Source organism: Dromiciops gliroides, chromosome 1 (assembly GCF_019393635.1).
Source record: "Dromiciops gliroides isolate mDroGli1 chromosome 1, mDroGli1.pri, whole genome shotgun sequence".
Classification (NCBI taxonomy): Eukaryota; Metazoa; Chordata; class Mammalia; order Microbiotheria; family Microbiotheriidae; genus Dromiciops; species Dromiciops gliroides.
The window spans coordinates 539,205,106-539,277,194 of NC_057861.1; the positions used below are offsets into that span (position 1 = coordinate 539,205,106).

General features: G+C 37.3%; 1 pseudogene; it reads left to right on the forward strand.

Moving 5' to 3' along the window:
* Nucleotides 1–1,695: 1,695 nt before the first annotated feature.
* On the forward strand, nucleotides 1,696–38,495 carry LOC122751379 (annotated as a pseudogene).
* The last annotated feature ends 33,594 nt before the right edge of the window (nucleotides 38,496–72,089 follow it).

The window sequence follows — 72,089 nt, forward strand, 5'->3', positions numbered from 1 at the left end:
AAAGGTGGGAATGGGAGATGAGTTGGAGGTCAGCATGAAGGATGGTGCAAAAGATAAAATGAACAAAATGTGTGTACTTCTGCCTTTTTAGTTCCCTAGTTTCCTTCCAGGCTCAGCTTAGACAACACTTTCTACAGGAGGGCTTTCGAAGTCTCCCCAGGAATGAGTGTGTTCAACTCAAATGATTTTGTACTTAATTGCCATGAACATTGCAATAGGACTTAATATCTATCAGCTTGTTTCCACATCATGGGTTGGTCCAGTGCCCTAGTCCTTCCTTCCTGGGACAGGCATTATTAGTTTTCCCCAAAATGGGACAAAACAGTCCCAGGGCCTGCCATGGCCCATTGGCTTGATGCAGCTTTCTGGTTTCCTAAAGAGTCTAGAAAGTCCCACCCCCATACAGGAAGAGCCACTCTGATTTGGTGGATTTCTGAAGAGTATGAGAGTCACCACATGTTTCCATGTGAGATAAGGGAGGCTCCTGAGAAACTAACTGTCACTGTATTCTCATGGCATACCCTCGCTGTAGCAAGGCCAAGTAAATGTCCTTTTGGTGGCTGCTCAGTGTTTTGTGACTGCCTCATTTCATCTGCACATTGAGCCTGAACTAAGAGAATGGTGAAGTTAGGGCTGCCTCCAACAGACGTGCTGTCTTCCCTACCTGAATTGTCAATTGCTTGAAGGTCGTTGGTTTTGTCTTGGCTGGCACTTAAAAAATGCTTGTAGGTTTATTGATCAATTGTTCGTATAAGAGATATCGAGCAACCTAGTCCTGTTAAGATTAAGAGTTTGTGTTGGGGGATTATGGGAAATAAATATTCAGCACTGAATTATACATTAGGGGATACAAGGGACCTCTGAGATCATCTAGTTCTACCCCCCCCCCATTCATATTGCAGCTGACTAGAGAGGCTATCGTCAAAGGAGTTAGATTTAATACAGCAGCCAACACAAAGCTATTGCAATTCTTGAGTGGGGAAGTAAGAGGATAAGTTGAGTTTTGAGAAGACTGGCTTGGAGGCAGCATATAGGGTAGATTAGAGAGCAGGAAATTAAACATAAGAAAATAAAATAGTAAACTCCAGACTCATTGCAGGTGGATGGAGTAAGGAAAGGAAGAGGTTAGAGGTATAATTCTCAGGACTTAGCCCCAATGGAACATTTCTAAAAAATTTCTAAAACCTAAGAAAGAAACAATTGGTTTGTTGTAGTAAATGAAGATGGGGGTGGGCCATGGAAATCAGCAAAACTGTAACTACCACTCAGCATAGGAAAAATAATAAGGAGAGTCAAGTAGCAGTCATGGTCAGGAACAAGTGTAAAATGCAGATAGGTTCTTACAAATATATCTTGGTCTGGAGAAAAACTAAGACAAGGAATAAGGAGAACATTAATAATGGTTCTCCAATGGCTTGTCACATGAAGGTAATTTTGTGCTTGTCTCTAGGAAGAAAAATGAAGGGTATAAATGTGTACAATTAGAAAATAATGAAGGCTTTGGGAAATACATATTGCCAAAGGGCAGGCAAGAAAGGGGGAAAGTGGGGGAAGTTTGGCAGTTTGGGAGGGAGAGGGAATGAAGTTTTCCTTGGTCCACTCTCAGATAAAAGAGAGCTCTCCCTCCTGAACTGTTGATAGTTCTTCCTCTGAATTTTAACAAAATTCAATTTAAGAATTTATTAAGAGCCCACCATGTTCAAGGCTCTGTACTGGGTTATGGGGCTACAAAGATGCAAGAGAAATGGTCCAGGCTCTCAAGAAACTTTCCTTCCACTAGACAAAGTACAGCATGGGCACAGGTAAGTAAACACAAGGCAAATACAAAGCATTTTGCTAGGTGTGGGGGAACCAGTAATATCTACTAATTTGTGTACTTGCCCTATCTCTCTATTGACTATAAACTCCTTCAAAACAGGAATGGTGCTGTTTGCTTTTCTTCTGTATTTTTTTTCTTTTCTGTATCCCCAGCCCCCCTTTCCCCACCCCTCACCACCCCCGTGAAGAGACTTATACATAGATTCATGTTGAATTGAACTTTTATTTCATAAATTAAAAAGAAAAAATGAAATGCTATCCATATCTAAAGAAAGAACTGATGCAGTCTGAATGCAAATTGAAACATACTATTTTCACTTCATTTTTTCATGGCTTTTTTTCTTTTGCAAACTGTAATTGTTTTGCAAACTATTTTTTCTTTCATAACGTGCTAATATATAAATAGTTTTTACAAGGTTGAACATATATAACCTATATCAAATTACTTACCATATTAAGGAGGTAGGGGACGGTGGAAATTTGGAACTCACAATTTTATATAAAAATGAATGCTAAAAATGATCTTTGCATTTAATTGGAAAAATGCTATAAAATAAAATAAGTAAAAAAACCCAAGCAAACATTATAAGTTTTAGAGATTTGCCTGGAGTAGTGACTTACCCACAGTCACAAAACCATTATTTGTCATGGAAAGAACTTGAACCCATGTCATCTTGGTTCCAGTACCAACTCTCTATTCAGTGTGCAATGCTGCCTCTAGCTCCTATCATGCATTCTTTGAAAACAAGTAAGAATCCAGAAGATCAGAAAACCATGGTGCCCACCTTCAAAAAAATGAATGAAGTGGGAGTCTGGGAAATAACATCTGAAGGAGTCTGATATTAATACTTAATGAAATAATGGGCCAAACATTAAAAGGGAACAGATCTGCCCAGCTGTGATGGGCAAACTTACTACCAAAAAGATATCACCAAATTAAGGGAGTTCAGAGAGCAAAATTCAAAAATGATTAAAGGAAATGGAATGATTTGACTCAGGAGAGATAAGAAGCTAAAGAGCTGCTTGGCTTTGTGGTGAGAGAGGAAAAAGGGCAAGCTAAGACTTAATAAATATTTGAAATGTATTGATGCCCAACTGAGGGAGGAATTAATTATCATGAGTGTAGGTCTATAGCTTTGAGATATCAGGTAGATTTTAGAAGGGGGATTTTGAGCAGAATAACTGGGTCAGTGAGAAATACTTTTAGTTCATTAAGTTGGTTTGTCAAGGAGAATGATAGCATCTCTGTGGCCTGGTCCATCTGGACCAGAAATAGCATCTGCTGGTTGACTAAAGGGCACGGTTATGAAGAAAGGTTATGGGGCACTCTGTCTGAAGTGCAATCAAAATGGACTAGGAGCTCAGAGACTCCCACAATGGGGATCATGTTCAGGCCTGGGAGCAGAACCAGAACATGACGTGAAGACAAGCAGTCAGGAGAAGGGAAAGTCAAAAAAACTCCAGGGCATTTTGCCTCTTTTGACTTTAGAACTTGCAAGGATGCACAGGAAAAAAAAAAATCAGAAGAGCCATTTTGCCTTGGCCAGGACACTGAATGTAATGGAAAAGGTGATCAGATAGTGCATTCTAATTATAATGCAGGCCATAAAACCTTGTGACCTGTTTGTGTGGCCCGAAAGAGCAATGCATACTTAGGGGATACATTTACCTTCTCCCTCCAGGACTCCAAATGCCAAGAGCTCAAGCAGACTTCTTAGCAGATCTAACAAGAGAAAATAATACAGGCATGGGTGTGTTGGAGCCTGCTGAATCAGGTTTGATTGTTACATTTTCTTTTTTGCGTGTGGGGGGCAATGAGGATTAAATGACTTGTCCAGGGTCACACAGCTAGTAAGTATCAAGTGTCTGAGGCCATATTTGAACTCAGGTACTCCTGAATCCAGGGCCAGTGCTTTATCTACTGTGCAACCTAGCTGCTCCGATTGTTACATTTTCAAAGTGAGCATTTAAATCTCATAAATAAGCAGGGCTTGGTTCATTATTTGTAAATTTTCTAGACTTAAGAAAATGATGGAGAAAGTATTAATAATTCAGATTACATTTTTTTTTCAGAAAGCCAATTGTTAAATATTTACCAGTTCAGTTCTGATTGTAGTGATATTACTTCTGTTCTTCTCATTTTATATGGAGTTCAGAGAGAAATGTTTCAGGGACAAGTTGGCATCCTACTATTGCTTGTTTATTTTTAATTTCCAGCAGACTATTACCCAATTGGATAAAATAATTGCTTTTGGTACTTAAATAAAAGTATTGGCATAAAAGCTCATCTCTAGGTGTACTGATAATATCATTAGAATAACTGCAAAAGCAGTACTTTATCCTGTTTTCCTATAGTTTCCTATAGTTTAGTTTTTTTCTGCTAAGTCTCTATATTTTGAGGGTTTTTTATTCTGTAAAATTTGGAGGTTATGAATATTCAGTATGGTGACAACCAGTAAAAAACATCACTCTTGAATCTTTAATTCTTTTTATTTATTTGCTGGACAATGAGGGTTAAGTGACTTGCCCAGGGTCACACAGCTAGTAAGTGTCAAGTATCTGAAGCCATATTTGAACTCAGGTCCTCCTGAATCCAGGGCTGTTGCTTTATCCACTGTACCATCTAGTTGCTTCATTTCTTAATGTTGTATTTCAGTGATTATGGGCAAGAATTTTGTGATGATGTTTTAGGTTCAGTGCCATTTATTTGTTGGATTTCCAGGCTATTCAGGAATTTAGATTTTTGTGTGTGGGGATTTGCCATCCATTATTTTCTGAAGGATAGTGAACTTCCAGTATGTTTTTCTTTCTTTCTTTCTTTCTTTCTTTCTTTCTTTCTTTCTTTCTTTCTTTCTTTCTTTCTTTCTTTCTTTCTTTCTTTCTTTCCTTCCTTCCTTCCTTCCTTCCTTCCTTCCTTCCTTCCTTCCTTCCTTCCTTCCTTCCTTCCTTCCTTCCTTCCTCCCTCCCTCCCTCCCTTCCTTTCTTCCTTCCTTATTTAAAATTATTTAAAATTTATTTAAAATATTTTTTGGTCCAAACTTGCAATTTCATTAGTACAGTAAATCTCCAGTGAGGGAAATTGGAAACTTGTTTATAACACATAATCTCTAGGGTTTTTTTTAATTTAAAATTTATTAATTTCATTAAATATTTTCCAATTATATTTAAAAAACAAAATTAATTGTTAAAATTTTTTAGTTTCATATTCTATCTCTCCCTTCTACCTTTCTTCTACCTCTTGAAAAGGTAAGAAATATAATATTGATTATACATGTGAAGTCATGCAAAACATATTTCCATATTAGCCATGTGTAACTTATATTCTAAGAAGTTACCTAGGGTTAAGGCTAAATTATTTGCCTTCCATCTACTCTGTATACAACTGGTATATATCTAATTGCTCACACATTTTCTTTCCCATTAGAATGCAGATTCCTGGAGAGAAGGATTTTTTCTGATTTTTTTTTTATCTTAAGTGTTGAACATAGCGCCTAGCATACAGTAAAGACATCATAAATGATCACTGACTGATCATGCATCTCCTAGTTAATATGTGTCCAAGGAAGGAACTGAATATGAGTCTAGGCTATGCTGCCTTTAAAAATAATAATTATAAAAACACAACAACAACTATAATAACTTCGTGAAATGTTAACCAATCAACCATATCATTTAGTGTGGGAAGGGAGAAAGACAGAGTAAAAGAATGATGTGCAGAAGAGACCCCCTATATATTCTGTGACATAACTCTGGTAATACCATTGATTAGGTTGGTACTTTGGTCCATGTGATGAAACTATCCTTATGAATTTAAAAAATAGATAAAAACACATAGAGTTGCAGGCTGCCCCAACTCAAAATAATGGTGATGATCAGCTTGACATAGAAGACAGAGGAACAAGTTGTGCTCCTTCAGATTCTAGTACCACAAGAAGGCAAGACAGATCAGAACACATTATACACATATACTGGAAATGCGTCAATGAAGATTAATAAGGCAGACAAACTATGAGAGTGTATGACATAGACCATGACATGAATATTCTTAATATGCACTGTGACAAAATTCACAAAACTGGAAATAGATCTCACCAGTTATAGGTAAAGGCTATACTGCTTCTATCCATACTGTTTTTTGTCAGTGGTACCCACAGCTTGAAGTCACGTGACGACGTGTTACTAACCAGTGCTGCTCAGTCATATAAGATAGTATCTATCACTCCAAGGCTAGATTAGGTGTAATAAGAGATGATACTGAGGAGTTAGTAAAATCTAAAGAGGAAAAAGGTAAAGACACTGAGGTCATTAAAAGAAAAAAAATACTTTACTTAATAGAAATTCAAGCAAGTATGCCTAATCATGAATTGGATGATAAAAATAGAATATTAGTATCCCCAAAACCCTTTTTGCATTTAATTCATGAAGCAGACCAAATTATACTAAAACAGAATAATTAAAAAATGATATCTGCAGTAATCAGGGGTGTTTGGGAACCTAGTCTTAACAGCTCAGGAGAGCCAAATGTTAAATTTTCAGGGTGAGCATTTAGACTTCAGAAACTGACATAAGGGCTTTCCTGCTTTGTTGATTGTCTAGACTTAAGAAAGCAATGGAGAAGATGTTACTAATGTAGGTTAAATTTTAAAAGTGAGTCATAAATTTTGGAGAACTAGTTGTAAAATGTTTCCCAGTATATATATGGTTATAGCCATCATGAACAAATGCCTTCTCCCATTGAAAGCAGGAAAACGTTTCAGGCCATGTACACAGAAGGATATGAGGTGGATATTGCAATGGTAAGATCCATATGAGAAAGGTTGCAGTTGTTGAGAAATACCCCTAAGGACAGAAACTAACATTACTATGGCCAGAACGATTGGAAGGGACACAGATATCTCAACAGAAGATAAGAAGAATGAGCAAAATATCCCTGAATCATACTCTCTAGATTTTGGTCTACTATTTTTTGATCTTTATTATTTCTTAATTTTTCCAATTACATGTAAAACCATTTGTAACATTTTTTTTTTAAATTTTGAGTTTCAAATTCTCTCCCTTCCTCTCTCTCTTCCCTGTCTTGAGAAGGGAAGCAATTTGACATAGATTATACATGTGCAGTCATGCAAAACGTTTTCATATTAGCCATCTTGAAAAAGAAAACAGACAAAAATACAAGAAAAATAAAGTTTAAAAAGTATACTTCAATCTGCATTCAGACTCCATGAACTCCTTCTTTGGAGGTGGATAGCATTTTTCATTTTAACTCCTTCAGACTTTGTATCATTGTAGTGTCGAGAATAGCTAAGTGATTCACAGCTGACCATTAAATGATATTGTTACTACTGTGTACAAGTTCTGTCTGTTCTGCTCAGTTCCCTTTGTGTCAGTTCTTACAAGTCTTTCTAGGTTTTTTGTAAAACCATCTTGCTTATCATTTCTTATAGCAAAATAGTATTCCATCACAATTCACATACAACAACTTGTTCAGCTATTCCCCTAATGCTGGCATTTCCTTAATTTCCAATTATTTGCCACCACAAATAGAGTTGCTATAAATATTTTTGTCCATATAGGTCCTTTTTTAAAAATCTCTTTAGGATACGCACCTAGTAGTGGAATTCCTGGGGGCAAAGTGTTAAAGTTTTATACCCTAATGGGCATAGCTCTGAATTGTTCTCCAGAATGGTTGGATCAATTTACAATTCCAGTAGATCTACTACTGAAGATCCTCAAAAAGGTACTAGAAGATTATGTCAATATTTAGCTAGTTCATACAATTTATATTTTTTTGCATACAAAAAAGAACATCAGATTTCTCAAAATAACAAAAATGAAACATTCAGAGAAGAATCTGGAAACCAAAAACATCAGTAATTCTAGACTCAAGTTTAAAATTAAAAAATTAAGGTGATTCAATGTTTCATAGAAACACACAGAATAGAATAAATTATTATTAGTATTATTTGAATCTACTAGCTCTAGGAAATGGCAGTTGGGCAGGCTAGTATACATAAGATCTTTTGTTTCTTCCTCCCCCACTCCAGGTTTTTACCTGATAACACCTATTTTACCTTTGTCAATTGATTTACTGTCTTTAGGACTCAATTTTGATAAAATGAGGACATTTGGACTAGCTCATCTCTGAGATCGTTCTAGCTCGAAATATGTGATTCCATAAATTTAGTATTCCAATGACAGTTTGATGAATCAGACTAGGAAGGAAAGTGGTAAAGAAGGAGGAGGAAGAGGAAGAAGAGGAGGAAAAGGAGGAGGAAGGAAGGAAAGGAGAGTCCTTAAGTCCTTAACCATCAGTGTCTCTTAGTTCTTCACACAGTCACTGGTACATAGCAAACACTTCATAAATGTGTCTTCACTTGCTACTGACTGGAACAAAGCACCCTAAATTTGACAGCGATTGCTAGTGTGGATTCAGATTTAGGATCTCTTTAAGTGGCAGACAAGACTGATTTCCTTTTGTCACTGAGACTACTTCCATTGGTGTTTTAACCTGTTTCACGGATAACAGCTTAAGTTTCACAGATCTGGGCTTCTTTTTGATTTAGTCTGATCAAAGGTGCTCATCTCCCATGGTGGTCAAGTTAGTTTTCTGGAGAATCACTGATTTTTTTTTAAAAGGAAACTCATCTTATTGGGGTTGAGTGGGAACACTGATGGGAGGGGGGTGTTTTAGGGAAAAACTCATCAATCATTTTTGCATCAAGCCCGTTTCCTCTCAGATGGAGACAATTCATAATTTTCTTTGGACTGGACTGTGAAAGGTTTCCAGCCTCTGCCAGACAGAGAATGATATGAAAGCTTTCAAAGCCCTTCTTGTGACGGCAGGTTATCTATAATTTATAGAGGATAGATTAGAGGAATAGCAGCATTTCCGTTCTTCCTGACTTTCACATTTGTTAGCACTTCCAGCTCCTTTGATTGTTAACTCCTCAACACCTGTAGTGGGTTCTACATCCCAGATCCACCTTCCCCCCCCCACACACACACACTCCCTCCTCAGGGGCAACTGGCTTCCTTGCTCCCAAGAGCCTTAGCCACCCTTTTCTCAGTAGGTTTTGTGACAAGGGAGGAAGAAGTTGCTGCCCTGAAATGGTTGTAGCTAATGCTATTTTGGAAGGATGCTCAAATAAAAAGGTTAAAAATAGAAATAATGAGCAGAACTATGAATTTCCTGACCTTGAGTCACAAAGCCAGGACAGGGATCCCAGATTCCCTGTCTCTACATTCTACATGATAAATGATCATTGAACTGCTTTTGTCCTTAGCTAATTTATCCTTGGTCTGGAGAAGGCGTTTCTTCTGTCTTCTCTCTCCCCACTCCCTCTCCCAACTTAAACTAAGCATTATAAATCTAATATCTTTCATGTTTTTTTTAATGGGCATATTGGAACTACCCTGCCTTCCCCACCTTATACCATTCCCTGCATGTTTTCTATGTTACAGCAAAACTATTATATATATATATGTATATGTATATAACATATATTTATATAGGCAAGGTACTAGGCTTGTAATTTCTTTTGTTATAGGGAATTTCCAGTCAAGAAACATTTCCTTTAGCAATAACAGTCAGAATTTTCTCTGCAACTTAATCTTAGAGAGTTGCCCAAAGTCATGTGGCCAATACTTGTCAAAAGATTTGATCTGAGGTCATTCCTGGCTTTGAAGCCAATTCACTAGCCATTCTATCACCCTTTCCTCTTTTCCCCTCCCCTCCCCTCCCCAGAAAGCCCAGAAAGATTAAATAATTTATTCAAAGTGGCATGAGGAATAAGTGGAAGAACTAGGATGAACTTTGATTCTGGGACCTTCAAGTTGAGGGATGTTTTCTGCTACCACATTGTTAAAGAAAAACTCCAAAGTTTCAAGCTAGCAGAAACAGTGAAGTAAAACAGAAGGATAGAATTTGGGGATGGGGAATTGCAGTTTGGGAGCTATTACATTTGAAAATGGAGGAACATCTAGTTGTACTTCAATTTTTAAAAAAGTAAATTTGGTTCTAGAACTCATTAAAGAGATAAGAGAAGAAATTGAAATTTCAGCATCATCAGAATAGAGATTTTAATTGAAATTGTGTAAATGAATGAAATTGCCAAGGAAGAGTGTGAAAAAAAAATAGGTCTGCCAAGAATTGAACCTTAGGGGTAAACCATCCTAAGGTATCAGAAAAGAACAAAGAGCCAGAAAATAAATCAAAAAAGGAGTTGGAAAAGTGGTAAAAAGATCAAGGAGGATAGCTATATAGCAGAGCTAGGTGGCACAGTGGATAGAGCACTGGCCCTAGAGTCAAAAGGACTTGAGTTTAAATCTCACCTCAGGCACGTACTAGCTGTGTGACCCTGGGCAAGTCACTTAACCCCAATTGCATCACAAATAAAGAATAAAGGACAAACAACAAGGAAGATGGTCATTATGGAAGCTAAGGGAGGAGAAAGGTTCAGAAAGAAGGGACAAGTAAACAGCAATAAGTGCTACAGAGAAGTCAAGTAGGATAAGGACAAGAAAAAAAAAGCCTTTAGATTTAGGGATAATGAGAGAGAGAGAGAGAGAGAGAGAGAGAGAGAGAGAGAGAGAGAGAGAGAGAGAGAGAAATAGAAGACTGAGAATGTAAAGGGAAATGGAGATCTCAGGTATGGACAACTTTTCAGCAAATCTGTTTAAGGAAAGGAGGAAAGATGAGATGGTAGGTAGCTGGATGTGGTAGCAGAGTCAAGGGAAGGCATTGAAAAAAAGATTTGGGAGATTTTGAATGTTTGTACAGAGAATGCAAGGTACCAATTGAGGGACAAATTGAAGGTTCATAACATAGATTATTGCTAGAACAAAGTTGTAGAGAAGATGTTTGTGTAGAAAAGTGGCTATAGAGAAAATCAAGAGTACAAATAGAAGGTTTACCCTTATCAAGAAGGAAAAGAGAATGTGTAATGCTAAAGAGAAGTGGACCAGGGAGATTGAGGGTACTTCTTTCAAATGACCTTAATCTTCTCAGTGAATGAAGGAAGAGAATAGGCCAAAAGATCATATATTTTGAGCTGAAAGGGACTTTAGAGGCCAACCCTCTCATTTTAGAGATAAAAAAACACCTAAAGCTTAGAGAGATTAAAGGATTTGATTAGAAGAACACAAGTAATAAATGGCAGAGAAAAGATTTGAATCCAGGTCCTCTGACTTCCAATCTTAGACCCTTTTCTACATTCCCTGATGCCTTTTTGTTTTGTTTTTTTTGTGGGGCAATGAGGGTTAAGTGATTTGCCCAGGGTCACACAGCTAGTAAGTGTCAAATGTCTGAGGCCAGATTTGAACTCAGGTTCTCCTGAATCCAGGGCTTGGGCTTTATCCACTGTGCCATCTAGCTGCCCCTCACCATGATGCCTTCTTAAAGGTGATTGCCATCAAAGCAATGGAGATGCAATGAGGTCTTACTGAGAGAGGAAATTGTTTGGATCACTCACTAGGGAAAATGAGATAGGCAGTCAATGAAGGTGGAATAACAGGATTACTGGGCAGCAGCAGAGCTCAGCTTTGATTATTTATAATCTGCTCATCAATTTATAGTGACTGAAATTCGCTTGATTCTTATCTTTCTTCAGGGATGCTCAGCAGTGTGAGAGAAGGACAAATTTGATATTGGGAATTTATTCAGCCTTGAGTTCAACAACAAAGTAAGTTCAAGGGAATAAGGGTTTAGGTGGTGGTGTCTAATCAACTCATCAGTGCTGGGAATGGAGGCAGGCTGAATCAAAGTGGGTAAGATGAGTTGGGAGAACAGGAAGAAAAATATATTATTTTGAAGGAAATGATTAACTCATTACCGAATGATCATATGCAGGCAGTGACATTCAGAATTCATTTGGGATCCAAGGTTTAAACCCCTACATATTTGACCCCGTGATCTCCTCCCACTTCCGCTTCTCCATTTCTGATCATTCCCACTAAAGAGAAAGAAGATGGAAGGTCAGCAAATTCCATGGAAACCCTGGAAGCATTTGTGACTTCTTATTTATTATGAGTGAAACAAAAGGGAATTTCTTCATTAGGATTTCTAGGTGGAATTTTGGAGAAGTAAATTTGGCCCTCTTCCATGTGGATACAGTATCTACCATCTGAGGGAAAAAGCACTTGAATTGTGGGAAAACTTCATATATTGTAAAGTCAGTCAGTTAAATATTAACTTGACTTGCCACTGGATTGTGATGGTTAGAAGAGAGTGAAGCTGATGACTTTGTGTAACTACACCTCATTTAAATTTAATGCACTCACAAGTGAACACCCTGTGATTTCATTGGTCCTCTTAGAAAATGAAGGATGAACAAGTGCATCCATCCCATGTGCCAGCTAGTGTACTAAGCTCTAGGTATACACAGAAAGGTAAAAACATAGTCCCTGTTCTCAAGGAACTCATGTTGTAATGGAGTAGACAAAATGTAAATAACTAGGGACTCAGAGGATATATACAGGGTCAATGGGAAGTAATCTCAGAAGGAAGGCATTAGCAGCTGGAAAAATCTGCATAAGGTGGAATTTCATTTGTATCATATACTTTTGTATCTGTTCCACAAATCACTTTTATACTCTATCAAAGAAACATTTCCAAAGGCATGTCTTTTCAATCCTCTTTACATACCGACTATATGCATTGTTTTTAAAGCACTTCAAATCAGTGGATTGGAGTACATGAGCAACTATAAAGCAGAAAGATAAGAATCAATGGCAATCAGAAGTTGGAAGAAACCTGAAAAATACTTTTCACTATACTGAAAACTCCTTATTAAGCTGTCCGTTTCACTCATGTGTCTAAGTAAAAATGTATTTTTATGAGACTCTTGTTCATCAGCTAAAGTTCTTAGATGGGGATAGGGCAAATTCAGGGTGGGTAGGAAGGAAGGAAAATAGGAAGAAGGGAAGGATGGAAAGAAGGAAGAAGGGAAGGAAGGAAGGAAAGAAAAAATAAGGGAGGGAAGTAGAGAACAGAAGGTTATACTAACTTATTTTTCTGTTTAACTTCTATAAATTACTCAAAATACATAAGACATGGGATATCTGTCATATATAGTCTTTTTTTTTCTTTTTGTCGGGGCACTGAGGGTTAAGTGACTTGCCCAGGGTCACACAGCTAGTAAGTGTCAAGTGTCTGAGGCCTAATTTGAACTCAGGTCCTCCTGAATCCAGGGCCAGTGCTTTATCCACTACACCACCTAGCTACCCCCCATCTTATATAGTCTTTTTTTTTTTTTTGGTGAAGCAATTGGGGTTAAGTGACTTGCCCAAGCCACACAGCTAGTGAGTGTTAGGTGTCTGAGGAGGATTTGAACTCAGGTCCTCTTGACTCCAGGGCCAGTGCTCTATCCACTGCACCACCTAGTTGCCCCATCTTATATAGTCTTGATCATGGAGTAGAGCCTTTAGAAACTTCTGTCTCATTGTGCTAAATATAATAGAGTCATTATAAATCTTGTCAGCTGAAAGCCCAATAAACATAGGTGCTGGCCTTCTTGTCAGGAAGATCTGTTTTCAAATCCTGCTTCTCACACTTATGAGCTCTGTGATGTTGGGTCAGTCATTGAAGCCCACAGAGCTTTGGTTTCCTCATCTGCAGAATCTATGTAAGAACTTTTTTATGAGGCTTTCATGAAATAATGCATATAAAGACCTGGAGGAGCTTGAATCAACAAAGAGCATCGGGTCATAATTAGTATCTTCATAGCTAACATTTAGAGAGTGCTTTAAACTTTGCAAATCACTTGACAAATACCTCACTTGATCCTCACAACCACTCTGGGAGGGAGGTAAGTACTATTATGATCCTCATTTTACAGATAAGGAAACTGGGGCAGGTTTGCATAGAATCATCTAGCTAGTAAATATAGGAGAATAGGGACAGCTAGGTGGTGCAGTAGATAAAGCACCAGCCCTGGATTTAGGAAGACCTGAGTTCATATCCAGCCTCAGACACTTGACACTTACTAGCTGTGTGACCTTGGGCAAGTCACTTAACCCTCATTGCCCTGCCAAAAAATAGAGAGTTAGATAGATAGATAGATAGATAGATAGATAGATAGATAGATAGATAGATATAGAGAAAAATAGATATGCAGAATTTGAGACTAGATTTGAACATAGGTTTTCCTGACCCTTGATCCAGTGCTCTATGCATCTGCCTTTGGATTTTGAGGGCCTGGGTTCAAAATCTACTTATGTTAGTAAACTTGGGCAAATTGCTTAACCTCCCTGGTTTCTTCATTTTTTAAAATGAAAGCATTGGATCTGATAGCCTAAGAGCTCCCTTACAACACTGTTTGTGATAATATGATTTTGCCAGGATGGGGATTTTCCCCAAGAGCACAGATGGTAACCATTTATATGGCTTAGTAGATAAGTCTTTTGCATATGTCTGTGTATACTTAGATATGTATATGTGTTGTTAAGTTCCTTAAAGGCAAGGAAAACTAATTTTTGTCTCCATTTTGCTAGCTTCTGGCACAGTGCCTGGTAAGCACTTAATAAATACTTGCTGATTAATTGATCCTCCAGCACTGCCTGAGGCATTAAAAGTCAGATGACTGACCTAGGATCAAATAGTCAATGTTAGAGACAAGATGCACATTCAGGTCTTCCTGACTCCAAGCTCAGCAGCCCACACATTGTAGCACATAGTGTCTAGCACTATGATGTCAGTTCCTATGAATCTCCTAAACAATCTGTCCTAATTATTAGCATGGAAAGTATGACTTTCATGGGTACCTGAACTGCTAAGGCAAGAGAGGGGCTGAAGGGCCCCTTTGAAGTCTCAGGTCCTGAAGGAGCTGTCCCAGCACAGACCTAGAGAGCATGATGGAAAGCACGTAACAGACTTTAGGGATTCACTCACTCATCCCTGAATAGCTCTAGAGATTGGGGGGAAGAGTGCTTCATGAAAGATTGTTAATTACATGCTTGCATATGATGCTACAGAAATGACCCTAGAGGAAGCACTGCAAGGGCTCACAAAACAGAGCCTGCATTAGTTCACAGAATAAAGGAGCTAGAAGATATCTGTATGTATCTTGCAATCATTCTCCTGCCACTGCAATATATCAGGCATTTAGGAATCTGGAGAATGTGGGCAGGCACAACATTGCAATTGTGTTGCATTGAATTTATGTCTCCCTAGTTCTTCCCTTCCACTCTCATGTGCATTTCTGCTATATGGGTACAGGTGTGAATTGATCTCTGTAAGGATCTGTCCATCAATTGACGCAAACTGCTGTTAAAACTGAGGGAGGGGACACACAACCGATTCTTACCAGGGTATTGTTGTTCATTTCTGTGATATTCGAGTAGGGATGAGTGACCCGAAGATGCAGAAGGTTTTCACCTGCCTGTGGAGGATTAATCATAAAAATATCTTACATTTATATAGCACAGAGGGGCTTAACCTTATTTTTTTTGGTATTATGGGCTGCTTGGCAAGTCTGGTAAAACCTATAGATCCTGTCTCCGAAAAAAAATGTTTTTAAATACACAAGGCATATAGGATTACAAAGGAAACCAATTTTTATTAAAATAGAGTTGTTTTTTTTAAAGTAAGTCCATGAGTGGATGCCCACAAATTGAGGAATGACTAAAGAAGTTGTGTTATATGATTATGATGGAATTCTGTTGCATTATAAGAAATAAGGAGATTTCAAAAAAACAAACATGGGAAAACTTTTATGAATTGATGCACAGTGAAGTGAGCAAAACCAGAAGACATGTTAACAGCAATACTGTAATGATGATCAGCCATGAAAGACTTAGATATTCTGATCAATACAATTCCAAAAGAACCATGATGAAAATATCCACATCAAGAGAGAGGATTGGTAAATTTTGATTGCAGATTGAAGGATACTTTTTTAAACTTTATTTTTCTTGCTATTTTGGGCTAATATGAAAGTATGTTTTGCAAGACTTCACATGGATAGTGGGCATCCTGTTGCTTGTCTTCTCCATGGATGGAAGAGGGGCTAGAGGAAGAGAGAGAATTTTGAACTCAAAATTAAAAAAAAATAAAGGTTAAGAATGAATGAATGAATTTTAAAAGTTTGTGGAATTCATAACATTTAATACTACTTTTATTAAAGCACTTCTTTTCTATTATTTTCTTTCTAAGCTATTTATTATTTATCTCACAATACCTCCAAGAGAGATAGAACAAGTATTATTATTAAAATGGGGAAATTGAAACCCAGATCAATTAAAAACCTATGTGACTTGCCTAGGGTGACAAAGCTAGCAAATGATGGGAGCATGATTCAGAGATAGACCTTGATTCCAAATTCCATGTGTAGTAGGTATAATGGATGCCAATGGTGTCATTCTAGAATAGAGTCAAACTATAGCAATATTTTCTTTTTCTTTTTCTCTTTATTTTCTTTTTTTTTTTTGGTGAGGCAATTGGGGTTAAGTGACTTGCCCAGGGTCACACAGCTAGTAAGTGTCAAGGGTCTGAGGCTGCATTTGAACTCAGGTCCTTCTGAATCCAGGGCCGGTGCTCTATCCACTGCACCACCTAGCTGCCCCAATAGCAATATTTTCATCTCAGAGAAGGGAGGTAGAATAGGGTACAATCTGAGGGGATGAGTGGGAAGGAGATTCAGCCTTTTATTTTTAAGTTGGTGAGGAAGAATGAGAGGCAGGATGCTACTTTTCTGAGGAGAAAAAGAAGTAAAAGCAAATAAAAGAGCATGGAGGGAACAAAATAAAACATTGTTTCTTATCCACATCAGATCAAAGCTCTGATCACTCCAACATGGTTAAGACCCTCACCCAAAGGTAAAGAGTAAACCAATAACAGAATTAGGATAGTGTAAGGGCAGTCTGTGCCTTTCAAATTTTATCTGACAACAGATAAAAGAAATCAAAGTGAGAAAGCTACTGGGTGGGTAAAGCTATTAGATGTATGAGGACAGTATGAAGACAAATATTTTTAGACCCAAATGGAATCCCAGGTGGTAGTGAATAGAGTGACAAACTTGTAGTTAGGAAGACCTATGTTCAAAACTTACCTCAGTGTCTTCCTATCTATGTAACCTTGGACAAGTCAGTTAATCTCTTTTAGCCTCAGTTTCTTTATCTGTAAAATGAAAATCATAATCCCATCTATTTCTCTGAGGTATTTTGAGGATCAAATAAGACAATACATGTAAATTGCTTGCAAACCTTAAAGCATTATATAAATATTGGCTATTTTATTATCATTATCATCATCATAAATTAATAAACAGGTTATTAAAGTTTGGGATATTTCGGGTACTTCTTTAATCTTTTAAGCTAATGTAATAGAAAGTAATCATATTCTCCCATCAAATGCCCTTGAATCCTTCTCATAGACAGAATACTAGACTGATTGGATCCAATATCCCATATCTAACGATCTTATGAGAAAAGTGAGCGTCCTAAGAAATGAGGCTGCCAAAACACTTGTCAGAAGAGCCAAGAATTCTTTTCCAAAATTCCAGTCACTCCAGAGTGAGGGACACAGTGAGTCATTACTTCATTATTCTAGTTACCATTTTGGAATTCATCTAATACCTTTCAGCTGATGACCTGATGCCATTACACAGGCATTAGATCATTCAGCCTTCTACTAATCCTTGAGCAATGAATGGGTAAGGAGGTTGTGAAAGGATAAAAGTCATACCTAAGGTCACATTGTTACTGGTTTTCCCCAGACATCTTATTTGATTTCTTAGTTTTAAAGTCCGTAACAACAATAAAAGATGCCCCAATACGTTATGAGAAATACCTTTTTAGCAAAAATCCACAGGTTGTGAACCATGGGCAGCAAGATGTTCAAATCCTTAAAATGAAAATAACTAGCTCTGAGTCAAAATTTCACTTCTTATAAGGACTTTATAAGTTTATTGTTTTGGGAATACCTCCTACCAAGACTTGGGGCAGCTTTAGTAGCATAGTGGATAGAGCACTGGGCCTAGAGTCAGAAAGACCAGAGTTCAAATGTGACTTCAGACACTAAGTGTGTGTTCCTGGGCAAATCACTTAACCCTGTTTGCCTCAGTTTCCTCATCTGTAAAATGAGCCAGAGGAGGAAATGGCAAACCATTCCAGCATCTTTGCTAATCAAATCCCAAATGGGGTCATGAAGGGTTAGACACAAAAAAACAGTAACAATGATCTACCAAGCCTGATAGCAAACCATTGCTTAATTCAATAGGCAAGTCTTAGGGAGCTGCCTCAGGCTGAAAGATGTTAAATCACTTGTTCATAGATACATAGGTGGTCTTCCTGACTGCAGGTCCAGCATTCTATCCACTATACCGTGTCTTCTTTCATTTCTAGGAATGAGAAATGCTCAATTTCACATATAAGAACTTTGCTAGTCTTAGAAATTTATTAGGGCTCAGGGCAGCTAGGTGGCACAGTGGATAAAGCACTGACCCTGGATTCAGGGGGACCTGAGTTCAAATCTGACCTCAAACATTTGACACTTACTAACTGTGTGACCCTGGGCAAGTCACTTAACCCCCATTGCCCAGCAAAAAAAAAAATCATTAGGGTTCAATGTATCCTGGATGCTATACCTCCATCTTGGACTGTTGTGGTGGTGGTTATAGACCTCACCTGTGCTTTCATCTATATAGGGAATTCCTGGTTAAGGAATTCTATTACTAATACAGAGCACCTTTGAACGTATGGTCTTAGAGATCTTCTTGGATCACTGACATTTTAGGTGACTCACCCAGGGTCACTCAACCCCTAGATGTCAGAGGAAAGACTTGTACCCAAGTCTACCTAACTCTAAGGATAGCCTCTTTCTTGTCTACCCTCTCATCCTAAATCAGCCGATGAAAGGAAGCATAGTAGAGAGAAAAGAACCCTAAATTTGGAATCAGAAGGCTAGACTTTGAATCACTCTTCTAGTATTTGCCAGATATGGGACTTTGGTTAAGTCATTTGGATGATCTGGGCCTCAGTTTCCCCATTTGCAAAATGGGCATAATAAATATTTGTTTTATGTCTCTCATAGGAGGAAGGTGTTGTAAAGGAAATGCTTTGTAGAACAAAAGACTTTCTAGAAATATTAGCTATTATTATTATTATTATTATTATTATTATTATTATTAACCCTTTACTGTCTTCTGCTTGTGTTTTACTCATGTCCTAGTCCACCCCCAACCTGTCTTTGTTCTTATTGCTTTTTATTCCCAGAACATTCTTCCCACCTCCCTCTCATTCATTCAGAAATCTACTATAGAAGATTAATAGCCTAGGAAATAGCTCAGAAACCCCAAATCCATAATCCCCATTGTGGAAAGGGCATATGATTCATACTCAGTTCCTAGACGCCCAAAAGATAGAAGCCATGGCCCTCATACCAGAAGTTTCCCTAGTCTCCTTCCCTCCCTCTTCCCAAGAAAAGTCACAAATCCATCATGCTCCTTAAAAACCTCTCCCTTGAACAAAACAGGGGTTCATTAGTTGGGAAATAGATACATAAATTTAATGCAAAATGATATTATTATACCGGGGGGGGGATAAAGAAATAATGAACACAGTGAACTATGAAAAGACTTAAAGGAAGTTATATAAAGTGAAGCAAGTAGAACCAGGAAAATTATAAACCCCATGATTAAATCAGTGTAAATGCAAAGAATAACAACAAAAATAAAAAACAGACACTTTGAAAAGACATGAAAATGGAGTTCCTTCCTCTTTCTGCAGAGGTGGGTGACTATAGTCATGGAACAATACATAAAATGGTAGTGTTAGTTGAGGCATTGTTTAGTTTTGTGGAGCAATTTTATTTTTGCTTGTTTGTTTGTTCTTTGTTATAAGGGATGAGTCTGGGAGGGGCATATTGTTTGTGAGAACAAATCCCAAAATTTGAAAGTTTTAGAAAGAAATTTATTAGGTTGTTTGGTGAGGTGAGTCAGATGGAAAGGAGATGTGGCTCCTTCTTGTCCAGGCTCTGTAAGGTTTACATTATGTAGAATTTAGGCACATAGTAAAAAAAAATTGCCAAGAGGGTGACTTGAACAAATTACAAGAGAACCCAAAACAGAAGCTTGGGTAGATCATCACCAAGTTCTGGGTGTGGTAACTCAAAACAAGAATGGTTTTGAGTGGATCCAGGACCTGGGGGAACCCAAAATACAACTCCAGCATTCCCAGAGAACTACTGGAGTCAGGAAACATTCTAGCTATGAACAAACTTTAATTACATAGAGTCGGATTTAAAGAGTATGGTAATTTTTCCCAAACAATATGATAAATAATTTCATATGAATGAAGGATATATTGGGAAATGTTGGTGATATAAAAACAAATATATTCATTGTTCAGTTGTTTCAGTCATGTCTGACTCTTCCATTTGGGATTTTATTGTCAAAGATACTAGAGTGGTTTGCCATTTCATTCTCCATCTCATTTTACAGATGAAGAAATTTAGGCAAACAGGGTTAAGTGACTTGTTTTGGGTCACATAGTTTCTGAGGTCAGATTTGAACTCATGTCCTCCTGACTCCAAGGCTGGCACTCTATTCACCGTGCCACCTAGCTACCCATATAAACAAAAAATATCATTTAAAAAAATTAAGAATAAAATCTTCCTATAAGGGAAGTTTGGGGTTGGTTATGTAACATTTAGTGTCTTGCATTTTGACACACATATTTGATATTGGTGGCTCCTACCGAAGACCTCAGAGTACAGGAAGGTTTAGGCATAGGTATCCTCAATGGGATAGCCACTTTAAAGCACTGGCCCTGGATTCAGGAGGACCTGAGTTCAAATCTGGCCTCAGACACTTGACACTTACTAGCCATGTGACTCTGGGCAAGTCACTTAACCCTCATTGCCACCCCCCCCAAAAGAACAAATAAACAAACAAAAAACCATCTTTAGCCTTGTGACCCATAGGGCATTGTCATTTAAACCCAGGCCCAGACTGAATGATTCATCAGACTAGCCCACTAACCTTCCTTCTGGATGAAATGTAAGTTCTATACTTTCCATAAGACTATATTGAGCTACTGTAGCTCATATCAGCCTCTTTCTTCTCATAACTTATATAGCACTGAAACTCTTCCACACATCACTAGAGTCTTGGTTATGTACAATACTCTATTTTATTGTTCTCTAATACTGAGTCGTATCTCTATAACTTAGGAATTATAAGTTGCTTATGTGAAGAGGCAATGCTTCATATTTCTTTCCCAGCTGTGTGTCACTCACAAAGGACTAGACTTAAATTAGTTGATAATTCAAAGGGGAAAAGAATCTTCTATCCAAGTTATCTGTAAAATTCATGAGAAAACTTGAGGTAACTTGGTGTGTTTCTCTACATATATGTGTTCTGAACGCATATGTTCCTTGTGCACATGTATCCTTTAGGCAATGTTTCAATTCATGCATATTCATTATGTGTATGCTTTCCCTTATCACACATGCTCTCTCAGTGCCCTCTCTGCTGGTGGTTTGATAACCTGATGGAGAGTGTACACTTCGTCTGTCCTCAAATCACCAAAGCTAATGACCCCATCTCCTGGGATTGCCTGCCTTCTTCTTATTATATTATTTGCTATATTGCTTGATTAAGTATCTTTTGTTTGAATTGATGTGACCTCTGGCTGGCTATTAAAAGGAAACACATCTCTAATAGCTTATAAGTTATGTCTTTGAATTGGGTCCTGACCAATGGAGTTTCTCATCTCTGGGACAATTTGGGGGGTGAGTGACATACAGACAATAGTGGGTGCTCCAGTAGCTAATTAGGCAAAGGAAGAAATGTCTTATTAATCTTCCCCTTCCCACTGTTGGGAAGGTTCAGCAGGCTTCAAGGGAATGGGGAATGCTGACCAAAGGCCCTTGGATTAAACTCTGTTTCTCATTCTGCTCCTGAATTTAAAAAAAAAAAAGAAAAAGAAAAAAGAAAAGAAAAGAAAGGAAAAAAAAAACAACAAAACTACTGGCCAATGATGGATTCTAGGAATTCAGTTATTATTACGAACCACTTTTGACAGCTCAAATCACATATTAGTTCCACAGCTTTGATTTTTAAGCACTAATATTTTATAGGTAAAAATCTATATCTCCCACAACCGATAGAAAACTGTCAAGGTTATTAGATTCATGCCTGACTTGATCTTTCATCTGCACAATACATCTAAATGAAAACTAATATAGGGACTATCCCTCTAGATAAGAGTATCTACCATAGGCACAATTGTTGTTGGAAATAAGCCCACTGATAAGTACTGAAGGTTATAGAAAATGTTATTTTTGTAATTTAGGCAATGTTAGACTTTTTCACCAAAGTGCTTAATGCCTATAACTAAGCTCTGTCCTGTGTGACATTCAGAACAGAACTTTGGCCCTTTACCCCATCCCTTTGCAAGAAGTGGCAGCTAGTAGAATAATGTTTCTGGAATCAGGAAGTTCTAAGTTCAAATCCTGCCTCAGACATTTATTACTAGTTGTGTAGCCCTGGGCAACTCACTTAACATCTCTGAGACTCAGTTTCCTTATTTATAAAATGGGAATGATATTAATAGCTCAGGGGTAGCTAGGTGGCACAGTGGATAGAGTACCGGCCTAGGAGTCAGGAGTACCTGAGTTCAAATCCGGCGTCAGACACTTTACACTTACTAGCTGTGTGACCCTGGGCAAGTCACTTAACCCCAATTGCCTCACCAAAAAAAGAAAGAAAGAAAGAAAGAAAGAAAGAAAGAAAGAAAGAAAGAAAGAAAGAAAGAAAGAAAGAAAGAAAGAAAAAGATATTAATAGCATCTTCTTAGGAGTGTTGCTGTGAGGATGAAATGAAATAGTATTTGTATAGCACTTTGGTGTAAGAACTTCAAGGGGTATTTAAATGCTAAGTATTACAATGATTAGAAACTTAACTTTGGTTCCTTCATTTGATGACCCCCATTTCTTGCATTTAGAACACAACAAAAATGACAAGGATTGAATTGGAATCTCTTCACATTTGGCCAACTGTAAACTGGAATCAATTCTTCCCCTTGGTCCCTACAATTCTTGGCTCTTTTTTTACATTGAAATAATTATTTTAAGGATCTACTTGCTTCTCTGATTTGAAAAACAACACAAAGCTCTAGGTCTAGCACTCTCATCTACTGTGCTACCTAGCTGCCTGTGGTTTGTATATGTATATGTATGGGTCTGTTCTAATAAACTTTCTATAGAACAACAGATGCTAAAATGCAGTGAATGATCCTTTATTTGGTCTTCATCAATTGACTCACCTGTCTTTTGTTCAAGATTCCAAGTGGAAGCACAGCAGGAATTTCATGCTTCTCAGTATTATTGGGAATTGTCTTTGAGTCTGGCAAAAAGACCATGCCCAAGAGAGAAATCAGCAGTGAGGTGGTGCGGTGGGCAGAGTGCTGGCCGTGGAGTCAAATCCTGCCTCAAATACCCAACAATAATAATAGCTGTGCGAACCTGGGCAAGCCACTTAACCCTATTTGCCTCAGTTTCCTCATTTGTAAAATGAGCTGGAGAAAGAAATGGCAAACTGCACTGGTATCTCTGCCAAGAAAACCCCAAACAGGGTCACAGAGTTATTTCAGTCACAGGACTGAAATAATTCAACAACACAAAACAATGAGAGACCTAGTTGGCCTGTCAGATACCCTGATGCATAGCATTCCCCAATTTAGAAAGGAGCAACGCTATTAGATTAGAGTTTCAAATCTGTAGTATTATTTTATATGTTTCGAATCCATTTTTAATTGGGCAGGTGATTTGTACCTACTAGAACAACCTTTTTGGCCCCTCAGTATATCTAAATCTTAAAGTTAATTGACCTTGCCCACCTAGCAAATGCCTAAAGCAATCATTAGAAGGAAGACTAACAAGGATTTTAGCATGAGTCAGCTGTGAGTCTTGGCTATTATGAAGGCCACTGGTGCCTGGTAGGCAGAGTGCATGATAAATTAACCATTTGCATAAATCCTTCTCTTCCACATAAGTCTGAGGTCAAACTCCAGTCAGTGGTTCCAGATATGGGGTCCAAGAAGAGTGTGAGGTGACAGAAAGAGAAGGAACAATAATAACTCCCTTTTCCTTATTCATGTCCTCATTAGGCCCATTCTGATAACTAACAGAACAGGGAAGGGAGAATGAAAGTTGGGATTATAATGTGAGAGGGAAGTTAGAAGTCAAAAAGAGTTTGCCCTTGCTCTCTAGAAGGAAAGAAGAGGAAGCAGAAGCAGAAGCAGAAGCAGAAGCAGAAGCAGAAGCAGAAGAAGCAGAAGCAGAAGTAGAAGAAGAAGAAGAAGAAGAAGAAGAAGAAGAAGAAGAAGAAGAAGAAGAAGAAGAAGAAGAAGAAGAAGAGTGTTGTTGTTTGTATTTGCTTTTGTTTTAAGACAAGGCTAAAATACTACTGCCTCTCTCAGCCACCAAGTATTAGAGTGAAATAAATTCTATTTCTCAAGTTCTCAGAAGTTATGATGCTGCTGTTCCCAAAGTTCACTTTAAATAAATGCTGCATCCCTGATCTGTCCTTACCTCTCCACAACCTTCTAGACTTCAGAGACTAACTCACACTGTTATTTATAGCAGCCTGAATTTAAAAAGAAATAAACATATTTAGCGGGTTTTGACATGGAAAATGAATACTTCTCACATGCTGTATTTAGAGCATCTGGATTACTGACTCTTGGGAGATTTAATGCTGGGCCTTGTCTGGCAGCTCTCAGGGAGACAAAACTTCTATTAGAGTCCCAGGGAGATCATGCAACATGATTGTCCAAGTGGAGGCAATTGTTTGCACTGACGTTTTCCCACATAAGTTTGTTTAAAAGTTTTCTCTCCTGAATAAAAAAAAAAGTTTTTTTTCTCTCTGTGTCTGTCTCTCTCTTCTCTTTCCCCCTTTTCTATGTGTTTCTCTCTGTTTGTTTTGCTCTCTCCTCTTCTTTCATTCCCTGTCTTTCCCTTCTCTCTCCCCATGTTTTTCTCTCTCCCTTTGTCTCTGTATGTCTTAGTCTCTCTCTCTTTCTCTGTGTCTCTGTCTTCTCCTTGTCTCCTTTTGCCCTTTTCCCCTCTTTCCCTTCTACCTGTCTTTCTCTCTTTATTTCTCTGCCTCTGTCTTTCTCTCTTTCTCTGTGTCTCTGTCTTCTCCTTGTCTCCTTTTGCCCTTTTCCCCTCTTTCCCTTCTACCTGTCTTTCTCTCTTTATTTCTCTGCCTCTGTATTTCTCTCTTTCTCTGTGTCTCTGTCTTTTCTTTCCTTTCTCACAATTCCCCCGTCTTTCCCTTCTTTCTCTTTATTTCTGTCTATGTTTTTCCATCTCTATCTCTGTCTCTGTTGCTCTGTGTGTCTCTTACATAGATTTTTTTCACTGGAATTCAATTCAACTAAGCAAGAATTTTTAAAAGTACATAACTGTGTACAGGGGCATTCAAGGCACTGGAGTTACAAAGACATAAATGAGATGGTCCCTGACTTAAGGAAACATATTCTAATTTCTTATCATGGCATAAAAGTGAACCTTCAATGACATATCTAAAGCGAGTGGAGAACAAATGCCAGTAAGCCCTGCCAAATTAGAAAGTCTGTTATTACAGGCCAATAGAGATGTAGAAAAACTGCAGATAGTTAGGCCACAGAGTTAATAGAGTGTTGGACCTAGAAGTCAGGATAGACCTGAGTTCAAATTTGTACTCAGACACTTATTAGCAGATTGACCCCAGGCAAGTCACCCTGCCTCAGTTTCCTCATCTGTAAAATGGATAAAATAACAGCAACCACCTCACAGAATTGTTGTGAGGTTCAAATGAGATAATAATTGGAAATTGTTTAGCACAGTGCCAGGTACAAAGTGAGCATGATATAAATGTTAGTTATTACTACTACACAACTACTATACAACTACCACCACCACCACCACCACTACTACAATATAGTCTTACACTTTGCTCCCATTTCTGCTCTCCGGGTCCAAGCAGTACAAAAGTTAATCCTTATGGTTGGAGGAGCAGCTCTGTTAAATTCCAAAGGCTCCTCTGGAGATACAAGGTATTGAAATTTTGGTGACTTTCATTGAGCAGGGGGACAAATGCTGTTACAAAGAATATTTTTTTAAAAAGGGGTTGAAAAGAATAAACCATTTTAAATACAGGAATAGACCAAGGCATTAGCTAGGGACTTTCTATAAGATCTGTCCTTCAATTTTTAAAATTTTCCATTGTTTATTTCATCACAGAATTCTAAATTCAATCTGATGGGCATGAATTTCTCCTGACTTCCCTGACACCTTGAATACTAGTAGTCAGTTTGTTGACAGATAAGCATTTATTCAGCACCTACCAGGTGACAGGCACTGTGCTAATATAACCAGGGGCTCAAAAGCTATTTGCATAAGACTCTCTTCATTTGTGGAGACTGATTACTCAGTGTTCCAAGACTTTGTGAGGGGTGGAATTGCCAAGAACTTGACAGAGGAGAGTTACTTGGTCTTCTGGCTTCCATCTTTTAGAGTGAAGACACATGCTCCCAGATTCTCTTCAAAAAAAGGTCTCTGAAGGAAGAGAAAGACTTTTGGAAGTAGCTGACATATATAAGAGCTGACACTTCTCTTATGTCTCTTTTTCTTACCTTTCTTGGTTGATGCGAGATGTCTTGCTCCCAGTGAGAATTCATTCCCTGTGTGTTTTCTGGTATATCCTCTTGTGCATAACTTCTCTGATTTCCATTTTCTATTGGCTTGGATAAATGCCGATGTCTCTGGGTCACATTGTGGGGGAGGGGAATAGGGTATAAGAAGACCAGAAAGGTAGGAGCGGTCCAAGTTATAAAGAACACACTTTGAAACCTATTACTTTATGAAGTGTTCTAGTGTTTTGGAGTGCTTAGAGCTTGGTCAGACATCAAAGGCACCAAGGTCAAACACTGCAACCTGAGCCAACACCAGTTTTCTTGACTTTTATCTTGCCACTGGACTTTGATGACTCTGGAAGAGAGAGTGAGACTGATTATTTTGTTCAACTATACCTCACTTAAATCCAATTCACTTGCAAATCAATACATCCACCATAATGACATTGGTCCTCTTCAAGAAAGAAGAATGAACAACAACAATCCAAAAACGGAATGAGTTAAATGCCATAGGAGGCAGTGGGTCCTCTCTCATTGGAGATCTTCATTCAAAGAATAAATGGCCATTTTGGAGGTATGTTGTAGATAGAACTATTTTTCAGGTATGTGTTGGACTACATGTCTTCTGAGATATATTCAACTCTGATATTCCATTAAATGTTAAACTTTCATATATGCATTTGTTTAGAATAGTACATATGTATATTTTTAAAATTTTATTTTATTTTGAGACTGGGTCTCCCTATTGCCCAGGCTGAATAGAGAGAACCTTATCCCACTGCTCATTGGGATGGAAAATTTGACTTGGGCTGGTTTGCCACTCATAGGTAGCATTATGGTCGCTTTCAGGAATGGGGGTGGTGGTATCATTATATTCATGCTGGACTTAGCATGGAGACTTGATGGGCAGTATAAGTTATTGTTCTCAACTCTGATATCCAGAACTGTTCCACTCTGGTTCTCAGAGAACCAAGAGGGAAGGGGGCTTGTCTGTTATAGACAGATTTGTTTACATTAAAGTAACAGCTGTTATGATTACTAAATACTTCAAGTTAGCTTAACACATCCACACTTCCCTCGCAACATATGGAAATCTAAGGCTGGGACTGTGAATTCTAAAGCCTATTGTTAAGATGACAACCAATGTGGTGAATAAAGAAGGGTTGACATTTTTTTTCTTATTAGTTAATGATGCCTAGAGGCATTGTGAGGTAATGAATAGATTATTGGGCTTAGAATAGTAAGACCTAGGCTGAAATCCTGCCTCTGATAGCTCCATGGCTCTGGATAAGTCTTTTGGCTTCTCTGATTGTCAGGCAATTCCCACCAATGCTTCTCTTTGCTAATAAAATCACAGACCCTTTCTTGTAATGATGCCTCCTCATACTGTAGCTTTATTAGGTTTGTTAATGGTTTAACAAAGGGAAATGGTCCCAGAGGGAGTCATTAGATGGAGAGGCATAACTAAAGGCTTCTTACTTCCCCCTGCCCTTCAACCTTATGACCAGTTTTCTTCTTCCCTCCTTTAAAGTGTATTATTTATTAGTTTTTTTAACTTAACAAGCAGTTTTCAATTAATTTGTTCCTCCCACTACTTCTTTCCCCACCAAGCAAATAAAAAATGGATGCCTTAATATATACCTACATAGTACTACAAAATGATTTCCTACATTAGCCATGTCCAAAAAATATGTCTCTCTATTTTCTCTCTGTGTCAAGAGGTGAGAGGTAGTTTTCATGTTCATTCTTTTGGATTCATAGTTTATCATTGCACTAATCTGACTTCTACAATATTTCAAAATTGTTTTTCTTTGTGATGTTAGCATTGCATACATTGTTCTCCTAGTTTTGCTCACTTAGCTCTTTATCAGTTCACAGCTTTCCCAATTTCCTCTGAAATTGTCTATTTTTTTCATTTCTTAGTGCATAATAATATTCAATTATATTGCTCTACCACAATTTGTTTACCTATTCCACAATAGGAGGACACCATTTTTTTGGCTATCAAGAAGTGTTATAAATATTTTTGTATACATAGGTACTTTTTTCTTCTTTTATTTCTTTCTAGGCATTGACCCAGTAGTGATATAACTGAGTGAAAGGGTAGGCACAGTTTGGTAACTTTCTAGGAATAGTATCAAATTGCTTTCCATATTGCCTGAACCAATTCACAGCTCCACCAACAGTGCAGTATTATACCTGTTTTCCTATGGCCATTCATCATTTTCCTCTTTTGACACTTTTGCTGATGTGATAGGTTGAGGTTGAAGCTCAATATTATTTTAATTTGTATTTCTTTAATTTTTAGTGATTTAGAGCATTTTTAGGTGATTGTCGATAGCTAGGATTTTTTTCCTTTGAAGATTATCTATTTATACCCTTTGATCTTTTATATTATGGCCTGTAACCATGAATATTTGCCCAATCTGCTTAGCATGATGGCTCATCTTTGCTTGTCATAGAATGGCTGGCCTTCCTGTATTCAGAGGAAAACTCAGAAAAAAATAAACAAACAAAAACTCTGGTTCAGCATGCTGCTCGTTTTTTTCTAAGGCTCCATCTTTTTAAAAGTAGTTTTTGTTTTATATAAAGTACTGTATCCTTAGCTGCACTTTATCAGAGAGAGAGAGAGAGAAAGAAAGAAAGAAAGAAAGATATTCTAAGTAACTTGTCAATGGTCAGAAAACTAAGTCTTAGCATCAAATCTGAACTCCTGACTAAATGTTTGATGGTACTTTTATTATTATACCATGATGTACTACTCTTCCTCTGCTCTGTCATTTCATTTCTTTTAATTCCACAGTTTTTTTAAAAACCTGTTTTGACACTTAAATATGTCTTTTTCAACACCTGCTAATATCCCTTTTAACCTAAGGGTCTCTCTAGTGGCAGTAGAATAACTATTAGAGCCAGAGAGAACAAATGTTGAACCTTGAGTCATGAAGACCTGACTTGAAATCTTTTTTTTGAAACTAGCTGTATGATCCCAGGTAAATCACTTAACCTTTTTTCAGCCTCAGTTTCCTCATCTGCAAAATGGACTTATTAATAGCACCTGTCTTCCAGGGTTGTTGTAGGGATTAAATGAGATAATATGTATAAAATACTTTGCAAATCTTATGTAACTCCTGTCCCAAAGTTCACTGGTGTGAGAATCTCTCCATATTGGCAGAGATAAATGCTTTACCCTGGGTGACGCATGGGGCAGAGTTGGGAAGAGTTCCAGTCTTTTTCAGTCTTCTTTGGGACTTTTCAAACATAGAGTCAATTTGGATGATTCTGGCTTCTGGCTTCAAGAAAGAAGATGGAAGAAGCCAACCCTACTTGTGGGTGCTGAAGGGAAAGATTGGGAAGATATGAGAGGAATTGGCAATCTCCATTTTGTCTCTCCAGCTTTTTACAGGAGATATTTAGGGGGATTTCTCTCTAGGCCTCTTTCTTGGTTGAGATGAGTCACCTTGCTCCCAACGGGAGAGTTCCTTAACTCTGTATTAGCTGGTATATATTCTCCTATGTATACCTTCTCTGATTTCTGTTTTGCTACTGATTTGGATCAATGGTTTTTCTTCAATAATTGCCATATGTGTGTGCATTATGGAACTAGTACTTGGCAGGAAAGGGGTCAAGCTTGAGGTTCTCCTTCCCTCAAAAAGACACAGTGATGAGAAGTTATATTGAACCCAGTCATATCCCCTAGATTAACAAAAAGGAATCAAATAGATATCATTCTCATTCAGTACCTCCTCTCATTGAGGAGTTAGGCCTCAACTTCCTGCTTCATCTCATGGCAGGAATAAAAAAAAATCTCCTTTGGAGAAGGGTGGGAGGACTGCTTACTTTCTACAAATGTGTATATATTTTTTTCTCTCTCATGGTACAGGAATAAGATAACTACTTCTGCTCTAGTCATATCCGTACTAGGTAACTGTAATCTCATCAGCATACAAATCAGAAACATCATGAGACAATAGAAAGAATATATGTGTGTGTGTGTGTGTGTGTGTGTGTATAACCTTGGGCAAGTTATTATTTTTTTCTGGAACTCAGTTTGCTCAGGAGTCAAATCAAGAGATAATGCCTAAGGGGCAGCTAGATGGCGCAGTGGATAGAGCACCAGCCCTGGAGTCAGGAGTACCTGAATTCAAATCCGGCCTCAGACACTTAACACTTACTAGCTGTGTGACCCTGGGCAAGTCAATTAACCCCAATTGCCTCACTAAAAAAAAAAATAATAAAAAAGAGATAATGCCTAAGGTCCCTTCTAGCTTTAATTCAATGAAGCTTTGATCCCTACATCTTTTCAACTTGTTTGCACATTCACCACCCCCACCCTTACTGTTTGATATGGCAACCTACATTCCCAAATTTTCTTTTAATATATAAAAGTTATCCTTTATATATTGTTATTGGGTTTATATTTATGAATAAATAAAAACCCCCACTTATTAAGCACTTACTATATTCCAGATGCTATGCTAGGAGCTGGGCAAACAGTATTTTGTTCTCTATGCCCTACTTCTCATGGTCAACATCTTCCAGACACTTGGTATGACCTGTTTTAGCCCACACACATTCTTATTTTATGATTAAAGTGTCTTTGCAAAGCAATCATAATTTTTCTGTTCCTCTTTTCACTTCCACCTCTCTCCTGCACCATCAATTTTTAAAAACTTTGTCTTCCAAATTCTCTTCCTCCCTCCCTCTATAAGGAGCTAAAATTCTAGCTATACTGTCTAAAATATCTAATGAGTGGTCACCAAATAAGTTAGATGCTTTATCAAGAGTATTTAAGTATGTATTAAAGAGCATTAACATCTAATGATCAGAGAGAAAGGTAACTATTTCTAAGAGACCCCATCATCCAACCTGCCATCGTGAGGTCAGGAACCAAAATGACCAACACTTCTTCCTTCCTTCCAGAAGCTGCCTGTGACCTGGGAACATCCCATCTACATGCACACACAGCTCCAAGCTAATTGGCTGGTAGCTTTGATAAACAGTTCCCATGAGCAAACGTCATTTCCTGACACCAAGGAAAAGCCTCATGGCTTGCCCTCAGATGCCTTCTCCTCATGGTGGAGCTCTCCTACAGTAACTCTCCAGCAGGTGGTGTCACTTCAACCATTACACCTCCCCAGCCCCACTTAAGACCTCAAGCAATTCAATATAAGTTATACATGTACAGTCATGTAAAACATTTCCACATTAGCTAAGTTGTGAAAGAAAACAGACAAAAACAAAACTTCAGATAAAGGAACTAGCAAAAAGAGCTTCAATCTATATTCAGATAAATCAGTTCCCATTCTGTAGATAGATTACATTTTTCTTAAATCCTTCAAAGTTGTCTTGGATCATTATATTGCTGCAAATAACTAAGTCATTCACAGCAGATCATCTTACAATATTGCTGTTATTTTGTATACAGTACATTTCACTTTATATCAGCTCATGTAGTCTTCCCAGATTTTTCTGATAGCATCCTGCTCATCATTTTATATAGTAAACTACATTTATATATTATGTTAAAGAGAGATTTCCTTACAATAAAGCCATAAGGTTGATTATTGTGACCACAGTAATAGATAATATTTATATAGTACCTTATACCTGACAATTTTCTTCACAATAGCCCAGCAAAGTACCATTCAATCAATCCTCATCAATTAATTCCCATCTTCATCCAATAATCATCAATCCATCCATTCATCAATCAGTCTAACATTATCATCATCGCCATCTTACATTGCTCTTGCCTTTGCTTCAAAATTTTTTTCACAATTATTATTGCTAATTGTGTTTCTCTCCATCCTATTCTCTTCCCATATTTATTCTATTTTCTATCTTCTTTCACCCTATCCCTCCTCAAAAGTGTTTTGTTTCTGACTGCCCCCTCCCCCAATCTGCCATCCCTTCTTTTACCCATCCAACCTTATCCCCTTCCCCTTCTACGTCCCTGCAGGGTTAGATAGATTACTCTGCCCAATTGGGTGTGATTTTATTCTCTCTTTGAGCCAATTATGATGAGAGTAAGGCTCATTCACTCCTCCACACCTTCCCCATCTTCCCCTCCACTCCATAAGCTTTTTCTTCCTTCTTTTATGTAAGATACTTTACCCCATTCCACATCTCCCTTTCTCTTTCTCCCAGTGCATTCCTCTCACCCCTTAATTATATATGTGTGTATATATATATATATATTGTGAGGCAATTTGGGTTAAGTGACTTGCCCAGGGTCACAGCTAGTAAGTGTTAAGTGTCTGAGGCTGGCTTTGAACTCAGGTCCTCCTGAATCCAGGGCCAGTGCTCTATCCACTGCACCACCTAGCTGTTCCTAATTTTATATTTTTTAAAATACCATTCCTTCACATTCAACTCACACCTGTTCCCTCTGTCTAAATTTATCCCTATCATCTGCCCTAATTCTGAGAAAGTTCTTATGCATTAGACATATCATCTTCCCATGTAGGAATGTAAACATTTTAATCTTTTAATATTCCTCATAATTTCTTTTTCCTGTTTACCTTTCTATGCTTCTCTAGGGTCTTGTATTTGAAAGTCAAATTTTCCATTCAGCTCAGATCTTTTCATCATGAATGCCTGAAAGTCCTCTTTGATTCAATTCCCATTTTCCCCCCTGAAATATTATAGTCAGTTTTGCTTGGTAGGTGATTCTTGGTTGTAATCCCATTCCTTTACCCTCTGGAATATCATATTCTAAGCCCTCCAATCCATTAATATAGAAGCTGCTAGATCCTGTGTTATCCTGACTGTGGCTCCACCATACTTGAATTGTTTCTTTCTGGCTGCTTGCAATATTTTTTTCCTTGACCAGGGAGTTCTGGAATTTGGCTATAATATTCCTGGAAGTTTTCATTTTGGTATCTCTTTTAGGAGGTGATCAGTGTATGCTTTCAATTTCTATTTTACCTTCTGCTTCTAGAATATCAGGGCAATTTTCCCTGATAATTTCTTGGAAGATGATGTCTAAGATCTTTTTTTGATCATGGTTTTCAGGTAGTACAATAATTTTGAAATTATCTCTCCCAGATCTGTTTTCCAGGTCAGTTGTTTTTCCAAGGAGATATTTCACATCACCCTCTATTTTTTCATTCTTTTGGTTTTGCTTTATTGTGTCTTGATTTCTCATGAAGTCATGAGCTTCCATTTGCTCAATCCTAATTCTTAAGCAATTATTTTCTTCAGAGAGCTTTTATATCTCCTTTTCCATTTGGATTTTCAAGCTGTTGACTTTTTTTTCATGACCCTCCTGCATCACTCTCATTTCTCTTTCCATTTTTTCCCCTCCCTCTCTTATCTTATGTTCAAAGTCCCTTTTGAGCACTTCCATGGCCTGCGACCAATTCCTATTTTTCTTGGAAGCCTTGGGTGTAGGAGCTTTGATTTTGTTAATTTTTTCTGAGGGTGTATTTTGGTCTTCCTTGTCACCAAAGAAACTTTCTATTTTCTGCAGTTCTTTTCTGTCTGCTCATTTATCTAGCCTATTTTTTGACTTTTAACGCCTTCTTAAAGTGGGGCATTACTTCCAGGATGTAGTGTCCCAAGCTTCAGCGTGTTTAAGGTGTTATGATTTAAGGAGAGTTATGGTCTACACTGCCCTGGCCTGTTTTCTGGTCTGTAAGTAACCACAGGCTTGCTTGCTCTGTGCTAACATTGGGGATTCAAAGGCAGAGGCAAAATAGCCCCTGTCCTGAGGAAGGTTATAGTCTGGGGGCAGGGGGAAGAGACAATGTATACACATATTAAGAATATAACAAATAAATGTTGAGATTTATGTTCTCTGCCCTCCTCCCATAATGGTATCTGCCATTATGACTCTGTCCTGAGCTCTCTTCTCTCTTTTATTATCTCAATTAGCAGTCTCATCACCTTCTTGCACATGTATAACCTATATCAAATGTTTAGCATCTCAGGGATGGTAGAGGGGAAGGAGGGAGACTGAGAGAGAGAGAGAGAGAGAGAGAGAGAGAGAGAGAGAGAGAGAGAGAGAGAGAGAGAGACAGAGACAGAGACAGAGAGACAGAGACAGAGAGACAGAGAGAGAGAGAATCTGGAAATCAATTTAAAAAAATATGTATTAAACATTGTTTTTTACATGTAATTGAGAAAATAAAAAGTATATATTTTTAAAAACTCATGTCCAATGGTTTCAATGATCATCTCTATGAAGATTAGTCCCATATCTATATATCTAGTTCTACTCTCTCTATTGAAGTTTAGTCTTACATCATCAGGTTTCTATTGGATCCTTTGATCTGGATGCCTTATAGATATATCTTAAACTCAGTATTTCTACAACAGCAATCATCATCTTTTCTCCCCACACTCAGTCTTCTTCCTAATATCCTTATTAATGTAAAAGTCAGTACCATTCTTTATTGACCCAAGTTTTGAATCTCAGATTTATCCTCAACTTTTCATTCTCCCTCCCCTGACCCCATCCCACAAATTAGCCAATTGTTGAGTTTTTCCATTTCTTTAATTATCAGTTCCCTTCTCTTCACTTACATGGTCAGCACCCTCACTGGGCCTCACTATGTGTCACCTGGAAGGTTACAATAACTTCTTGTTTGGGATTTCTACCTTATATCAACCCCCTCTCCAATTTGTCCTCCACAGAGCTTCCAAAGACATTTTTCCCCAAATATGACCATGTCACTCCCCTCCTTAAAAATCCCCCAGTCACTCCTTATAGTCTCTAGGATATAATACTAACTCATCTATTTGGCATTTAAAACCCTCTGCAATCTGGTTGTAGCTTACCTTTCCAGACTTATTATACGTTATTCTCCTTCCCCCACATTTTCTACATTTCAGCCAAACTTGCCTACTCTTCCTCCTACTCAAAATTCTATCTTATATAACATCCATTTTTACATGCCATTCTTCCTTTCCTGGAATGCACTCCCTCCTCACCTATTCCTCTGGGAATCATCAGCTTTCTTAAAAGATCAACTCAAACACTTTTTCCTCCCTGAAGCTATTCCTGAAATTCTTACAGCTATTAGTGGACCACGAACTTTTTATTTTTTGTTTTTATTTTTGCATGTTTTAATTTACTTATATTTGTGCATTGCAGCTCTCTCCTATGCACAGTAGAATGAAAGAGTACCCTGAGGGCAGAGTCTGTTTGATTTTTATCTTTATATTCCCAGTATTTCACGCAGTGCCATCCTCTGTGCATATTGAGCAATTAATGAATGCTTGTTTGGTTGCTTGATTGAATCGAATCACTCGAATCCAATCAACATCTATCTGCCAGTATGCCCGTCAAGTGATAATATATTTAGAGCTGAAAGGGATCTTAGAGGTCATCTGCCAGTTGCTACTTGTGTGATTTTGGGCAAGTCAATTAATCTCTCTGCACTGATGATGCCAAAGGGCCCTTTCATATCTAAATATATGCACTATTCTACCTACTTAGCTTAGAGTTAAATTAACCCACCCAAGAACATACAAGTAATAAACAGGAGAGCTAGAATTTGAACCCAGGTCATCTGACTTTTCATAAGTTATTAATTTTCCACTGTATCATGCTGCCTTTTTCTGGACTCCCTCAGCTGTTGTTGTCAAGTCCTTTCAGTCATGTCCAACACTTTGTGAACCCATTTGTGGTTTTCTTGGCAAAGATACTAGAGTGGTTTACCATTTCCTTTTCCAGCTTACTTTACAGATGAGGAAACGGAGGCAAACAGGGTTAAGTGACTTGCCCAGGATCACACAGCTAGTGTCTTAGGCTAGATTTGAACTTAGGAAGATGAGTCTCTCTGACTCCAGACCCAGCATCCTATCCATTGTGCCACCTAGCTGCCCCCCTCAACTGTTATCAGTGCATTATGTGTCAGTTTATAAGCACTGATTAAGTGACTGTTCTAGACAATATAATAATGGGTGGAAATATAAAGAAAAGTAAAAAAAAAATAATACTGTTCCTTCCCTCAAGGATCTCAGATTCTAATAAGGTCACCAACATGTAAATAACTGTGTATGCTACATATGTACAAAAAGTATGCCAGGTAGATGGAAAGAATTTCAGGAAGAAAGCAAAGGGAATGGGGGATTCAATAGTGTAGATAGATAAAGCATTCATTACAGGCTTACAATTACAGGCTTAGCAATGCTTATACAAACAAGCAACATAGTTCTTGACCTTGAAGAGTCTGCACTCTGTTGAGAAGAGACAACAGGGGGCACCTAGGTGGCACAGTGGATAGAGCACTGGTCCTGGAGTCAGGAGGACCTGAGTTTAAATCCAGCCTCAGATACTTGACACTTACTGACTGAGTGATCTTGGGCAAGTCACTTAATCCTCATTGCCCAAAACCAAGCAAACAAACAAACAAACACAGAGAAGAGACAACACATAAAAGGGAGCAGGAAAGACCAGAACGGTTTACATGCAGGGCATAATGTGGAGTGGGCTAAGAAGTGGTATGAAGGACTGGGCCCTTCAAGATAAGACAAAACATGGCTATTGGATCATAGGAACTCAGGGATTGAATACTTGGGAAAGGCCTCCTCCAGAAGGTGCTATTTGAATTGTGTGTTGAAGAAAGCCAGGAAAATGCAAGAGGCAGAGGCCTAAGTGTGGAGGCTCAGGACTGAGCCTGATTGCTTGGTAACAATACCTTCTTTTCCTTTCTCCTGTCTTCTTCAGAATTCTGTTACCCTTTGGTGATATCACTCTCCTCTCTTTCCTTTTGGCTGAGGATTTTTCCCTGAGGCAGATTTCTCTTCTTCAGGCCTTCACTTTGCCTCCTGCATTGTGCTGAGTCTACTCTAGCCCAGTGGCAGAGGGAGCAGTTCCTGTGTCCAAATTCAAAAGCTATAAGTCCTGGCTGGGTAGGGGGCGGTATAGAGAAAGACCTGCCCAGAAGGTGAAATGAGCGAATCCAAATTCTAGAGCATCTGGCGGGGAGGCAGCGTTGAAAGGGACGGCTGGGAAGGGATACTTGAAGGAGAAAAATGCCAGTTCAGTTGTTGCCTCGAGTTGTCAGCCTGGTACAACTTCCATAGTACCTCCCGATTTCTGGATATTTCACCTCGCCAAGTTCCATCTGATTCCACTTTTCATTCTGTATCTTTTTCTGATACAGAGCATCCACATGTACTGATTACAGGGGGGTCTTGGACAACTTGGTGTGGGAATTGCTAAACTTTTGAGGAAACAATTTGAAAAGGACAATGTGATCTTGTCCAACATTAGAAAACCCCTTGATCATGTTTTCTACAGTAGGCCATTTATTTATTCTGATATCTTGGATTATAAGAACCTTCGGAAATAGTGGTGACCAATCAAATTACATGGATCATTCACTATAGTACCCTGCTAAGTGCTGTTGGAGAAGCAAATGTACCATTGGCAAGAGATGTAAATATTACTGGTTTCCATAATCTTCTGGATATCGTAGGAGAGCACAGTCTAAGACTTTTTGTGCCTAGTACTAACAAAGCTTTCTCCTCAGAACCCAACCCCTGATCTCTGTATTCAGAGACCTAAACACCATCTATGGAGTGTCTAAGGTTCATGCAAAAATCATACAAGAATACTATCCTTATCAGTATTGCTTAGACTTCTGGTGCTTGAGGTATCCTGGAATCATTTCTGCTGACTCCCAGCCTGGTGGAGGAACAACACATCATGCAGTTCAGATTGTCCATAATGCTATAAAAAGTGGCAAGTTTCAAACCAGACACTCAGCTTCCCATGATGTTCATTGATGATTGCCTCAGAGCTATATTGGAATTCATAGAAGCCTCTGCAGATTCTCTCTCCATGAGGAGTTACAACATCAATGCCATGAGTTTTACCCCTGAGAAACTGGCACAGGAAGTGGTTAAGCGTGTACCTGAGCTCCAGGGCACATACAAAGTAGATGCAGGCCATAGCTGATAGTTGGACAATGTATTTTGATGAAAGCAATGCTCCCAAGGATTGGGGATGGAAACATGACTATGACTTTCCTGAACTGCTAACAACTATGTTCAATTTCCATACCTCCAAGCCAAACTCATGCCAGTTAACCTGTAGTAATGGTCCCTAAACCCCTCAGGGATTGTGAAAGAAAAATTCTGAAATTATTTTACTGTGTTATAAACTTTGTAGCTTGTGCATTATTTGAACTGAAGGATTATAATTTAACAATTGCTCACCTAGTTGGTAGGAAATTTCTCAAACCAACCTCATAGTACTTTTTTGGGTTTTTTTTGTTTCTGTTTTTTGGTGAGGCAATTGGGGTTAAGTGACTTGCTCAGGGTCACACAGCTAGTAAGTGTCAAATATCTGAGGCTGGATTTGAACTCAGGTCCTCCTGAATCCAGGGCCAGTGCTCTATCCACTGTGCCACCTAGTTGCCCTTCACAGTACTTTTAAAACAGATGTTCTTAACCTTTGTGTGTGTCATAGAGTCCTCTGGGCAGTCAGCTTGGTGGATTCTATCATCTTGTCAGAATCATGTTTTTAAATGCCTTTAGAGTAAAATGCATAGGAATTAAAAGAAAACCAATTATATTGAAATTAAGATAGTTTTTTCACATTCAAATTAATGGACTGAAATCTATCCACAAACCTTTTGGAGATCTGTGGATCTCATCTGATGGGGAAATAATTCTTGGGCTTAAACATTTTAACACGTAGGAAAATCTATGTTATTATAGAAGACCATTAGACCTTTGCTGTTTGCTCAAACTTTCCCCTTTAAGACCCTTAGCAATATATATATATATATATGGTGCAGCTAGGTGGCACAGTGGATAAAGCACCGGCTCTGGATTCAGGAAGACCTGAGTTCAAATCTGGCTTCAGACATTTGACACTAGCTGTGTGACCCTGGGCAAGTCACTTAACCCTCATTGACCCACTAAATAAATAAATAAATAAAAATGCATCTATGTGTGGTTTTCATCATCCTTGAGATAAATCTGATTTATAGGAAATTGGAGTATCATTGTTTAATACATGAGATTGTCTATTTCATTTATGTTTTAAAGTCAAAATCTTCAAGTAATGAAAATTTTTTGTTTTGGACTAGAAACATCAAGTTTAAAAAACTTCCAAATAATACACTGACTTAAGCCAACAGTTCAAAAGCTTTGTAATAATTTTGTGACAGAATAATAAGAATAGATTAAATTTATATATCACTATAAGTTTTACATATTGCAAGTATTATTATCTCCATTTTAGGAAACTGAGTCTCCAATAGATTAAATGATTTGCCCATGGTCACACGGCTAGTATAGGGCTTGGAATTGCTGACCAACTTAGGTCTTATGATTCCAAAGTCAACAATCATCACCATGCCACTTTCCAGAAAACAAATAAAGAAAAAACGATTTGTATTAAATCTATGTTAATTCGTTCCATGTGAAAGAGATGACTTGCTCATATGCTACTTTAAAAATTATTTCTAAAACATAAGTTCTTTTGTGGGAATATATGCCATTAATTTCCATTATCTGAAAAAAAGTCATCTGAGCAGGAAAATATTATACTTATTTTATTTTGGCTGCTATTTTCAGCTTTATTAGGAAAAAAAGCTACAGTAGATTTCATTGAATGAAGGAAGGAATAAAAGCACTTATATGCAAAGCACTAGAGATACAAATAGGGAAGTAAGGCAGTTGCTGCTCTCAGGAAGCTCATATTCTAATGAGAGATGCAATTATATATGGAAGGTTTCAGAAAAAGGCAATGGTCCTTAGAGTACAGCAGCAAAGCAGATATTATTGACTCACTTAAAAATATCATTTCACTGATTAAATCATAAATTTCTGATATTGAATCTTTGATAGAACAAGGATTTTGAGGGTGAGAACTTTCTTTCCTGGGTCTTCAGGAGCTGTGGTTGAAGCTCCTGTAGGAATAGGTAGCTGGCTACATCTGCACAGGGTTTCTTTTCCAGGATAATGGTTGAGGGCACCTTGCTGGAAGCATTACAGTTTCCAAGGCTTTTGGGTTCAGCGTCTAGAGCTATTCCCCTCAGGTTCGGAGAGGAGATGGTAATCAAGGTGGTGGTTTGACTTTTCTGACACATGTTGCCTTCCTGTCTCTACCAATGATCATTTTCAGTTTATGATGTGATAAAACCAATGTGTAATAAAGGACCATAGATAGACAAAAATCAACTGGAAAGTAAATAATCTCATCCTAAAGAATGAGCAGGTCAAACAAGAGATCATAGAAATAGTCATTAATTTCATAAAAGAGAATGGCAATAATGAGACAACATACCAAAACTTATGGGATGCAGCCAAAGTAGTTCTTAGGGGAAATTTTATATCTTTAAATGCCTGCATGAATAAAATAAAGAGGAGGTCAATAAACTGGACATGCAACTTTAAAAACTAGAAAGAGAACAAATTTTAAATCCCCAATTAAAGACCAAATTAGAATTTCTGAAAATCAAAAGAGAGATTAATAAAATTGAAAGTAAGAAAACTATTGAATTAATAAATAACATGAAGAGCTGGGTTTCTTTTGGGGGGAAACACCCACTATAAAATAGATAAACCTTTGGTTACTGTGATTCAAAACTGAAAAGGGTGAATTAATTACCAATGAAGAAATTAAAGCAATATTTAGGAGCTATTGTGCCCAACTGTATGACAATAAATTTGACAATCTAAATGGATGAATATTTAAAAAAATGTAAACTGTTCAAATCAACAGAAGAGGAAATAAAATCCTTAAATAAGCTCATCTTAGAAAAAGAAATTGAACAAGCCTTCAATGAACTCCCCAAGAAAAAAAATCTCCTGGGTCAGATGGATTTACAAGTGAATTCTACCAAACATTTAAAGAAAAATTAATTCCAATACTAGATAAACTTTTTACCAAATTCTTGTTATGAGACAAATATCATGCTGATACCTAAACCAGGATGAGCCAAAACAGAAAAAAATTATAGACTAATTTCCCTAATGAATTTAGATGCAAAAATCTAAATAAAATATTAGCAAAGAGATTTACAGCAATTTATCTCCAGGATACTACACATACAGGTAGGATTTACACCAAGGATACAGCTAGCTCAATATTAGGAAAACTATAAACATAATCCACTACAACTAAATGGTCAGCTTAGTTAAGAAGCCATAAGTATTTATAAAGTTCGGGCAATTTTCTAGGCACTAGGGATAAGACAAAAATGAAACATACCTAGTTCTCGATTAGTTTCATTCTACTGAGGGAGACACTATATAACACCATTATTATAAGCATAATGCACAACGTAATTTAGTGGGGAGGCCCTAGCAGTTGTGGGGACCAGGAAAGGCCATATCTACCATCACAGTAGCAGTTGATCCCATGAGGCAGTAGTCATGTTCTTTGGACAAAGAGAGAAGTTGGAATGTAGGTCATGAGATTTGGAACTGGAAGAAACTTTAGAGATTATCTAGTCTGTTCTCTAATTTTACATTTGAGAAAACTAAGACTCGAGATGAAGAGACTTGCCCAAGGTCACATAGGTAACAAATAACTAATATGAATGTTCTAATTTAGCTCTGCAAATGCAAATCCAGTACTCTTTATGGATTGTTTTTATTGTAATTGTCCTAAATCCATGCTGTAAAAATGATAAATATGAATGTGAAATAAGATTATTGGATTAACAAAAACAAAAATCTTAGCAATTTTTCTTATCTTTAAATTTCTCCTCTCTCCCATTTTCAAAGGATTTCCCAAGCAAGAATGAATTAGTTTGAGGGAAGAAATTATATTCTTATAGTAGAACCTAATGCTGGCTCAAGGCTTATTGATTCTTTCATTGCTCTTTTTTTGGGGGGTGAGGGCGAGGAATGAGGGTTAAGTGACTTGTCCTGGGTCACACAGCTAATGGATTTGAACTCGGGTCTTCCTGAATCCAGGGCTGGTGCTTTATCCACAGAGGCATCTAGCTTCCCCCCGCCCTTCAGGTGTTAATTTCCATGAGTTTTTTCTTTAAAAAAATTATGAATTATCTTCAAGAGTATATAAGTTGAAATGATTCCAATTCTCTCATTTAATAGAAATAATATAAGGTATGTTTAAGCTAAATCACATCAGATTTAAAACTTAAAAGTACTTTAAAAACATGTTTTATTTATCCAAATGTCTTAATGTTAAGATTAAATTTTAAGTGTGTTATTCATCTGTGGAGGTTTTAAAAAAATAGTACTTTTTCAAGTTTATGGTGGCTTGAAACACTCTAGAATGCATACATAAATGTATTTTTAAGGGCTACTTACATATGAGATAGCAGTGCATTTATTTCCCAAAAGAGGAAATAGAACTGTTACAGGTATTTTAAGAAATGAAACCCAAGTTAAATTTACAATTTCCAGCTCTGCTGATGGTGGAGAATGGCAATTTCAATCCAATATTATTCATATTTGATATTGTAATTTGTTTTGTCTTATATTAGAATATGTATGCTATGTGAATTTAACTTCAAAACAAACTAGTGAAGCAAGATATCATGATTTCTGGGATTTTAGACAACCTAGCAATATCTTAATTAAATATTTGATAGTTTTGTTTAATGTTTTATGATAACTGATATTTGTATAGTGCTATAAGGTTTAAAAAAACACTTTCCTTAAACCAAATATGTTGGGCAGATAGATATTTACATAAATTTTCTTCTTAGAAATATTATTTTAGTTAAATTAAAGATTTTCATTCTGTGACATAGGTGAAACTGCAGTAAGTTAAACCATTTATTTCCTTTGCTTTCTCCTTATGAATTGTAATCTTATTTAGAAGATATTTCCCAAACACTGATTTTGGAATTGAGTCACTTTACTTTTATTGGTTTTTAGGTAATTGGGGAGAAGGGGGAAATGAATTTTTTTTTCAAAGTATACATAGTATTCTAATAAAGATCTAAAATTTTTTTAAAAGTCTGATTTCGCCTGTTGTAAAAGTGTTACTGTGGAAGACTCTTAATGGAATTTTCCTGTGGCCTTTATCTCTTTAGGGATGGCCTGGAAAGTAGAGACATTTTTCATTAAAAATAGTTTAACAGAAGACAAAAACTCGGTAATTATTTTTACTAGCTTGTAAAATATAATATACCCTTAAAAACAAATTGTCCATAACAGAAGACGGTTTTAAATGGAATCCTCTTTTTTCTTCTTCATTGTATAGTAAAATATTTGTTAACTTAAATTCATAATAAAAATAAAATTTAAAAAAATAAAAGGGAAATATCCTCAAGGAGCACAAAATTTCATAGTGCTGGGAAAATGTGTTCATTGCCAGGCAGGTCAATATCCAAGACAGCCCTGGCTAGGCAACCCCTTAGACTATAGGGGATAGTAGGGTACTTTAAACATGTTCATCCCATAAAGTCCTAGACTAAAACAAAGTGTAATCAGTGCTTCCTTGAAGGCCATGGCTCATCTGGGGCAGCATCTCATTACATGCCACTGTGAAGGAAGATGATTGTACCTATTACTAACTGTAGAATATTGATAGTCATAGAGAAGATGGAAGAGAGCAAAAACACACTGACTTCCTCACTATGCCATGATGGAGATAGTGTTGGAATCCATTAGGCATATACAGATAACAGACATTCATATAGTAAAAGCTGAATTATCCAACATTTTGCCATCCAAGCAAACCTTAGAAACTGGTATTTTCAATATTTAATAAAAAATATTCAGGTTGGTCTCTGGCATGGGCCAAGAGAAAGCTGAATTAGAGATGCTAGATGGAACTGCCTGAGGGTTGTTTACTGTACCTGCTGGGTTTTAGATGGGAAGGAAAGAAAATAATAATCAATATTTAGATAGCTTTTTAAAGTATGCAAAGAACTTTATATAGATTATCTCATTTAAGCCTCACAATAACCATAGGGGATGGTGGATACTGAAAACATATACATTATGTTATATTAATATCATATGTATATACATACACACATACATATATATATATCGATATCTATCGACATCTATAGCTATATCTATAAAACATTTGTTTTTTAGATGAAGAAAACAAGGTTCAGAAAAGTTAAGGGACTTTAAGTTTAATGGATATGGTTACATAATGTCAGAGGTAGGATTTGAAAACAGGTCCTCAGGACACTAATTTGGACCAACACTTAACTTTCTGTGATATAGTAGATGTTTCACAGATATTTATGGATTTTATATTAGATAATCATTTTTATATTATCTCATGGGAGTTGAATAAACAATTATAATGAGCATATGCAACTTCTTGCCATATTTTTTTTTAATCTTTTAAAAAATAGCGTTAAGAAAGGCCTAAGAGATCTCCAGGGGGTTGAATGCTCTATATGTTGAAGGAAAACCTTGAATGCCTGGAACCGTGGTGAGACTTTGTCACAGGATGCAAAAATGTCAAGAAAGCTAAATGCATTTTCAATTCTGCAACAGTGCAAAACCAACCAGGCTTAGCACTTAATTAACAAGAGGAATTCATTAAAATGTGAAGTTAGGAGAATACTACTTCCTCATCCTTGCTCTCCTTTCCACCCACCTCTGATGCATTAAGCAACTTTCCTGGCAGTGGCTGTGTGATGACTAGGCTTTCCTTCAAGAAGCATTGGTCTACAGTGTCTCACCATGAAATAGTGTCCTGAGGTCTTTTTCCTCCTCAGAGGTTTTGTGTTCTGAAGTTCACCACCCTACATTCCCAGAATGAATTGGTCTTTAAAATGATTTGAAGTCCATTTAATTCAACATGGCTCAGGTGCATTTTGTGAAGGTATCAGCCACTCTACTGATGGACACACCAACCATCAGAACTGGAAAATCGGCATTTTAAGAGATGTCTTGCAGGTAACCTTAAGATAAAATGAAATGCTTTTGCAATTCATTGGCTTGTATGCTGTTTTTCCACTGTAACATCCCTCTCCCACTCCCCCTGCCAAGTACATTGCATGGGGAAAGGAAATGATTTTCCAGAAAATGCAGTGATTTTTCTTTATGCAATTTATGCAGTTTCCAATTGCTCCCTAACCCTGTTCTTTGTGCATAGCATTAACTGTGCATGGCTATTTTTAAAGCTGTCATGAGCTCTCACCACTCCTACCACTTTCTACCCTCTGTCATCCTGTTCCCTAGGATCAGAGAAGCCTACCCAGGTTTACCCATGATTAGCACACTTATATCTGAGGACAGGAGGCAAAAGACAGTTGTGGAATATTGGGGAACAAGGGACCGAGAAATCAAGATAACTGTTAGGACACCAAATGCTGGCCTGGGATTTTGAGTTCTTTCTGAATGAGGAAAGGACAGCATTGCGAATGGAAGTAGACAAGGATCTAAGAGGGGTTGCACAAATTGATTCCTTCCCTCCTCAGGGTCTGAATGGACCAAACTAAAACTATACAGCAAGGCTAGGCTGGAAAGGTGTCATGATTATTTAAGATGCCAATTTGGCACATAGCTTATTCTAATGTCAGAAAAGTGCCTCATAGCAAGATAAAAGGTTAGAAAATAGTGCTCCTTCAAATGCCTGCAATTTCAAGTAACACAAATGAAAACTTCCCAGTCTAAAACCCAAATTATCAGTTTCTTAGCATTTTTTTTTGCAGGGCAATGAAGGTTAAGTGACTTGCCCAGGGTAACACAGCTAGTGTCAAGTGTCTTAGGCTGAATTTGAACTCAGATACTCCTGAATCCAGGGCTGGTGCTTTATCCACTGTGCCACCAGCTGCCCCAGTTTCTAAGCATTTTAAGACTTGTTTTAAGAATATTTATACATATATAATTGTCAAGTCTATAAGTCTTTTCTTAATATGTTGGTGGTGTGTTCTGGGCAGCAATCCACTCAATGCTCTGCATAGTGACAAATGAGGAAGAAGAAAGTAAAGCATCTCATTTCTAATAGTTTGGGATCCATTTAAAGAGTTCGTAATATTATTGTAGGCATTCCAAAAAAGGGGAGCAGAAATATTGCTCCTAATTAGATTGGCCCTTCAAGCTAAACTCCAAGTTTTCCTAGAAGCAGTAATTGTCAATCAGTCAGTTATAAGCATTTACTTAATACTTACTATGTGACAGGCAGTGTACTAAGCACAGAGAATACACATACAAGCAGAACGAAAGATAGTCCTTGACGTCATGGAACTTATTATAGAGGAAGACATACAAAATGATGCTGAAAAGGGGAGAGGGCCAAGTACAGGATAAAGGTATCCACGGTGGGGGTGGTAAAATGAGTATGGAGTCAGAGAGGAAGGAAGACATTGCTAGACCAGGAGTCCTCCTTAAAAGGGAGGAACTAGCTAATCAGAGGAAGGGACCACAGTGCAGAGGGTGTATGGAGCATTCAGGGAGTACTAGCACCTCTGATGTGGGGGCTGGCTGAGCCTTTTTCAGGGCTGCTCTTCCATGTTTGGTGTCTACTTGACATTCAACTCTCACCTGTGGCTCTAAGAAACCAAACTATGCTCAGTGGATGCACCCTGGTAAAATCATCTGGGCAAATAGACTGAACCATTTTGAGGGTAACCAACAGCCTTCAAACCTGTTGATGAATTAGGAAGACGACTACCTCAAGCATGTGGAAATTTCACTTAGTGCAATGGGCAGATGAGAATAATTTGTTCCAATGTGGCTGAAGCTGGCATTGTCAAGAGGGTACAGCTTGGTCAGGTATCAAAGAAAGCAAAGTCATCCATTGCATCCTGGGTCATCACCAGTCATTTTGACTTCTGTCTTGCCCCTAGACTTTGATGATTCTGGAAGAGAGAATGAGACTGTTAATTCTGTACCACTCTGTCTCACTTAAATCCAATTCATATGCATGTCAAGACATTTTCCGTGATATCACTGGTTATCTTCAGAAATGAAAGATGAACAACAACAACAACAGCTTTCAGTGTGATAACCCCAGTGTCAAAATTCATTTCTAGGGGGAAGAGCTTTCTGTGGCATGGTAGAAAAAAAATCTGGTGTTGCCAGTGTTAAGAAGCTTCAGAAGTGACACTGATGTAGCTTGTTTAAATCAGTCCCTTTGCTTAGAGCAAGAACTGGGACATAAAGGAAGGAGTAACTAGAGTGACTAATGAATGTCTGTCAATGTAGCCCCTGTCTCCAAAGAATTTCTAACAACTATTTGATTTAGTTTTATCTAACCTATTTGTGTATGACTTATACAAAGGTACCTGAGCTCAGTTTCCTTTAGATTCTTTCATCTGGTAAAATGTTTTTAATACTCTTTAAAAAATTTGGGGATGGGAGCAGAGCCAAGTTGGTAGAGTAGTAAAAACAATAGAGCCAAGCTTTCCAAACATTGTCCTCCAAACACTTTTAAAGTAATGTCTCAAAAGGAATTCCAGAGGATCAGAGACAACAGACATTTTTCCAGACATTTTTTCAGCCTAAGATGACTTAGGAGTTTGATAAAAGAAGACTGGGGTGGGGGCTCACCTGGAGCACACATGGCAGCAACACTAGCTGTGAGACTTGGTGGTGGCAAAAGCAGCATCAGAAGTTTGGGGAACTCTCAATCCAGAGAGAGTAAGGTGATTGAACAACTGACCAGAAAGATATTACAGTGGACCTCTATATTAATACTGGGTGCAGGACAAGGCACTGTTTAGCAACTCCATTGCCATACCCACATCCAGGTCTCATTCTTAGGGCAGAAAGGAATGAGCTTTCAGTTACAAAGAAGCAGGGCTCATGAGAAGCAGTAACACTTTCGGCAAAAGGAAACAGGGGCCCTGAGGAATAGTAATCATTTTGGCTATAAGGGATCAAGGGTATTTTCTGGGTAAGGACCAGACCACAGACCAGTGATCACACCTCTCTTCAGATTTAACCACCTTGAAAACACTGAAAACTTCAAAAGTGAATATGGCAGTTCAAAAAAGTTTGAAGTTTGGGATAGCATCCAAGTGAACAGAGCCCAACTTTAATATAATGTTCAAAGTCAAGAAAGAGGCTGGAAAAAATGAGCAAGCAAAAAAAAAAAAAAAAGAACAAGAACCTGATTGTAAAAATCAACTATGGGGACAGGGAAGATCAAGACATAAACTCAGAAAAAGATAACATCAGAAGAGCTATAAGCAAAGCCTCAAAGAAAAATAAAAATTGGAAATAAGCCTGACAAGCATTCCTGGAATAGCTAAAATGATTTTAAATATGCATAGTAGAGGAAAAATTGTGAAAAGAAATGAGAGCAAGGGAAGAAAATTACAAAAAAATAACAGCTTAGTAAAAGAGACACAAAAATAGTGAAGAAAATAATACCTTAAAATTAGAATTAGTTAAGTAGAAGGTAATGATTCCATGAGGAATCAAGAAACAATGAAACAAAGTCAAAATAATGAATACATAGAAAAAATGAAATATATCATTGGAAAAACAACTGATTTGGAAAACAGATTTAGGAGAGATGATTTAAGAATTATTGGAAAACCTGAAAGAAGTGATTAATAAAAAGAGCTTAGACATCATATTTCAAAAAATATTAAACCAGAGGGTGAAGTAGAAATTCAGTCTACCAATCACCTACTGAAAGAGATCTACCAGGAAAAATAAAGCTCCCAGGAATATCATAGCCAAATTCGAGAGCTCTCAGGTCAAAGAGAAGATAATTTGAATATTGAGAAAAAAATACTCAAATTCCAAAGAGCCATTGTCAAGATCATACATGATTTAGCAGGTATGATATTAAAGAACTGGATTTCTTGGAAAAAGAAATTCCAGAAGGCAAAAGGAGCTAGGATTACAAACAAGAATAGTCTAGTCAGCAAAACTGAATATTATCCTTTGGGGTGGTACATAGCAAATGGATATTTAATGAAATAGAGGATTTTCAAGTATTCCTAATAAGACCAAAGCTGAATAGCAAATTCGACTTTGAAATAAAAGATTCAAGAGCTTTATTTTAAAAAATGGAGGGGGGGGCAGCTAGGTGGCACAGTGGATAGAGCACTGGCCCTGGAGTCAGGAGGACCTGAGTTCAAATCCAGCCTCAGGCTCTTAACACTTACTAGTTGTGTGACCCTGGGCAAGTCACTTAACCCCAATTGCCTCACAAAAAATAAAAATGGAAAAGAAATCAAAAGGGGCTCAATAAGTTTCTGTTTATATTCCTGTATGGGAAGATGATAACTGTAACTCCTAAGAACTTTATCATCATGAGGGCAATTAGAAGGCCTTTACATAGAGTGTACGGGGTGAGTTGATTAAATAAAACACCCCAAATAGATAAGACAAAGGGATACCTAGGGAGAAGGGGAAAAGAGTGGAGAAAGAGAAAAATTATCACACATAAAAGAGTCACATTAGGAAGACATTTTGTAGTTGAGAGAAAAAAGCAGGGGTAATTCTTGAACCTTACTCTCATGTGAAGAAGAATATATGCACTCAGTTGGATATAGAAAATCTATCTTACACAGCAGGGAAGAAGGAGAGGAAGGTGATAAGAAAAAAGAGAGGAAGTAATGGGGAAGCAAATCAAGGGAGGTAGTGATGAGAAGCAAAATAGACTTTTGAGGAGGGACAGGGTAAAAAGTGAAAGTGAAGGATCAACAGAATAATATAGGACAGAAGGAAATGCATAGTTAGGAATCATAACTGTGAATGTGAATGCCATGGAATTACCCATAAAAAGGAAGCAGATAGCAAAATAGATTAAAAATCAGCAACCAACAATATATTATTGGGGAGAAACACACTTGAAACAAAAAGAAACAGAGAGAGCTAAAAATTAGGGGCAGAAGCAGAATCTATTATGCTTCAGCTGAAGTAGAAAAAGGAATGGGTAGGAATCATGATCTTAGATAAAACAAAAGCAAAAATAGGCCTAATTAAAAGGAACAAGCAGGGAAACTACTTCTTGCTAAAAGGTACAAAAGACAATGAAATAATACTAATATTAAATATATATGCAACAAAGGGCATAGCATCTGAATTCTTAAAGAAAAAGTTAAATGAGCCACAGGCAGAAATACACAGTAATAGTATACATGTGGCGGACCTCAACATTTCCCTCTCAGAGCTAGATAAATCTTAAAATAAAATAAATAAGGAATAAGAAGATGCAGAGAATCTTAGAAAAGTTAGATATGATAGACCTTTAAAGAAAATTGAATAGGAATAGGAAGTAAGGAATAGGAAGTAGTATACCTTTTTCTCAGTTGTACATGGCACCTTCACAAAAATTGACCATTTATTAGGACATAAACACTTGACAAACAAGAGAAGACATAATAAATGTACCATTTTCAGACTATAATGCAATAAAATTACATTCAATAAAGGGCCATAGAAGCATAGATTAAAAATTAATTGGAAACTAAATCATTTAATTCTAAAGAATGAATGTCAAAGAAGAAATCATAAAAATAATCAATTATTTCATTAAAGAGAATGAAAACAATGGGACAACAACAAAATATGTAATATTTGACAACAACATTACTTAGTGGAAATTTTATATCTCTAACTTTGTATGTTAATAAAAGAAAGAAAGAGCAGATTAATGAATTGGGCACGCATCCCCCCTAATCCCCCCGCCAAAGAAGAACAAATTAAAAATGCCCAATTATACACCAAAATGGAGATTCTGAAGTACCAAAAAACCCCAGAGATTAATAAAATTGAAAGTAAAACAAAACAAAGCAAAACATTGAACTAAAAAATAAAAGTAGGAGCTGGTTTTATGAAAAAAAAAAGAAATACAGAAACCATTGGCTAATGTCATTTAAAAAAAGAAAGAAAAATAAATTATCAGCATTAAAAATGAAAAGGGTGAAGGCACCACCAATGAAAATGAAATTAAAGCAATTATTAGAAGCTATTTTCTCAATTATATGCCAGCAAACTGACAATCTAAGTGAAACGAATGAATATTTTTTAAAAATATAAAATACCCAGATTAACCTGAGGCAATTGAATACATAAATAAGCCTATCTTAGAAAAGGAAATTGAACAAGTTATAAATGAGATCCCTAAGAAAAAATATCCCAGGACTAGATGGATTTACAAGTAAATTTTACCAAACACTTAAGGAACAGTTAAGCCTAATACTATATGAACTCTTTTTAAAAATAGGTAAAGAAGGAGTCCTACCAAATTTCTTCTAGTAAACAAATGTGTGGTTCGATACCTAAATCAGGGAGAACAAAAACAGTGAAAGAGAACTATAGACCAATTTCAATAATGGATATTGATGCAAAAAATTTAAATAAAATGCTAGCAAGGACTTTACATCAATAAATAAAAAAACCATAGTCTATGACCCGATGGGATTCATAATAGAAATGCAGGACTGGTTTAGTATTAGGAAAAATATAAATATGATTGACCATATCAATAATAAAAGCAACAAAAATCATATGATTTTCTTGTAAAAATGAACTATATCTAATCTAATCTGAAAAATTATATAATGGTACTTATAAAAATTATGATTATGTGAAAAATTATAAATTTAGAAAAATTACAAGTTGGGCTGTAAGTCCCTTCATGGTCACCATTCAAATGTAAGAATATTTTAACTGACTTGGAGGGACTAATCTTATTGGAGGACTAATCTGGGGACTTTTGACTGCCTGGCTGACTGCTATTAATTTAATATAGGTCATTTACAAAATTTTTCCACACTGCTCCCAAATTGATAAGCAAAAGATTAAGAAGCCTCTTCCAATTTAACAGCAGAGGGTTTATTTATGATAGAGAATTTAAAATTAAGAATACAGGGAAATAAAATGTACAGCCTGACTGCTTTCTGGCATCTCTTTCCACCTGCCGCTCCTGCAACTTTTTTAGCCTCCTCCTGCATACCAAGGAAACCTTCTTCTAGCATTCCTTTTCTCTTGTCCGCCCCCTTCAGTGTCTCTCCTTTCTCTATCCTCTGGAGCCCCCCTGTTCCCTTAATCTTCCGGCCTCCCTGTGTCCTCCTAATCCTCCAGTGTTCCCCTTTCACTGTCTCACAAGCTCTCTTACTGTCTTCCCCAACCTCCTTGTACCATCTCCCCCCTTTTGTCACTTGTCAGCCCCTATATATACATACATACATATATATATATATGTTCCTTCTCTTCCCTCAAACCTCAAGCTCTCTGCACCCCTGCACACACCAAGCTAAGCCGCTGGCCACACAAGGGCTGTGCCCAGTGGGCCTCAAGGGGCCCGTACTCCCTGCTGTGCACCTGGGACTTCTGCACAGGCTATGCTAGGGTCTCGCAGGATAAGCCTGGGACCTCCAGGGCAGCTCCCTTCAGGGCTTAGGAAGCTGGGGCTTTTTATTTTCCCCCAGCTGTCTGACCTGGCATCCTGAAAAGCCCAAGGGCTTTTTTGGCTCAGCTGAAGTGGAGGGGGAGGGGCACCAGCCCCTCACACAGAAAAAAACCCTGAGAGCCTAAGGCTCTTTAATCTTAGCCCAAAGGCAGGGTCCCCAATCAAAATAAATTCCCACAGTCTCAATATATGTGAAAAAATATTTTGACAAAATACAACACTGATCCTAATTAAAAACACTAAAAAGCATAGGAATTAATGGTACTTCCTTAAAATGATAAGTAATATCTTTCTAAAACTAATTTCCAGCATCACTATAAAGACAGTAAACTAGAGCTTTCCCAATAAGATTGGGGTGAAGAAATGATACCCATTATCACCACTATTATTCAATATTGTATTACATATGTTAGTTATAGCAAAAAGATAAAAAAAGAAATTTAATGAATTAGAACAGGCAATGAGGAAATAAAACTATCACTTTTTGCAGAAAATATGATGATATACTTCGAGAACCCTAGAAAATCAGCTAAAAATTAGTTGAAACAACAAACTTTTGCAAAATTGCAGCATATGAAATAAACCCACATAAATCATCATAATTTCTACATATTTTCAACAAAACCCAGTAGGAAGAGATATAAAGAGAAATTCCACAGACAATATAAATTATTTGGGAGTATTCCTGTCTACTCTATGAAATATTTTTATACAAATAAAGACATATCTAAACAACTGAGAAAATCACTTGCTTATAGGAAGGCTGAACCAATATAACAAAAATGCCTAACCTGTCTAAATTTATTTATTTATTCAGTGCTATACTAATCAAACTGCTGAGGATTATTTTAAAGAGATAGGAAAAATAATAAAACTCATCTGGAAGAAGAAAAGGTCAAGAAAACCAAGGGAATCAATGAAAAAAATATTAAGGAAGGCAGTCTTGTAGGACAAAATTTCAAATTATTTTATAAAATACTAATCATCTAAAAAAAATCTGGTACTGTCTAATAAATAGAGTGGTGAATTAGTGGAATAGATTAGTCATGTAATACCCAGTAATTAATGACAATAGTTTTCTAGTATTTGATAAACCCAAAGATCCAAGATTTTATGGCTACATTTTACAAAAATTTGGGGGTAAACTGGAGAGTAGTTTGACAGAAACTAGGCATAAACCTACACTTCAACTATATAACAAGATAAGTTCAAAATGGGTACATCATTTAGGCATAAAGGTTAATATCATTAGTAAATTAGGGGAGCATGGAAAAATGTGCCTGGCAGAACTATGAATAAGGGAAAAGTTTATTACCAAACATGAAATGAAGAGGATCACATGAAGTAAAATGGATAACTTTGATTACATGAGATTAACACATTTTTGCAAAACAAAAGCAATGCAGCCAAATTAGAAGCAATGCAGGAAACTGGGGAAAATTTACAGCAAGTTTCTCTGATGAAGGCTTCATTTCTAAAATATATGAGGAACTGAGCAAATTTATAAAAATAAGAGGCATTTCTCAATTATTAAATGATCAAAGGATATTAACAGGCAGTTTTCTTCCTTTTTTAAAAAATAATATTTAATGTTTATCCAATTACATGTAAACAAATTTAATATATATTTTTTAAAGTTTTGAGTTCCTAATTCTATCCTTCCCCCTTTGCCTCCCCTTTTCCTGAGATGGTAAGCATTCTGATATAGGTTATACATGTCTAATCATGTAAATTTCCATATAAATCATTTTTGTGCAAGAAAACACCAAAAAGAAAGAAAGAGTGAAAAACACTATGTTTTGGTTTGTATTCAGATGTCATCTGTTCTTTGGAACACTATATTGCTGAGAATAGCTATGTCATTCACAATTGTTCATTGTACAATGCTGCTGTTACTGTGTACAAAGTAGTCCTGGTCCTACTCACTTCACCTTGAATCAGTTCATGTAAGTCTTTTTAGGTTTTTCTAAAATTATCTGTTCATCATTTTTAATAGCAAAATAATATTCCATTACAATCATATACCACAACTTGTTTAGCCATTCCCAATTAATGAGCATCCTCTCAAATTCCATCACAAATTAGCCACCACAAAAAGAACTGCTGTAAATATTTTTGTACAAATAGGTTTTCTTTTCTTTCTCTCTTCTTTTCTTTTTTCTTGATTTCTTTGGGATACAGATCTAGTAGTGGTATTGCTGGATCAAAGGATTTGCTCAGTTTTATAGCACTTGGGCCATAGTTCCAAATTGATCTTCAGAATGATTGGATGTGTTCTCTCAATGGATGTGGGAGGGGTTGTAGGGAGAGAGATTATTTGGAACACAATATATATATTTTTTTAAATGAATGTTAAAAATAAATAAATGAAAATGTATTGTCACTTACCAATGATTATCCTTCCTCTGCTTCCTTCCCCTAATGTAGGACTCTCTCTTGAAGGAAAGAAGTACAATTAAGCAAAATAAACAAAATAATTATATAAACAATGTCTGGCAAGGCATGTATCATTCCACATCTATATTTTACCATTTCTCTAAATAAAAGGAAAGGTCAAACATTACTATGAAGTTTTCTGAAATTATGGTTGGTCACTTGATTAATCAGAATTCTTAAATCTTTCACTGTTGCCTTCTCTTACATTATTTTGGTCATCACACAAACTGACGTCTTCATTTTGCTTACTTTTCTCTATATCATTACATTACAAGTCTTCCCAAGTTTCTCTGAAACCTCCATATTCATCATCCTTTTACAAAATAGATTTTTATTATTTTATTTTTATATCATCCAGTTTTCTTCCAAAATACTTCCCTCTACTCTTTCCTAAAGAAGTATCCCTTATAACAGAGGGTTTTTTTTTGAAAAGAAGTGAAAAAAAGAAAGAAAAGAAAATTCAATATTACTAAGTAATACATGAAAAGAAATCAGATGTTATAGACGGTCCTCCACACTCATGGACTTCAACTTCTTCAGAAGAGGCTATACTAAGTCATTGTTCCACCAAAAGCACATATTTCTGGTCTTCTCACAACCCTTTCAACATTTAGCATTTTTTTTTTTTAGTGAGGCATTTGGGGTTAAGTGACTTGCCCAAGGTCACACAGCTAGTAAGTGGCCAGTGGATAAGGCTGTATTTGAACTCAGGTCCTCCTGACTCCAGGGCTGGTGCTCTATCCACTGTGCCATCTAGCTGACCCCCATTGTTGTCTTTTGTCTGGATTGGTACAATTCTAAGAGTTTCTAGCTCTCTGTGTATAATTCAGTACAAAACCACCCATCCACTAGAACCTAAGGTCCACTCTGTGGATTATGTCTAGACTGTCCTTCTTCTCAGGGTAATTATGTGAGCAGCTTATTTTCCTGGAAAAAGAAAATCATCTAGGCTGGCAATAAATCAGATGTACTTATATATGTTGCCACACTTCCTGTATATGTTAGTAGGTCCAAATAGTCTGAGTATAATTCAGTAAACCTTGTAGTTAGGTCACCTTAATGTGAAGCTTTGTCTAAGATACTTAAAAATCCTAAAGTTCACTAGCACATTTCCTCTAGTTAAGACCAATTATTGTCCCAGTTTACTCACTCATGGCACGCCATCTAGAAGCAGGTTGTGAGATTAACCACCCTCCATGATTTCACCAAGAAAGGTTATGGATGGATACCTTGACTATTCCTATTTTCCTTTCATACCCTATTGTGCTTTTATCATCACTTGATTTATCCAAATGCTTCAAAGAGGCATTATGGGATAATGGAGATCAAGAGCTGGCTTTGAAGCCAGGAAGTCATGAATTCAAATTTTATGTGAGCTCCCTGCTTTCTGTGTGATCCTTTACAAAGCACTTAACTTCTTTTCGCTCTAAGTATCTTTATTAGGCTTTAAATTGCTGAGATGAGAAGGAACGAAGTACGTTGGTAAAGGAAGTTTCCTTACTAGGAATTTGCTTATGCCAGTGAAATGACATGTCCTGTTCATCATAAACCTAGAAAACATACAGTCTATCTATCTATCTAATCTATCATATATCATCATCTATCCACATCTCCATCTATCTCTATCTCTTATCTTTCTCTATCTCTGTCGCTATCTCTCTTTATAACTGTCTCTACAAATCCAAAGAGAAAAAATAGCTATTTAACTACAAAATATATAGATCTACATAAATATATCTATCTATATCCATATAAACATATACATCACATTATATATGTATCAATAATGTAATGTGTTTGCACACATACATAGTTTATTCAAGCTTCCTAGTTTGCTAAAAAAGAAAAAAAATCTTTTATTTTTATCCTCAAATTATATTGTATTTATTTGTGTGTTTGACAGTTAGTCCCTCCCTAAACGATATAAGATCCTGGAGGATAGGGGCAATTTTCCTTTTGTCTTTATGTCCCAAGTGGCTATCACAGTGTTTTGAACATTAAGTGCCAAATAAATAAATGCTTATTGAATTGAATTAAATTATATATGAAGATGATACTGTCAAACTAGCACAGGGAAACTTAAATTTTTCACCAGATTGGGATTGAGTATACCTTATCTTTGTTCTCTATCTTTCATCCAATTATTCTCATGATTATGAGATGCTCATACAATGGCTGGCTAGGAGTAGGAGCAAAGTCTATGCCCAATGGGACAGAGGAAGCTAATGTAATGATTGGAATGATGCCACCTGCTGGAGGCTTACTGTAGGAAAGCTCCAACATGAGGAGAGGGCCTCTGAGGGCAGGACCATGTGTCTTTTCTTTGGCATCAGGAAGTGACATTTGCTTGTGGGAGGAAGAAGGGGGAGGCTGGCGCTCTGTCTCGCTCTCTTTCCTGGGGACTCTGGTGGAGAAGGGAGCTAGGAATGCTCTCTCCCTTTAATAGATAGATGAATCTAGGCCTTTCCCTCTCTCTTTACCAAATTCTTATTCTCCTTAATAAATGTTTAAAAGTCTAATTCTTGCTAAAGCTTATAATTTATTGGTGACCACTCATTAGATATTTTACACAGTATAGCTAGAATTTTAGCCCTTACACTAATTCGTCTAGATGCTATTGAATTCATGACCTTGACTTTATTAGCAGGAAACTCTAACTGGTTGAGTTAAGTAGCCGCTTACACAAATTGTCTCTCAACAAGATGAATGCCCACCAAAGCAGGTATAAATCTTCATAGTTTTCTGATTTATGACAAGTTCTCACAATACAAAAGTCACTTTTATTCCTAGATGTGAGTTTGTTCTTCAGTTTTAAGATATGGCTCCAACACAGTAAAAGCATTTCAAAGTAATCTTTGCTAGGAAGTCACTGCACAGCTTTTGGAAGTCTATAAAAGCTCCCCTAGGGATGATTCTCCCTTGAACTGTAAAGAAATCAGTATTTCTTCAATCATTCGTCATACTCTTAGCAGCCTTATCAGCTTTTAAGTTGTGGAATAGTCTAGGCTTATGACAAGCCTCCAGATCCTTCATTTGGAAAGGAACACATTCTGTACCACATCCATTATGTAAATCAGATTTGAAAATAGTTTTTCAGAGCAATGACTACATAAATTCAATCGGTCCCCATTCAGCACCATTGCAATGCAGGAAGCAGGTCAGGAGATAGGGGGCTGTGCCTACATGTGGGGCTCCCTCTGATATGATGGCAATGCAAGCATGTAATTAAAGATGTGGAGGGAAGGTTGGGAATGCTATTTGTAGAGCAACCTGATAATGTTCTCATTATTCAATGTTTTGAATTTCAAGAAGCCTAAGATAGTCTTTGATCTCATGGACTAGGACTTACAGCAGTCTATGCACACTGAGAGGTCCATTTCATAAAGCATTTCACCAAGTCACTTGTAGGCCATTGAGATCCACTACAAAAGGCTTTGTATTTTGGCCCATTGGGTGGTATACCAGACAGAAAGAACAGCAGCTATAATGGAATTTTTGCTCTATAGCAATGACTTTTTTTTTCTTTTTTTCAGGGCATTGGGGGTTAAGTGACTTGCCCAGGGTTACACAGCTAGTAAGTTTCAAGTGTCTGAGGCTGGATTTGAACTCAGCTCCTCCTGAATCTAGGGCTGGTGCTTTATCTACTGGGCCACCTAGCTGCCCCCTAGCAGTGACTTTTGGGTGGTGGATTGTCTCCTAAAATGGTCCTCTGGGTGTTTTGTGGACTGGGCTTTTGTAGTATATGAGTTTATATTATAATTGTTTCTTGACTGAATTGGTTATTTTTATGCTTTTTGTTATATATTTATATTTCATCTTAGGTAGTTCTCTTCTTTCTGTTAATTCTATTGAGATTTCTCAGAAGTTTTAAACAAATGAAAAGGTATCCTGGATCTGATGTCTTAAAAAGTGGACTATAATCTGAAAAGAAATTGCATAACTCTACAAGGGAATTTAAGGCTATCTCTGAATGCACATTTACTATAGGGTAATTTTCATCGTAATATTTTGCCCTGATTTTTCACTGATGCCCAACATTTCACTATTAGAGTCTAATTTCTTTGACTTCAGGCTTTATCCCTTGTTAACTGAAAAATTCCCTGAGGTTGCTAATATGTGGTATCTTTTCAGTAATGTATGTAAGTAAGTTTATCACATCCTTGTCTAGGAGTATTTTAATAATATTATCCTCCAGTTACATACAAAAACAATTTAAAATAATCATTGATTTTTGTTTTTTAGTTCTAAGTTCTATCCCTCCCTCCTCCCTGAGATGGTAAGCAATCTGATATGTTAAATATGAGCAATCATATAAAACATTTCCGGATTAGTCATCTTGTATAAGAAGACTCAAGTAAAAAAGAAGGCAGGAAGGAAGGAAAGAAGGAAAGAAAGAAAGAGAAAATGAAAAATAGCGTGCCTTAGTCTGTATTCAGATTCCATCAGTTCTTTCTCTGGAGGTGGGTAACATTTTTCATCATGATTCCTTTGAGAATATCTCAGATCATCATATTACCGAGGATAGCCAATTAATTAACAAATTTTCATTGTATAATATTGCTGTTACTGTTCACAATGTTCTTGTGGCTCTGTTCATGTCACTTTGTATCAGTTCATGTGAGTCTTTCCATGTATTTTGAAACCATCCTGCTTATCATTTTTCTATAGCACAATAGTATTCCATTACAATCATATACCAGAATTTGTTCGGCCATTCCCAATTGATGAGCATCCCTTCAATTTCCAATTGTCAACTACCACAAAAAAAGTTGCTATAAATATTTTTGTACAGATAGATTATTTTTCCCTTTAAAAATCTCTTTGGGATACAGACCTAGTAGTGGTATCACTAGATCAAAGGGTATGAACAGTTTTATAGCCCTTTGGGCACAGTTCTAAACCACTTTTTAAGAATATGCTTTATTTTGACATTTGGATGGGAAAAGGAGACCTGGTTCTGCCCCAAAGTGAGGGAAAGGGCATAGAAAGCAAAAACTGGAGAAACCATCACAAATGTCACCTAGTTTATAATTTTGTCCATTTTCTCATTGACTAATGGGTAAAGGGCACAATTATAATAATGATGATCATAAAATGATGTTATGTGTATTTAAGATAATAACATAATATAGTACTTTAAAATTTGCAAAGTCACTTACATATATAAATTCATTGGAGCATCACAAGCCTATAAGTGAGCTACAGTAGGCATTATGATCTCCATTTTACAGATGTGGAAATTGATACTTAGAGAGTTTGAGTGAATTGCCAAGGGTCACACAGCTGATAAATGTCAAAGGTAAAATGTCCATCCACTTTTCCTTTTACACTGGTCAACTGGCCTCTAGGTTACAGAAAACTTCATACCCACATTGTTTTGTTTTTTTCTCCCAACAACTTTGAGGCAAGGCATGGAGGGTTGAAGTGATTTTCTGGAAATACCACAAAGTAATTACTCCATGAGTTGGTACTTAAACCCAGGTGTTCCCTAAATCCAAAATTCTTTTGGCTACCGTTCTGACTCAGCCCCTTCAAGATGCAATTAAAAAAAACAACCAAAATTATTGGAAGTGATGATGATTTGAGCCTTTCATTATTCAGTTATTTAGAAATTTTCCAGAGTAATTATAAGCATTCCAAACTCCAAGATTCCTTTGGTATCTCACTGCCAGCCACTTTCACTGTCAGTTAGCCCAGCACTATGTAAGGGAGTTTCTGAGTTCAGCCTGACTTGGTTTTAACTTCCCACATTTATGCTATGCCATTTGAGATGTGCAGTGGCCAAAGGAAAGAGTGACAGAGGCAGAAAACTATTTACATTTGAACATTATGGAAATGGGGGTAGGGGTTGGGGGGGCGGGGAATGTTCCATTTTGTTGAGGTCAATTTTTAGCTTCAGAAAGGGCATCTGACTGGTTGCAAAAGCTCTGATTATAGGAAGAACGTGTTCTCCAAATTTGATCTTGACATCATTTCAACATGTCTGGTATGATTTGGTCTGAAACAATATTCTGTCCCTTGCATTTCAGACATACTCTGCAACAGAAGGACCCCAGGCAGAAGAGAGACTGGCCCTAGTGGCTATACTCCAGTCTTGGTTCGACCTTAACTTATTTTTTCTTGAGATCACCTGTGGCAGAGGGGGACAGGCAATAAGCATTTATATAGTGCCTAATACATGCCTAGCACTGTGCTAAGAGCTGGAAGGGACCTTAGGACTAATTAATATCATTCAAGCCCCTCAATGCCCTAAAGATAAGATAATTTGCATATGGAGAAAAGGAGGCCACTTCTTCCAGAGATAAATACCACTTTATCCTTGTTGAGTATCCTTTTTATGCTAGGGCCAAGTAAACTTCCTTTTGTTTACTGTTCAAAGACCTAAAATTGCTTCCTTAAATTCTGACTTCAAATCTGAACAGGGTATTGACCTGAGTAAGACTTACTCTTGAAAGTCTGAAAGAATCAACAGGAAGCACTCTTCTCTGTCTGGTTAAGCAGATATAAATGAGGTTATCCAATACTAAAAAGAATCGCTGAGGATGGTCCAGCCCTTTTTGCCATTAATTATGGTAAATAACATTCCATTTCATTCACATAACATAACTTGTTCAGCCAATTGCCAAGAAGCAATGGGAGCCCACATTATTTCTGTTTCTTTGCTACAACAAAAATGCTGCTCGAAATGCCTTTGTATACGGGGAGTCCTTCACTTCTTTGACTCTGCTACTTACCTCAATCACTTAACCATCTATCCTCTCACAGAATCCAATAGATCAATCAATCAATTGATGAATTAAAAAAAAAAAACATTTATTAAGCTTCCACCATGTACCAGGGACTCTAAATATAAAGACAAAAATGAAACAGTCCCTGCCTTCTAGGAGCATGCATTTTGTGGGGCAAGAGAAGCAACATATATACATCTACATATTTATAAAATAAATACCAGGCAATGCAGAGGGGGAAGGCACTAGCATCTGGGAGGAAGTAACACATTTACTCAGTATCCAAATCATTATTATGATCTGGGACAATGAATCATTCAGAGCCTGAGGGTTCACACAAGCAATCCTTTTACTAAAATCATATTCCAGTACTCCCAAAGTAAAAACTATTACATTAGGTGATGGTTTAAAAGCAGTCCAGAGGCTAAAAACAAAATTTAAAAACCGCAGGCAAGAAGATTAGAAAGCAGTCAGCAAGGAGGATTCCTGGGATCCTAGTACTTCCTGGCCAAAGCCCTAAAACTATTTTTATATTCTTCTTGTCCAAAGGCTCAGAGGTGGGTCTCAAATTAATCTACCTGGGAGTAAAGTTAACATCAACTGCCCTAGGTTTATCCCACAACTTCCATGCCTGAAGCAGACTGGGATTGTGGGAGTATAGGGGATTAACAAACACCTCAAGTGAAATTAAGTCAATAAGCATTTATTAACCACCAGAAATACAAAAGAAAAGAAGGGCAAAAAATGAATCGGACTCTCAAGGAATTTAATGGAGGAGACAATATGCAAACAACTGATTACGAACAGAATACAGATAGGATGAATAGGATATAATGTCAGAGCAAAGACACTAAAATCTTAGCCCACAACACTTAACATAATCAATATCTCTGTTACCACATTATAACACTCTCCTTACCACGGCTGGTCTCCATGGTTGCCACATTTCCCCATGTACCAGTAATCTCCTGATTTCCTGGTCATCTGAAATACTTCTGCAGAATTGTTGTTAGCTTTCTTGTCTACCTTTTCCCACAGTGTGGAAAGTGGAAATATGTGAAAAGTATGGAAAAAACAACAACTCTAGAGTAAGGATGTTGGCTCCAATGTTCTTGCCTTTGCTGTTTACTATCTTGCGGCCTTGGCAAGTCACTTAATATTTCTTGGGTTCAGTTTCCTAAACTAGAAATTTAGGAGGTTGCTCTAGGTGACCTTGGAGGGCCCTTTAAGTCTAAATCTATGGTCCTATGAATCTTACTATACAAGCTGCTGTGGAGAGCACTACTCTGAGCAACTGGCCCATTCCAGTCTTTCCCGTAGCATCCCCATCTCCCCATGACTGTGAAGGTTAAACTCTATCACTGTTCTTTGCTCACACTAAGGAGTGCTGTTTTCAGTTAAAGTCAAATGGAAGTCAAAGTGTTGGTCATGTTGATGTAGGTTTCTTGTATCATAAGTACACAATTACCTCCATGCTCAACATATCCCTTCATAATATATCTGGAGGTAACTCAATGAGTGAAGTGCTGGATTTGCACTCAGCAAGAACTGAATTTAAATTCTGCCTCAGACACTTGACAAATATGTGACCCCAGGCAAGTCACTTAAACTTCCTCATCTAAAATATGGGGATAACAATAGCATTTAATTCTTAGGGTCCTTGTGAGTATAAAATTAAAAAAAATATATATATATATATTTATAAAGCCCTTTGCAAACCTTACAGTGATATATAAATGCTATCTCTTCTAAAGCCTTCAATCTTGCTGTTTATTAAAATACTATTTTTGATGAAACCTTGCTGGATTATAGAGTGAGCATGGAATCCCAGATTTATTGCTGGAAGGGACCTTAGAGGTCATTGAGTCCAATCCCCTGTTTTTCCAGAAGAGGTAACTGAAATTAAAAAAGGTAAAATAACTCACTAGGGCAGCTAGGTGGTGTGGTGGATAGAGTTCCACAGGGCCTGAGTTCAAGTGTGACCTCAGATATGTAACGATTGGAATGACGCCACCTGCTGGAGACTTACTCTAGGAAAGCTCCACCATGAGGAGAAGGCACCTAGGGGCAAGACATATGGCTTTTCTTTGGAATCAGTGACATTTGCTTGTGGGAGGAAGAGGCGGCAAGGCTGGTGCTCTCGGGCTCTTTCTCCAGGACTCTCATGGAGAGCAGAGCAGAATTGTAGCTCCTCGAGATAGATAGCTGAATCTAGGCCTCTTTCTCTTTCTCTTCATCAAATTCTTATTCTCCTTAATAGATGCTTAAACATCTAACTCTTGCTAAAGTTTATAATTTATTGGCGACCACTCATTAGATATTTTAGACAGACTAGCTAGAATTTTAGCCCCTTACAGATACTTACTGGCAATGTGACCTTGGGCAAGTCACTTAACCCTGTTCGACTCAGTTGCCTCATCTATAAAATAAGGTGAAGAAGGAAATGAGGAACCATTTTAGTATCTTTGCCAAGAAAACCCCAAATGGGGTCATGGAAAGTTGGATATGACTGAAATGACTCAAAGGAATAGGAGGAAAGTAACTTACTCTAGTTTACATTAGCAGTAAATGGCAGAGACAGAATTTGAATCCTAGTCCTCTGACTCCAACTCCTGGTCTTGCCCCTTGATTTCCTTTGAGTAGCCCTTGAGCATATGGACAGTAAAGGCAATGAAATAAAATGATGGGAGGGAATAAAAGTTCTTTGGTTCCACTAACCCAGAAGCAGAGAGTATAGAATGATAGATTTAGGGCAGAAAGGGAACTTCCTCATTAGATTATAAGCTCCTTTTGTATTTCCAGAATTTATCATAGTGCCTCCCACATAGTAGGTGATTAATAAATGTTGATTGAAGGCCATCTAGTTTCACCTCTTCCTTATACTAATAACAAAATGGAATTCAAAGAAATGGGATGACTTGGGCAAGCTTATGGAAGTACTAACTAGCCTGATTGGGATTTGAACTCAAGTCCTCAACCTCCTTTCTCCTGTAGCATGCCATTTCCCTACTAGTACCTTAGAATTCTAATTCCAGCCTTTTTCTCAGCTTCCAAGTCATCAGTGATAGTTTACAGCCATTTCCAGAATAGCAATAACAATGAATAATGGTCATTTTTATGGTACCTTTCTCCAGGCAATTCATAGGCCTCACTTACATGAATCATTATGTCATTCTTGTGAAACAGGGCATGGGGATCCAGGGCTCTCTCTTCCCCCCTCCACAAGCACAAGTGCTCAGTCCTGGGCTGTCATAGAGTTTCTGCTCTGCTGAGGCTCTCCTGTGGGTAGTTTTTTGTTTTTGTTTTTTTAAACAAACCTGATGATCAACTTCTAAACCTGTCACCCTGTGTTCATTGTGGCAAAAAAAAAAAAAAAAGCACCTGTGGAAACATAGTTTGAATCCCTTAGAAAATCTCAAACTGGGGCAGCTAGATGGCGCAGTGGATAGAGCACCGGCCCTGGATTCAGGAATACCTGAGTTCAAATCTGGCCTCAGACACTTAATACTTACTAGCTGTGTGACCCTGGGCAAGTCACTTAACCCCAATTGCCCCGCAAAAAAAAAAAAAAAAGAAAATCTCAAACTAAATTTATGCAATAAACACTGAGATTGTTAGAAGTGCTTTTTTAGGAAGTAGAATTTGAAGAATCTAAAAAGGGCTGTCTTTGTCACTCTGTCCCCACCAAACCTCTGACATGCACATGTGTATGTATATTCATACATACATGCATATGTATGTCATGTCATGTGTATATGTATACATGTGCCTACATATACACATGTAGATTGTACATATGCATACATGTACAGATACATTTGCAGCTATACACACATATATATTTACATTTTATATATGCATATATATATATTTGTATGTACATATACATATATAAGTTGTGCCAACTGTCTGGCATTTAAAAAATATTCTGCCATTAGAAATTCATTTCTTTGTACCTTCCAATCCTCCACCAAAATGCAACTAGTGCTAGAAAGGCTTTCATGCATTACCATTTTAAGTTCAAAGATTAAGTTCCTTTCTAATCCCAACCACCAGCCAAGAACAATGTAGGCTCTATAGGAATGATGAGACCAACATAGAAACTAGGTCCAGGGAGAAGAATTTTTTTTTGATCAGAAAAGTATATATGTAGATATGTAGTAGGGGGTGAGGGTGAGATGAGAAGAAAGGAGATAGATTTTTTTTTCATTTTATTCTCCTTGAATACCATTTTTGTTGGCATATTGGATAGAGTGTTGGACTTGCAATCAGGAAGACCTAAGTTCAAATCCTGTGTCAGATACTTAGTAGCCATGTAGCCCTCAGCAACGTCTCTCAACCTCTCTTAGCCTGTTTCTTTATTTATAAAATGGAGAAAATAATAGCATCTAACTCAAAGGATTATTGAAAGGATTGGATAAGATAACATATAAAGTGCTTTGTCAACCTTAAAGAATTATATAAATACTAACATTATTATTTCACTTTTTTTTTAAAGACTAAAACGTTTGAAAAAACCTCCAGCAAAAGGAGAAGGGATGTGATATGAGGTGTGGGCAGTTGGCATAATTTTCCCCCTTCTTGTTTTGCTTTTTTGTTTGTTTTTCATTTTTTAAAACGATGTCATCTCTAACTTATTTTTAATTTTTTTTTTTTTGCATTGGGCAATGAGGGTTAAGTGACTTGCCCAGGGTCATACAACTAGTAAGTGGCAAGTATCTGAGGCTGGAGTTGAACTCAGGTCCTCCTGAATCCAGGGCCAGTGCTTTATCCACTGCACCCCCTAGCCGCTCCAATAATATAGCTCCCTTTCCATTTTTTTCTTTTTTTTTTCCAGGGCAATGAGGATTAAGTGACTTGCCCAGGGTCACACAGCTAGTAAGTGGCCAGTGGATAAGGCTGTATTTGAACTCAGGTCCTCCTGAATCCAGGGCTGGTGCTTTATCCACTGCACCACTTAGCTGCCCCCCCCCCAAGTTTTAATGTTTAAACAGAGTATGGACTTTTGTAAAGGAGCCTGGGGGAGGAAAATGCAGGGATGCTGAGCAACAGGATGAGCCTCCGTAAAGGATATCAAAGGAAAACTTTACCACCTAATTTTAGCCAGAGTAGGAGCGTCCTGATATAATCTATTCCCACATGTTGGAATGGAAAGAACATTGACTGACTGGATCTGAATTCAAAGGACCCAGGAACAAATCTTTTCTGGATCTTAGAAAGAGGAAATGACCTTGGCCAAATAACTTCCTTTCTTTGGGACTCAGTTTGCTCCAGTTTTAAAATGAAAGGACTTTTGGAGCTGGTCGAATACAAAGACCCTGTCTAGGTTTTCAAGATTATGAAAGTAATCAATGATACAATAGAAATAATAATAACTAAATTTTATAAAGTATTTTAAGATTTGCAAATCACTTTACAAATATATGTCATTTGATCCTTACAACAACCCCATGAAGTAGATGCAGTTATTATTTCTATATTTAAAATGAAGAAACTGAGGCTGAGAGAGTGGTTAAGTGACTTGCCCAGGTTCCCACATCTAACACACACCCAAGACTGGATTTGAACTCAGGCCCTTCAGACTATAGGTCAAGCAGGTTTCTCTGCTATACCACACCTCTCTCTCCCTGTTTAGCATACACTCGTCCATATATTCTAAATAACATGAATTGGGTCTTTTAAAGCAAAGGTTTGGCTTCCTGGTTATTTCCAGCAGGAGGAGCTAGAATGGAATGGGGGGTATTTCCACTCTCTCCAATAGGTTCGGTGTGTTTTGTCAAGCTAAGGATTCCTGTGGCTTTGACTGAGTTACTTTGTTTACCAACTTGAGAGTGCAAGAGAGAGCCCATGGATTCTGTATGTTGACAATTTGTAATTTAAGTGACAAAAGTAAAATTCCATGGACAAATTGTTTGCTTTTGCTTTGGTTATTGTTTGTTTTTACAAATGGAACATTCAGAAACATAAGCTGGTAAACAAAGGCACTCAGGCAAGTCCACAGGAATCTGGACAAGATTTCCTGACTGAGATTGTTACAACTCTAGTGTGTGACTTCCTTTGGGGAGGGGGTGGAGTTTGTGAAAAATGCCAAACCTTTTTTTTTCCTTTTTTTCAGGAGACAAAGAAAAGTAGCCCACCAAACACACCGTACCCTTTGGAGAGATTGGAAATGTCAAATACTCTTTAAAAACTTTTTTTTCCTGTACATCAAACATAAAATGTTGAATTCAGAACATTTTCCCTGTTTGCCTATAACCTATTCAACTTTGAAAGCAAATTCCTTCATTGGCCATGTCCTAAAATGTATGTACTGTGACTGCCATCTTCCTCCTCTCTATATCATCCCTAAAATGTAAAGAATCCTGTACTTTGGCATACAGTTTCATAGGAATTGAAGTCTTGAGTACTCCAGTTAGGTCTACCATTGGAGCCCAGATCCCCCTGAGAAATGTAGTTTTATTTCAATTGGACACAGTTCTGCTCTACATCCATAGCAGGAAAGGGCTGGAATGGTCTTTACCACCACTATAATCTCATTTCTGTGCTTTCTTTTACCTTCATGGGACACCCTACTCCCTCTACAGAGGAAGATGTACTTAGTACTCTCATCCTTATCAAACAGTACTCTTAGGCTCAGGCATCAGTCACTTATCCATTACTTTCAATCCCTCTCTCAAGGTATTTGCATTTTAAGTTTTATCTCCAATTGTGAAAATAAAGCTTTATCCCCTATTAAAGGAATTTAAAATCTCATTCTGTGGGAGGTATGTAGAGACATGAAAAGTATTTCCAAGTACCCCAGAAATAAGGCCATCTAGGTGTCTACCTCCTTATATTCCCACTTGGTCTCAAATTGACACATGATGTGACAATACATATCATTCACTCCTGGCCTGTTTCTGTGTTTACAGACTTTAATTTTTACTTTATCTTTGTTGATTAACTTTAGTGAATAATACTAGTCTTTAATATTCTCCAGAAACAGTAGGTTAGATAGCCCTGAGGAAGCTTGAAAACCTCAGTGGTGTCTCTGGTAGACTGAAAGCATAGACTAAAGTGAATCAAGAAAGGAAGAGGCAAAAGAAAGAAAAGGGGAAAATAGAAATACCTAAAGGACAAAGAAAAATAAGAGAGCATGTCATAAATACCTGCTTTAGGCCAGGCTTGCCTTAAATATATTATAAGGGGAATGAATAGTCACTGAACGGAGGGATTTCCTACTCATAGAAGGTCAGAACTAAAAGGGACCTTGCAGGTTATTTAGTCCTCTTTTATTTTGCATGTGAAGAAATCTAACTTGAGCCCATAGGATAGGCTAGGAAGGAATCACACACACACACACACACACACACACACACACACACACACACACACACACACACACACACACACACCCCATGACCCTACAGGTGTTGTATTTCAATCCATCATTAGTGATGCTTTCCTTTGTATTAAGGCATTTGGTCTCTCCTTAGAATCTGAGTAAATACAGACCAGCTCCCCATTCAATTGTTAGTAGTCACGAACATCTTATTGCATCAGGAAAAAATGAAGGGTTGAATTAGGCTGTCTCTCTCACGGGGTTGTTGTCAGGAAATTGCTTTATAAACCATAAAGCACCATCTAAACATTAATTATTATAATTATGACTATGCTACCTTCCTACTTTAACATTTTGTGATCCTACTATGAATGATTTGATAATAATAGATATAACATTTATATAACACTTTCTGAGCCTCTAGTTTCCTTCAGTGCTCAGATTGGGGAGGGGGGGTGTACCTGTAAAAGAAATCCTGAATTGTTATTACAATATCCTTTTAGGTGGTCTCTCTGACTCAGATGTCTCCTACTTTAGTCCATCCTTTCCTCAGCTGTCAAATTGATCTTACTAAAGTGCAGGTCTGACCATGTCATCCAGCTATTCAATAAACACCCGTGGCTCCTTATTACATCCAGGATCAAATATGCAATCCTCTGTTTGGTTTTTAAAGCTCTTCATAACCTGTTCCCTTCCTACCTCCCCTGTCTTTCTATGCCTTATTCTCTTCATGTTCTTTGATCTAATGACCCTGTCATTCTTGCTTTTACAAACACACACACACACACACACACACACACACACACACACACACAATCTTTCAAATATCCTTTTTTACTGGATGTCTCCTATTCCTGGAATTCTGTCCCTTTTCATCTCTGCTTCTTAGTTTCTCTAGCTTCCCTCAAGTTTCGTTCAATATTTAACCTTCTGAAAGAAGTCCTCCCCCATCCTCCTTAACTTTAGGGTCTTTCCAAATCTGGGGTGGAACCAAGATAGATGGTGGAGATGAGAAAGTACTCAGATGAGCTTTCCTAATATTCCCCTTCAAACAACTTTAAAATAACATCTCAAATTGAATTGTGGAGTGGTAGATGCAACAAAAGGTCAGTATGAGAAATTCCTCCAGGCTAGGACAATGTAGGAGGTTGGAAGAGAGATCTATGATATGGGAGGGGATACTGGTTTGGAGTCCATATGGAGGAAGCATCAGTGGTAGGACTAGGTAGTGGTGGTGATAGAAGCAACAGCAATTTCTCTTTTTTTTTCTTTCTTTTCTTTTTTTGTTTTGGTGAGGCAATTGGGGTTAAGTGACTTGCCCACAGTCACACAGCTAGTAAGTTTTAAGTGTCTGAGGCTAGATTTGAACTCAGGTCCTCCTGACTCCAGGGCCAGTGCTCTATCCACTGCACCACCTAGCTGCCCCAGCAACAGCAATTTCAAGAATTCTCAAGCTGGAGACAGTAAGAACTGGCAACTGGTCAGAACAAGTTTACAGGGGACTGGAGTAGATGTTGTTGGGCAACTTCATTGCCTATACCAAACTTCTGGTCATAGTTCAAGGACAGGGAGGAGTACTTTTGATCAAGAGGCACTGGAAGACCTGAGGGATAGTATCATTTACTGTCCCAAGGGACCAAGGAAACAGAGAAAAAATATCAGTTGCAATCCTAAAGGATCAGAGGTCTTTCCTAGGTAAGAACCAGAGAGCAGGCTAGGAGGGCAGTGACTACATTTTCCCCCAGGTGCTTCCCCTACTTTGGAAGCACCAAAGTTGAACCTCAACATAAAGTTTCAAATCAAAAAATTGCGCAGAAAAATGAGTGAACAACAAAGAAGGAACTTGATTGTAAAAAAGCTACTATGGTGACAGGGAATATCAACAGATAAATTAAGAAGAAGACAATAATGTCAAAACAGCTACAAGCAAAAACCTTAAATTAAAATATGAATTGGACACAAACCCAACAAGAATTCTAAGAGGATTTTTAAAATGGCTTTTTCTTTTTTTTCTAAAAACAGATTTTTCAAATCAAATAAAGATGGTAGAGGAAAAAACAGGTAAAGAAATGAGAGGAAAGGAAGAAAATTATGAAAACCAAATTGCTAGCTTGGTAAAAGAGCCATAAAAATACTCAAGAAAATAACACCTTTTAACAAATTGACCAAATAGAAAAAGAGGTACAAAAATGCGTTGAGAATAACTCCTTAAAAAGCAAAATTGGCCAAATGAAAAATGATATAGAAAAGTTCCCTGAAGAAAATTATTGCTTAAAAATTAGAATTGGCCAAGTGGAATCTGATGATTCCATGAGATATCAAGATACAACAAAGTCAAAAGAATGAAGAAATAGAAGAAAATGTGAAATATCTCATTGGCAAAACAACTGACTTGGAAAATAGATTGAGGAGAGAAAAGTTAAGAATTTTTGGACTATCTGAAAGCCATAATTAAAAAATAATCTAGACATTATATTTCAATAAATCATCAGTGAGAACTGCCCTAATACCAAAGAACCAGAGGGTAAAATAGAAATTGAAAGAATTCACCGATGACCTGCTGAAAAAAGATTACAAACTGAAAACTCCAAGGAATATTACAGCCAAATTCCAGTGCTCCGATATAAAAGAGAAAATACTTGAAATAATTCAAATTTCATGGAGCCCAGTCAGGATCACACAAAATCTAGCAGCTGTCACACGAAAGGAGCAAAGATCTTGCAATATAATATTCCAGAAGGCAAAAGAGCTGGGATTACAACCAAGAATGATGTTGAATAAACTTGAGAGAGGAACAACTTTGAGCAATGGGATTCTTGCAAGCAGAGAAGAGAGCCAGAAATGGAGAGGAATAGACCCCATTCAGCAGAGACACTGTATGCAATGGAACCTATATTGTAACGATTGGAATAACGCCACCTGCTGGATACTTACT